General features: G+C 36.6%; 4 protein-coding genes across 6 annotated transcripts; 2 read left to right on the top strand and 2 right to left on the bottom strand.

The window, feature by feature from the left end:
* Window positions 1–8,748: 8,748 nt before the first annotated feature.
* Window positions 8,749–9,345, bottom strand: cdkn1ca (cyclin dependent kinase inhibitor 1Ca). The gene is made up of 2 exons (XM_032560832.1): window positions 8,928–9,345; window positions 8,749–8,834 (listed from the first exon to the last, which is right to left on the bottom strand). The coding sequence occupies exons 1-2, from the start codon at window positions 9,343–9,345 to the stop codon at window positions 8,749–8,751; spliced, it is 504 nt and encodes a 167-aa protein (XP_032416723.1).
* Window positions 9,346–12,071: 2,726 nt separating this feature from the next.
* On the top strand, window positions 12,072–34,879 carry trpm5 (transient receptor potential cation channel, subfamily M, member 5). The gene is made up of 26 exons (XM_032560100.1): window positions 12,072–12,198; window positions 15,255–15,322; window positions 17,644–17,797; window positions 17,889–18,069; window positions 19,432–19,598; window positions 19,705–19,882; window positions 21,847–21,911; window positions 22,262–22,447; window positions 22,730–22,829; window positions 22,954–23,072; window positions 24,343–24,684; window positions 25,320–25,463; window positions 28,046–28,169; window positions 28,392–28,537; window positions 29,229–29,341; window positions 29,432–29,533; window positions 29,720–29,975; window positions 30,629–30,747; window positions 30,902–31,034; window positions 31,132–31,306; window positions 31,496–31,664; window positions 32,579–32,757; window positions 32,974–33,106; window positions 33,303–33,375; window positions 33,492–33,582; window positions 33,684–34,879. The coding sequence occupies exons 1-26, from the start codon at window positions 12,172–12,174 to the stop codon at window positions 33,827–33,829; spliced, it is 3,690 nt and encodes a 1,229-aa protein (XP_032415991.1). The 5' UTR covers window positions 12,072–12,171; the 3' UTR covers window positions 33,830–34,879.
* On the bottom strand, window positions 34,565–43,427 carry traf6 (TNF receptor-associated factor 6). The gene is made up of 8 exons (XM_032560108.1): window positions 43,281–43,427; window positions 40,773–41,124; window positions 40,341–40,491; window positions 39,710–39,868; window positions 38,419–38,490; window positions 38,091–38,168; window positions 37,688–38,011; window positions 34,565–36,442 (listed from the first exon to the last, which is right to left on the bottom strand). Exons 2-8 carry the CDS (start codon window positions 41,093–41,095, stop codon window positions 35,837–35,839), a joined length of 1,713 nt encoding a protein of 570 aa, XP_032415999.1. The 5' UTR covers window positions 41,096–41,124; window positions 43,281–43,427; the 3' UTR covers window positions 34,565–35,836.
* Window positions 43,428–43,510: 83 nt separating this feature from the next.
* Window positions 43,511–59,227, top strand: ttc17 (tetratricopeptide repeat domain 17). 3 transcript variants are annotated; one of them, XM_032560102.1, is made up of 25 exons: window positions 43,511–43,714; window positions 44,873–44,962; window positions 45,089–45,258; window positions 45,362–45,473; window positions 45,832–45,963; window positions 46,326–46,435; window positions 46,529–46,676; window positions 47,114–47,253; window positions 47,642–47,802; window positions 48,309–48,421; window positions 49,161–49,313; window positions 50,082–50,197; window positions 51,098–51,254; window positions 51,375–51,446; window positions 51,728–51,952; window positions 52,542–52,761; window positions 54,856–54,975; window positions 55,431–55,726; window positions 55,839–55,992; window positions 56,077–56,197; window positions 56,369–56,528; window positions 56,813–56,896; window positions 57,833–57,952; window positions 58,052–58,195; window positions 58,295–59,227. In XM_032560102.1, the coding sequence occupies exons 1-25, from the start codon at window positions 43,544–43,546 to the stop codon at window positions 58,424–58,426; spliced, it is 3,621 nt and encodes a 1,206-aa protein (XP_032415993.1). In that variant the 5' UTR covers window positions 43,511–43,543; the 3' UTR covers window positions 58,427–59,227. The 3 variants fall into 3 exon arrangements, with proteins under 3 accessions (XP_032415993.1, XP_032415994.1, XP_032415992.1); XM_032560103.1 differs by having other exon boundaries at window positions 45,086–45,258; window positions 54,859–54,975; XM_032560101.1 differs by having other exon boundaries at window positions 45,086–45,258.
* Window positions 59,228–61,073: the final 1,846 nt, after the last annotated feature.

Raw genomic sequence — 61,073 nt, 5'->3', positions numbered from 1 at the left:
TCAGCTTTTTGAAGAACATTCATTCACTGGAGTTGCCAGTGTTTTGTTTTTTTTTTCTTATTTTTTCTCAAATGTCCTTATCTTAATAATTGAAAACATACTGAAGCAGAAGGGCCACATTAATTTTTTTAAACACTTTCTTTATAAAGATTTTTAAGTTCAATTATATCAAAGGACATTAAGACAATGTGTACCTGAACATTTGCAGAAAAAAATAACTAATAGCATAATATAAAATAATGAGTAAATGTAAAGCAGGAGTAAAGTTCTTTTCGGTGACACCTGCTCAATTGTACAGCTGATCATCTTATCTGTAAGACACTTAAGTAAGGTGGTTGAATAAAGGGAGCATCATTGGGCATTCATATGATCTAATACTGGATTTTGTATCCCAGAAAATTCCAGAACGGTGCAGGATAACTTGTATCTCAGTCTTTCCACATGTAGAATGCTTATGAGTTCAGTCAGCCAGGTCTTGGAGGCTAAATGGAACTTCCAGAGTTTTAGAATAAACCTCGTAACAATCCTCATGCATAGAGTTGGAGCTTTGCGTATGTTGCAAGCAGTGACGTGCGGTGAGGTTCATAGCTGGTGAGGCACTGACGTCATCAGAATCAGATTTGCAAATAGATGCATAGATTGACAGCAGTTTACAGGTTATGTTTCACTTCTGCATTCTTACACATACAAACTGTAGCTCACAAAACACACATTTCCTTAAAAAACAAAACAAAATAAATGTTATTACTGTCTTACCTGCTTCGATTGAAAGTCCACTTGAGAAAACTTTTTTAGTGTTGTAATGTAGTCATCCATGTCGAAAGTCGGGATAAGCGAGAGGAAAAAAATCACTATCTCTATTATATTCTATCGCTGCACTTGACTTGCTTCCCGAATCGTTTAGCCTAGCTCGCTGTCACTTACTCGGCAGTTGAGGAGTGAACAAGACGAACGTCTGGGATCTTGAGCGCCCCCTGCCATGAGGCAAGAGAACTGCCTGCCTCACCTCGAACCTGTTCTCTGCCGTTTATAATCGCTCATTACACGAAACACGTTACACAAACACAGTTGGTGACAAAAAGCACTGTACATTATATACATAAGCTAAATTATTGGAAATAAGTTCACATATTAAATTTGTTTAAACCATTTTATTGACGCCGTACAGCAACATGCTCTCTCCGCTTAGCAGCCAGCGCAGAGCCAGGGGTTGCGCAATCCAAGGTGAGGCAGAGCTCGCTGCTGCCTCACCGGCATCGCTTCCAAGCATTTGAATGGGAAAATGAGAAAATTCAGCGAGTTTGAACAAATAAAAATCGAAATTGGTGAAGCTACATGAAAAATAAATATTTTTTAGTACAAACCACCGGATGAATATAACAATTTAAATTACTTTATGATTATATATTTTCTTTCTTTCCATGATGGCTGGTGAGGCACTGCCTCACCTGCCTCCCCTGACCGCACGTCACTGGTTGCAAGTTTTTCAAAGTGCTAAGTAGCGACAGAGCAGAGAGATAAAGACATGAAAACCCCTGGAAGATGAACCAACAAAAGCTATGTAATTTTGGACAAAACCAAAAAAGATGCGCATGAGGACCTTCACCTGCCTTACATCTATAATGTAGTGAACAGGATTAGAACATTTCTTACTTAATCTAATTAGAATTTAATTAATGTACTGAGTCAACTGAAGACAGCATTAATTGAATAAGACTTGATGTTCATTAATATTTCATCCCATGTTTCATCCTTAATCTCAATATCAAGCTTACCTTCCCAGTTTTGTTTTATTTTTTCATCTTAAGTACTTAAGAAACGAACCAGCACTGAGATTAAATGTTTTGCTTCAGGGGGACCCAGGAGAGATTTAAACCATACATTATTCTCAGATGGTAATTCATGTGATTTTGTAGTCTGTTGGACATAAAGTCTCAGTTATAAATATCTAAAATAATTGAGATTTTGGTGAGAGAAGAACAGAAAGAGAAGTCTTGTGGGATAGGCTTTTTCTTAGTAGCGGGGATGAACCACTCTGCCTTCTTAAAGCTATATTGCTAGTACATCATATTTCTGACATTGGTGGCAGAAATAGTGGGATCAGTTTTTTAGATATTGATATTGGCTTCTGCCAGTTAGTGGTATAACCAGAGACCTTCCCAAAGGAATTAACAAGCAAATGTGGTTTTGACTGTTCAGGGTCTGATCCAAACAGGGCAATATTGTCTGCATATAAAGAAATGCTATGATCAGCTCAGTGTGAATAATGGATTCTATATACATATTTAGCTGTTTTGCTAGTATTTTAGTTATTATCTTAAAATCTATGTTGAACATGGAAGTTGGACGGTATGATGAAGGCTCTGTTTCATCCCTTTCTGGCTTCAGAATTAGTTATTTGATTTGCAAATTTGTATTAAAATTCAATGCCAATTCGTTCTTGTTCTGGGTTTTTCTACTTTGCATTGACCTGAAAGAGTTCAGTATTTCTGCCAGAGATATTTCCGCGTAAAGGGTTTCACGAGAAGCTTCATCCAGCCTCAGTATGTTTACATTTTTTAGCCAGTAATCCACATCACCTATGTCATTAGATCTGTAAAGCTCTTTTGTCCATAGCTCTGCTGGCTTGTTACCCCGTAAGCTGCCAAGCTAAAAGTTTATGAGGTTTGTTCGAAATTCTGCCTCCTAAAGTGTCAGACTTGGTCGCAAAGCTGTTGTGATAAAATCATGTTATAGTTATATTTAATTTTGAGAATATTTTTGCAATGTTTGAGAGTGACTTAAACTAATCCTATTGGATTTTTCCAAAGCTGACCCATATGCAATAATTTGGCCTCTTATAACAACCTTGAGCGTTTCCCACAAGTGCCACTAATTTCAAGATATGCTGTAATTTTTTTAGCAGACATGTTTAGAAAGGATTCGTTCTGCTAACAGGTGCGCAGAAATCCCATGAGGAGTACTGTCTGAGTGTCATGGAGATTGGGGCGTGATCTAAGATCAAAATGTCATGGTATTTGTTTTTTGGTAAGCTTGGCATCCAGTGAAAACAAATCAATGCAAGAAAATGATTTGTGCTTAAAAAGAGTATTTTCCGTATATTAGGCTCTGGAGTTGCCGAATGTCAACTAAATTAGTAAAGGTGATAAGATTATTTAGAACCATTAGAGTGGCTCCATATTTTGCTTGCTGAGCTGTCAGGATTGAGGCAAAGTACTTTATGGCCCCCAGCTACTATTAAATTTATGTTTGAAAGGTCAGATGACTTTCAAAGGTTTTTCTGAAAAATGCTGGATCATCAGTTTTGGGCCTGCAGATATTCAACTTTGTTGCATGAGTGAAATAAAGACAGCCCACAGATGCAAAGATGGATTGACCGTTTGGTTCACATATTGTTGAAATGAAATGTGTTTAAAAGGTATGCTTTTCCAAATAATTGCAACACAGTAAGTCTTGCTGGAAAATGTGGATTGATGTATTTTATCTGTTCTGTGAGACTTCTGTTCAGATGCTCTTATAGTATGAATCTCTTGAAGGAACAGTACATCATCAGCCAGAGATCTAAGGCGCGTGAAAACGTAATGTTATGCACATCATTTCCGTTTACTGTAGGAGAGGAACAAGGTACAACATGTGAGGATGGGATGTCATGCCCCTTCGTGTCATGACTGAAGCCCCCTCTAATCACACCTCCTTGGCAAATGGTGTGTTGACGACTAGTGACAGGCCCCACCTGCACTATATACCTGTCTGTCATCACCACCATTACTTGACTTGATAGCCACTCTTTACCAAATCACACTGAGGAGCAGGGCAGCCATGTGTTGTATCTTGTCCGTCTCCTTTATGGAACAGTAGTTGTGTGCATAGCATTACTTTCCGTTTTAGTTGAATCACTCAGTACAACTCAAGTATCGGACATTTATAAATGCCCTGCAGAGCAGCCATCAAACCTGGGCTGGGCATAGCAAGCTAGTGCAGCACTTCAGACACAGCAGAAAATACAGAGTGAGTTAACATTCAAACATTAAAACTGTACAAATGTGTACAGCGAAGACCAGCTTGCCACAGTGCAAATATCAAACATCAGCACCCCCCAAGTAAAGCCCAGGAAGTTGTTATGCCCCTAGTGAAGTGAGCCCTCAAACCCTGGGGCATCAGTAGATCCCTGTAAGCTAGAGAAATGGATACCACAATCCAATGGGAAAGTCTGGACAGAGTCTTCCCCATTGCTTGGTTAGCAACACAAACAGTTGATCACGCAATCTCACATTCTGTGTGTGGTCAATGTAAATGTGCAGTCCGCATACAGGGCACAGGAAGTGTGACCTTTATTGTTAGACATGGAGCTGTAGTCCAAAGGTTTTATTTTAGGCAGATGTGCTGTTTGCATTGGGTCACAAGGTGAGGCAATGTTAGCTGATGCATACCAAATGTACCGGTGCAAACAATCACCCCTCTTCGTTGGCGCGGTAGTTGGGCAGAAACTGATTATCTCCTGGGGTGTTGAACATCTTGTTAGTGTCAGTAGACTCACAGCATAAAGAAATTCAGTGCACATCCTGGGCTCCTAGAAGTTTTTCTTCACCTCCTCAAATGGTTGGTGCCGCTTCATCTCCACTGGAAATTTTAAGTAGGTTTACATGAAGGTCCTTCTCACGTTAAGTGTCAGAGAGGTGTTCTCTCATGCCTGCGCGATATTTGCTCTGTAATCCAAAAGCTATGAATCCTGGCATAGATTCATAGCTAACACGGGTGCATAGTCCGCCATAAGGTGGCTGTCCCAGTCTGTGTTCTCTATCAAACTCTGTGGGGAACAAAAATTGGAAAAAAATCTAGAGATTTCCTACGTTTTGCATTATATATATATACTGTATATGAATATATATATATATATTCATAATCCATTTTTTCTGATTCTATTTAAAACATTTATTTAGCCTTTGTACTAGAGAAGTGATTTATATGTCTAATGGTAATTAGACACTTGATATTGATTCAATATAATTTCCCTTATATTGTAACTGTCAGGAATACTCCACAACAATAAATGATTGAAGATTTTAAAAAGTGTATTATGGTGGATTGAAAATAATCACATAATGCTTTTTTGGCTTTTTATCTTTTTTGGTACTTTTCATTTTATCTTATTCAAAAGAAAGACAATTTGAAGAATAAATCAAGCTGCTATTCAGTAACCATTCAAGCTTGCATTTGAAGCAATATTTCTTTCGAAGCTACAACAAGGGGGTGGATTCTTATACAAACGGTTAATAGTCTGTTTTTTTACATAAGTAACCTTTAGGCAGCAGATGGTGACCTTTCTCCTGCTGGCCATCCATGGGGTGCCGAGGCATTCCTGCACACAGCTGACCATGTGGTGAAAGAGCCTAAGTGACCATCTGCCTCTGGTGACCACAGCAATAGGCAGCACCCTCCTGAAGTGTGCTATGGGATTTTGGCCTTTGTACTGACTATGCCAAGAAGAGAGGAGAATTTTATTACATTGATTCCAGTGTGGTTAAACGTTCTGTTTTACCCCTTTAATTGGTGCTGTTTAGGTAATAAATAGACAAACAAATGTGCAGGACCAATTTGGATGGAGATTACCAGACAAATACCATACTAAGAATATTTACGGTACACTAAAACCTACCTTGTTTTACAATGGACAGAAATTCTACTTTGTTTTCATCTACGACATAAAACAATTCAAAGTTAAAGTCAATGACAACGGCAGTTGCTTCCCTTTCGGCCCTGTTTATTTATTTATTTATTTTTAAATTGAGCTTATTTGACAGTGTCTAGTTGTTTTGTTTGTATTGAATTTAAATTCAGTCTAAGATGTAATATATCCAGCCATTTTTTTATTTGCCTGTATGTATTGTGGTGAGTCTGACATTAAACAGAACACCAAGACAAAATTTGGTTTATTTACATATCACCGATTCATAACAGATTTCTTCTCAAGACACTTTTAACAGGCAATATAGAAATATGTTCATTTCAGTCCAATCATAAGTTCAGGTTTAAGGAAAAACATCTGATTTAAATAAGTACTATTTTGTTCAATCATATTTTTAATATGGTGTATTGAAGTTGAATCTGACATGACAATTGGTAAAAGAAAATATTTTGTTTCAGGAAATACACTAAATTATGTCAAGTCATTGGCTTTGCAACAGTTCCTTTTCCTGAACAAGCATGTGGCAACAGTGACTGGTTGATTTCATCGGGTTGTTAACTTGGTCACAGTTCTTGATAGTAAGCATACATGTGATGATGATGTGAAAAAGGCTCCTTTTTAACAAGAACAAACCTCTACTGGAGCCTGACTCATTGTGAACAACTCATTTCTGCTGTGACTGAGGGTTTAATTAGATATGACAGGCATAGACAAACAAATGACCAAGACCAAATATTTACATGTTTCTAATGAATAAATAAATAAATAATAATATTTTATTAATAATATTAATATATCTGATAAGGTTACAAATTAGTTTGCCCCTTTGCCGGGTGCTCCCCCCATTTCATACCCATGTGTTAAAATTTTAATTTTAACTTACTCCCACTTTGTATACATAAACCTATTTTGTACCCCTGGGTACAGCTTTATTTTTCCTGAGAAATTTTAGGAAAACATAATAAAAAAATGGACACTTATGATTTAGTTGTAGGTCATTTTCTGAAGATTATATAGTTTCTCTTTTTCCACTGAATGTAGTTCTTACCCTCTCTTTGGTTCAGTTGACTCCTATGACATATAAGTGAATATGACACCAAAATAACTATGAGTGACCTCCTTCTGGTAGACAGTATTTACCTGAGCTGCACAACTATATGTCCTTGCAGCAGAGTATATGTACGTGATATGTACATGACATAGCATTTAACTGCTGGTTGTCAAAGGGGAAACATCAAGATAGGTGCCAATTGATGCATTACTTTTACAAAACTCTGTTTAAAGTATGCAAAGCCACTAAACCATAAAATGGTAATGGGGCAAAATGACCAGGTTTTCATGTTTAGGGATATATGAAGATGATGCATTTCATTTCTGTTAATTAAAACAATTGCCATTGTTCTTAAATCTAATTTCTTTCACTGATGATGCACGAGGCTTGTTGTATGCATCTTTAAGCAATTAATTATGATACTTTGTGGGGAATTGCATTACCCAAGGGAATTTTGACAGATTTTTGAAATGACAAAAAGAAAGTTTCTTCTGTCCTTAGTCATAAAAACACATTGGATCTTTCATTGTGTGGAATAAAATGTGATTCGTACTCTGAGCTTCTATGTTAATATGACCACCGTCATCTCACAAAAGTAGAGAACATCAGGCTGAGCTGGGTCTGCTTTGGGCACATGTCATTTCTTTGAGCTTGAAAAGAGACAAAAACTAAAAAGAAAAGAGAAAAAGAAGGTCCCGAGAGGGGTGGAAGGACGTGAGAACTAATTTGCAGGTGAATTAGATGGCACACTCTCCTTTGTGGCCATTGTGCTGCTCTCTGGCCAGATGGCCTCTTCAGACTTCTTTCACAACTAAAACCCAAACATAAAAGGAGCAAATACACAAATACACTTATGTGGGATTTAGCCTCTCTAATGGACTAATTTGGAACTCACAGTTAATGTTAATGGATATAATTTTAAGCCTGGCAGCACATTCCTTATAACTGTGATTATGAAATTTTGCATAAGACCCAGAAAATGCAATTACTGTATAGTAAATTTCTTCCTTTGGTTTCTAAACATTCAGCTTCCTTTCCATTTTCCATCACTTCAGAGAGACACTTATGAACCCATTCATCTGTGGCTAACACAGAAATACTGCCTTATAAGCCTGCAGACAGTCTGAAAAATTATTAGACTGAAAAACTGAACAAAGGGGAAAACTATGATGCTTGCATTTCAGCAAGCTAAACATTATCCTATAGATACAGGTTGCTGGACTATTAATTATCAAGTTAATATAAAAAAACAGATCACAAAGGTTTTATGGCTTTAAAGGGGAATTGAAAAAAATTCGACTGTTTATCATTTCAAGATGCAATACAAATCTTAGTTTAGTAATGCTTTAGTTTATTTTAATTGATTCATATTGATTGCTCTAAAGCAAGTTTAGCATTTATTAAATTCATTGTCACATATTGCACTTTGTAATCTAATTTTGTGTAAAAACTCAGTACTATTTGGATTTCAAAAATAGAAGTGAACAGCATAATCTTTGTGATTTATATTTTTTTGTAAAAATATTTGCACAAAAAGTCATGATTAAAACTTGTTAATTAGTAATACAACTTTTAAGATACACTCTGCATCGACTCATGTAGTTATTTATGAGTTGATGGAGAATTTATTTGCAAGTTAGTGAAGTAGAACATTGTTTTCTCTGAAGACTACAGGGAATGTTTCAGTAGGCCAAACTAGATGGAAATGCAATCACAAAATCCGAAGCATCTGCGCTTTCTTCAATTACACTGTTTATTAGATCTGCAATGACTGTACAAATTTACAAGCCTTTAATTTATCAATTTCACAATAGTAGCTGAGCTGATCCAAGAAATTCAGCAACAATACTGACAAAAACAAAACAAATGCAACTTTATTTAAATTAACATACTCATAAATAAAATAAATATAGATAAACACGACTAAAAAATAAAATAATGGTTTCCCTCTTAATTCTTAGTTCTGGCGATCAAAAATAGTCATGCAAACGTTTTCCAAAGCAAGTCCATCTTATTGTCCGGCACTGAGTTTCCTTGTTGAAATTGGTGTGACGATGCTCTTAGCTTCTACTGACCGTCTTCTCTTTGCAAAGTAATCTGCCAAACAGAAGAAAGAACAATTTATTGATTTTAGCTCCTATTATGAAGCTATAATAGGAAATATTCACCATTATGAATATTTCCTTGTACCTGTAATTCTTGCATCATTGGACTTTGCTACAGGTTTGGAGAGTGACCTCTTCCTTCTTGTAGGCATTCTTTCAGCAGGACGCTTCAGTGTGTTGGACACACTTAAATAATTTTCTTGGTTTGTGCCATGGAGTTCATCATTGTTGCTCTCACTACCATCGTCCTCAGTTCTTGGAGAATTAACTTCAGCCACTGGCTGTGGGGACTCCTGATAGAAAGAGGCAGCACGACCTGCAAGTATTTTCTCCCACTGAAATCTGCCAAGCTGCGGCATCTCAGATTGGAAGTTGAAGTTCCAACGCTGGCTGTCCTGCGACATCATCTCCTTCAGTTTCAGCTGGAAGTCCTGACGCAGCTGGTCGTGGTCCACTGGACCGAAGAGGTTCCTGCAAACAGACTCTCTGCATCCGATATTCATTGTGCAAGTAATTTTGAAGAAGTTTGGATGGAAAAACGTGTCTGCCAGGAGATGCTGCTGATGAGTCCCTCTGGTCTACACATGTCCATAGGGCCATGCAGGACAATTTAAAGGCTGCAGGGCTCACAATGTTTTGTTTGTACACAATGAATAGAGACTTCTGATTGGCTGCAGCTGTCTATACCAGGGAGAAGCAACTGAGGGGGTGAAATTGGATCATTGTCTGATGAAAACTATTGAGACCCCAAACTCCTCCAGTTCTATTAAAGTCTGCCTTGACAAGCAGAGGTCAATTTAGAATTATCATAACAATAGTGATGTTTTTCCTTCTGAATGCACTGCTGCATAGGCTGGGTACACTTTGAATCAGGTCATTGAGAGTCACTTCTGATACTATCTAGATCTTCCTTGTTACTAAATAAACAATGAAAAATGCTAATTAACAGATGTATTGTTAAAGACCCGTTTAAGATGCAAACTTTAAATGTTGTCAGACAGGTTCCTCAATAAAACTTCAATGTAAAAATGTTAGTATTGTAACTGTTGGATGGATAATTCGTTGATTTAACCTGGTATAAATCACCAGAAATAGTAGTTAAATAAAAAAAAAATGCTTAAGCTTCATCTATCTCATGTAGGGTTTGAAAGATTCTACTATTATAACAATACAAGGGTAAATACATGTTACCATAAAATAGGAGGTTGCGAATGAAGAAAGAGCAGAACACTGAGAGGGAATAGTGTTGCTGTTTAAATTTTTATTCATCTTCAATTAACAGAAGAGAACCCGTCTTCTAAAAAAAAACAACAAAGAAGGAAACAGATCCTCAAAAAGGCACAGCACAATTCCTTAGCTATAGATCAACTTTAGTAAATAACTGATCTTGATGTAACTGCATAAATTGAAAAGGGAAAAAAAATCATCTGACACTATTAAGATGTTTCTGAATCCAGAAAGGAGTAACAAGCAAAGTAAATCAAACCAGGAAAACCACCCTCTTCTCTGTTTGAGTGTCTCATTGCATATTACATGGAGCACACTTAAAACCCTCGGCACAACACAGTTTAAAGCAAAGCACGGCAGATATAAAGGGAAATATCTAGAACTATAGAAGAAAACAAAGGAGATGAATTTCAACAGAGGGCTGACAAGAAAATTCTAAAAGGTATAAATGATTATATACCACAACAAGCATCACTTACCATTCACAAAGAACCTTTCCATATTCACATCAGAGGGAACAAAAGGTTTAGTGGCAGGACACTGACATGAGGACTGAAGAACCCAGGATTTAACTACTGATCTCTTCACTGGCAGATGACAGCTCTAACCTCTGAATCACTCTAAGCTCTTACAAGAACACATTGTCTCCTAAAATGTCTGATGTTCTAAGGCGTGTAACTCCCTTATTTGCACTTCTTGGTGCATTTATTTCTTGCCCATTAATGTATTTACTATGTTTGATTCATCTGTTCAATGTTTTGTTTGAAAAAAATAGTCCTTTAGCCAATCACATGACAGCAGCTCGACCCGTTTAAGGATGGTGAGTACAACTTGAAGAAGTTCAAACTGGGCGTCAGAGCAGAGAAGAAAGTGAATTTAAGTGTCTTTTGGGATGGTGGAAGCCAGTCGGTTGCTCTGAGTATTTCAGAAACCGCTGATCTACATTTGGCAGCAGCTGTGTGGATGAAAATACATTGTTCACACCAGAGGTCAGAAGGGAATGGCCACAGGGGTTTGAGATGACAGAAAGGCAACAAGAGCTCAAATATCCACTCTTTCTAACCAAAGTAAAAAATAATATCATCTCTAAGTACACATCTTATGGAACATTCACCCAGATGAGTTACACCAACATCAGACAACATGGTATTTTATCCAAACAGGAAGAACAGGAATCTGAAGCTACAATGCCCACAGGCTCACCAAAATTTTATATAAGAGATCAGATTTGCCTGATCTGACTGATGTTTCTCAACATTCCCACTCCTTCATGACTATAATGTCCGTGTCTTGTGTTGTCTATTTAGAGCAGGATCATTCAGAACCTTTCACAAAGCTCAAATAACCTCAAACTAGTATCTTAAACATGTCAGTAAGTTAACTCCACTCTAATGACCATCCCTTTGGGATGTGGTGGATCAGAGGTTTCATATTGTGGATGTCAAGCTGACAAATCTGCAGCAACTGCATGATGGCATCAATATAGCCCTAAATCTCTGAGGAATGTGCCTGATTCTTAATTGAATCAATAACATGAAAACTTAGGGTTGTTCTGAAAGCAAAAGGCAAGTCCAGACAGGTACAAGCAAGGTGTATGTAAAAAAGTGGCCTGTTAGTGTAGTGTAGTGTTAGTGACTTAATATTTACATCAAGATATTTTTTTCAGATTTGCTAAATAAGTATTGAATAAATACCTATAGTCAAGTATTGCTGTTGCAATCAATAATGAATTTATTTGATGGTTTTTGGCTGATCTGTATCACACTTTACCAAATGTGGAGGGCTCTGTCCACATTTTTTGTCAATGCAGAAGTTGCTATGGCAAAAAATATAGAAAACTCTTAAAAAGAAAGTAAATGTGCCACAAATGTAAAGAAAGCAGCTGGCTTAAACAATAAAGGTGTGGTGGTGATGGGAGCAGATATGGCTAGCCAACATGCAAAGTAATGGTGCACAGGAGCTTCAGGCATTGGCTAAGGGAACAGCATTACCTTCATGCCACTTCCTGATGAGCCAAGTAGTTCACCTGAAGAGAAAACTCGCAGTCTCCCCTGCTTTCCTGCTGTGGTTCAGCTGAACAAGGAGAAAAGTTTGTGTTGGCCATGCCGGAGAAACAAGACACCCCTCTGGTGAGTGCCTACTGCAATGTTCTTTTTCCCTTTTCAACATCATCAAAATGTCTCATATTAGGCAATTGATAAAGTATTTTCTTTAAAAGCTGTGTGCCTCTTGCAGTATTTTAGTAAATCTGCTGTATATCAACAATCATAAAAGAAATATGGTAAAATCACTTTAGGATTTGAGTAAGTAAAATTTGGGGGCCTCATCTGGGGAGCATGTAGTTAAAATTCTATTTTATTTATGTATTGAGAAACTACATTATCTCAGGGGAATTTATATCATAGTGGTGTCCTTGCAGTCATAATAAAAAAATAAATACTACCAAAAGTCCCTCTGGAGTAGCACTTGTAAATTGAACAGAGAAATAGGAAAAAGCATAAAGGTTAAAGGCCTTCTCACAAAATGAAGCGCAGTGAGGATGGCCTGGTGCAATTTCTGGGTAACTTGAAATGTGCAATCAGGATTTGATTATATAAATATTTGCTGTGCTCTGATAAAGTTCTGTATTACTAATTTGCAAACAACATTTTGTCAAAAATCAACAAGAAATACAAAATTATAATCTTTAAAGCTCAGAATAAAACAACATGGACAATTTTTAACCTATATTTTGCTGTTATTTTATCAGCAAAGTATCACTTGTATAAGACAAGGAGCTACCAAAGCTCCCACTTCAAACTGCACTTCATTCAAACTGTAATCAAGCTCATAATGTCAACATTGAACAAAGTTTAAGGTGTGTGTCTGAATTATTATTTTTTTTCCCAAGACATATTCTCCTCCAAACCCATATTCAGAACACAGACCCACACGCACACAGCTCCACATCCTTTTCTCCTCCTTTGCATGCAAATTATCCTGTTTGCATACCCAGTAGTAGTTTTCCTCCTCCACCCATACCTGTAGTCAAATAAAGCATTCCGTAGCAAGCTGCCTTCATAATATGAAACAGATTGCAAAGCAGATATTAGCTTTTTTTCCCTCTGCATTATACACAATGTCTCTTTTCTGGATCCAAAATAAACAGAGACTTTTTCTCCTTTCTTTTGATTCGGACATGCTTGTCTCTTATTTTATTAATAACCTTTCATAAGAAGCTCAGATGGAAATGCAAATGGAAGTGACTGATAAAACTGTGTTTACTGAGGCACAGGGAAAATCTTATCATTAAAAAATGAGTTAGCATAATGATAGGATGCCATTTATTTCTAGGAACATCTTCATTCGCAGATATAATTCCTGGTGATGTCTTTAGTGTATCAAAAACCAGAATAATTACAAAGACATATTTTTAATTACATACTTTGTTACAAAATTCTCTATAAGTATGAAGATATTCTTCTGAAACAAACTATAGGACTAAATATAAATGAGCAGTTCCACACAATTCGCCATCACTGTAAGACAAGTATTTCCTGGGAATACTTTTCAGTTTTTACAGTCTTTAAAATACATTCTTTTTCAAACATGATGTAAAAAACGTGTCCACAATAAAGCCTTTTAAAACTGTTCTCAAATTAAATTAAACAAATTTTTAAAAAAAACAAAAAAAAAACCTAAACATATCTTTGAGGAAGAACATAATAAAATCTCATATAATATTATATAATACATAAAAGAGAAGCAATAGCTTGCTTGTATAAGTCTGCACACTCTTAAATATTTACTTCTATGCATACTATGGTGGAGTGAAAACAGTCACAACAGTTGGAGGAATACGGGACAACGGAGACATTAACAAACCTGGATGATTTTCCAAAACTGATGAAAAGAAGAAATAGAATCTGGTCTGGAATGCTGCCAAGAGCCTGACAGTAGCAATGAAAAAAGATGCCGCAATTTCTCGCAAGAACAGGTTATGTTCTACTAGTACGACAAGTTCATGCATTCCTTGTATGTCTGGACTGGTTCATGACAGAGGCCTTCTCTTCAAAGAAAGCATTTTGGTCTGGTTAGAATTTTCTAAAATCTAGTGGGAGAATGTGCTTTGGTCTAAAGAAATTTTACACACATTTTTGGGTCACAAAAAATGTGTGCTTTGTGCTGAAAACATAACTAATTCACAAGGAGAACATCACACCCTCAGCAAAACATGTACAGTAGACATAAACTTCATGATTTAAGATTGCTTTTCTTTAGTTATTTTTTTGGCCCTAGTGGCCTTCATTGAACAGTATATAGGTGGTAAACAGAGTGGAGAGAGAGGGGCAAGACAGGCAACAAATGGCTTGAGACCTGGAACTGAATCCATAATAACCGATAGCCTCGGTACATGGCACATGTGCTACATCAACTGAGTCATGCAACGCGCCATTCAGACAGTTTTCTATGAGTTAAAGTTGCAGTATCTAACTTTTATTTAAAAATAAGTTTCTTACATGTTTGTTAAAACTCTCAATATGTTGTCAATACATTGAGCAGTTACTGGAAAACAGCGTTATGCGACGTTATCTCTAGCCATGCTAATTAGCCCGAGCATTTGTGGCATGCTCTATCAGGAAGAATCTGCAGCATAGCAGAGAGCATGGGGAAGGATATGAACAGTACCTACATCAGGGTGATTGACAGACTGGGACTAGGACTGGATCAGACTAATATATTTGTTTACTAGCGTGCTCACTTATGCAAATAGATTGTTGCAGGATTTTTTTTCATATTTCTCTCATATAAGTGTGTTTCTTTGGGACATATATCATGTTAAAGAAGATTAAATATATTACCTCCTTTTATCAGAGGTTTGTAATATTTTTAGAATCCATGTAAATGTGAGACAAATGTGTTGACTTTCTTGTCAAATTGTTCTGAATCAAATCAGTCCTGCTTCATAGGATCGCCATATACATTCCAGTTTCATCTATTGAGGAAGTATGGTTGCTATGTTGTTAGTTCAAGCTACTGGACTGGATAAAGCACTTTGCATATGAAGCGTGAATGAAAATTGTTCCAGCTTTGCATTAGCCACAAATACCTATTACCCTCTTTCCAGTCATATAAGGCTGGTGAGTGAGTTTTAATGGATTTAGTGGAAACTGGGATTAATGTCTGTGTATTTATTTGTTTGCAGGGGCCACTGCAGCCACAAACACGATGCCTTCAGTGTGGACACATGCTGGAGTGGTCAGAGGAGCACAGGTGTGTCAAAGCATTGGTTTGCATGTGTGTAACACAACCGAAATATCTCTACATGAAACAGCACAAAAATCTGTTAAACTAACTTTATCATACTCTGAAACGAATAGTTTTATTCCAAAGAAACCATAATTGCATTCTTTCAGATCAGTGCACTAATTTGGAGGCTTTGTGACAGGAGGCAAACATTTGTGCATTACTAAAAAGTCTTAACTAGATCCAAGTAGATTTTTTATTTTAATTATTCATGAGAAAACATCATTTCTAAGCTGCAGAATAGAATGCTATGTATAACAATGTAGCTCTAAGCTACATTGTTAGGAAGGAGGATTATTGACGACACGGCTAAACCACAAAGCATTCAGAATTCCTTCAGTTACTTATTTTTATCAAAAATCTACAAACTTCAAAACATCAGGGTAAAAATATTTATACTTTGAAGGATGTTTTCATCTTGTGCAGGATTTTAAACATTAAAAAAAAAAATTAAACTCTTGATAAGCCTCTAATGTAAAACAAGTCATCACATTATTTTGGCATGTCCTATTATTCTCAATGCTAAGAAAAAATTACTTCGCTGGAACCAAAAGTGAGTCTCTAAACGAATGTATTGCTGCACCTTTCATAGTTGCTATGGCTATTTGCCTGTTGCTTGCATGACTACCTCATCTGCAGGTAGGGCAGTGTTAAAGTACAAGAAATTGAGAAGGGAGGGACCTAAAGGTATAATTTGTTTAAAAGTTCAATCTATGTCCCTCTTTTGTTTGATATTGATAAAGTTCTACTATTTAATGTGAAATTCTACAGTGCTATGAAAAGAAAGTATTCCCCCACTACTGTTAAATGTTTCAGATCTTCAACGAAAATTTTATATCAGACAAAGATAACATGAGAAAATACTAAATTCAATTCTCAGCTGTTTAATTTGTCAAGGTAAAAAAAGCAATCCAAACAAACCTTTTAGTTAGCTTTTATCTCCTCAGTTCACATCATGTTTTCAAATCTATGGTATCATCACAATGTTTTTATTGGCAAACTTGAGGCAAGTCTTGTTTATTTTTTGTTCAGCAATTATTGGGACAGGGAACTCTCCTAAGAATGCATTTTCTTATCCAATCTCTTTGTCACTCTCTTGGAGTTTTTTGTTTTGGGTTTAATTTGTCTTTGTATATTTGTTTGTGCTCCTTATTGTTGCTTAACAGATTTTGCATATTTAGTTTGACATTGCTGTATGTGTTTGTTGCTTTGCATGTAGTTTCTGAGTTTATTCTTGTGTTCTGTTTCTGGTGTTTTTGCATTTATGTCTCTTAGATTATTTGTCAAGGTTTTCCCTTTGGTTCTAGATCCTTTGAGTCCTTGTTCGGCTCTTTCTGTGTTCATTATTCATCTTCCCTCAGTATATGCATTTGCCTTCTATCCCAGCTGCAGTGTGACTGTAATTAACTACGTACATCTTATCATTCCTTGTTGGATCTTTTCTGTCTGCCTTCATGTTGCATTCCTTTACCTATTTTTCTCTGCATTTACTCCTATAGGTTTTCATTAAAATACTATCCGGGTTGCCTGAGTGCTCAGGTCTTTTCTACGGAAAGCATGACACTCTGCTGTTGTTGAATTATATAGATATTATTAACTTTGACATGTAAGGTGTGCAATGATTTAGATGTTGTGTGTTAGGTTCTGCTGTGACCTCCTGAATGAGTCACTAACTCGCTCTTGGAATAATTTTGGGAGACCAGTCACTCCCAGGAAGATTCACCATTGTTTCATAATTTATGTGTTTGTTGATAATGAATCTCCAAAAATCTTATAAATGACTTTGTGACTGACTTCCCATTTAATCTGTTCTGCAATTGATTGAATAATACAATTGATTCAATAATACATTCATATTTACTCAATGAGTCTTTGTCACATATTCACATTTGTTCAATGATATGATATATTTCAGTCTCTAAGAAACACAATTAGCAAGAGAGGAAATGTTTCCACCAAAATGCATACAACACAGTTTACAGGTTAATATTTTAATACATTTTGAAAATGTCTGTAAAGAAATGAATTTATGTGAACTTGTGGAGGTAGTGTGACTTTATTTACCTGGAAGTGCCAATGAAATATTATGAGCATCTTAGATAATCTTTTGCTCCAAAGAAAGCAACACAATAACATTGTTAGAAAATACTGTGCAACAGATTACAGGAGAGTTTATAACTTGGTATATTGTTTTCAAGAAGTGCATCAGGGTCACTCAAAATTAAATGTTTCCTGTTGTATGCTAAAGATGACTTTATGACACAGAACAATTATCTGTGTCTTTGCAGTGTCCTCCTTGGCTGCTCCTGTTGTTCTACAGTGGATGAGACTATTGAGAAAGTAGCCAAAGGCCTGGCTAACAAAATGAAGGAGAAAACCCACTGGGCAGCTGGGAGAGTGGGTGACATTGACTTTATTGGACCTACAAAGACTAAAGGAAAGGTGAGATTAAATTACAATAAAATAATAAAACGCTGCAGAAATTGATTTGAACATGTGATACTAACATCATATTTTTCTTCCTTTTATGCAGTTTGTGAGGGTGTGCAGCAACACAGACCCAGTTTTGATTTACAAGATGCTGACAGAGGACTGGGGCCTCTCTCCTCCACACTTGGTAGTGGCGTTGGTGGGAGGAGATGAGCTGGCTCAGATGAAGCCCTGGCTCAGGGACACTCTTAGAAAAGGACTTGTGAAAGCTGCACAGAGCACAGGTGATAATCAATGGGCCAAAGCTGGCCTTGACTTTTCACAGCAAGGGAATAACTTGTGTCTAGCCTTCTGCTGCAATGTGGCAGAATTGTTATCAGCAATACCATTGCAGTATATTTTTGTCTACGATGTTTCAATTCTTAATCGGTTTTCTTATTTGCATTTATTTATGTTTTTATGCACAATGTAAAATTGCATAATTCACTTTTAGCAGAACCAGCACATTATTCAAGACTAGATGGGCAGAAATCTAATATGCAGTGATTGCTCTCGTGCAATCTGAGAAAGAACCGTCTAGTCTAATGTCTTTTATAAATTTCCATAAAGTGTTTCTGTTTAACTCAGCATTGTCCAATTTACTAGAAGTCAGAAGTTTTCATGCACACATCATCAGCATGATGTTATATGAATTTTAGACTTTTATTCATGTACTTGAGTCCTTATTTATGTACGGTAATTTTTAAGACATCAAGAATTGGATTCAAACAATTTAATTAATCATGTGCATTTAATCAGTTTAATCATGTGCAATCCTTACATACACCATCACTAATAATTGATTAAATGTTCCTTGGCAACTTAAAGATAAACCAAACACTTTTTCAAATCATCAAAAGGGCTTTTTCAAAAAGATCCCATTTTATTTTGATGAAAATAATTAGATTTTGCTCAAAAACTTTGCTTTTTCCTGACACAAACTTGGCCTTCGACAATAGTCCCCTGATTTTTTAATAAGATGGAGACCATGGAGTTCCCAGACATTATTTAGCTACTTCATCAATTCCAAAACGATTCTGAAGGGATTTTGGAGAATTGCCAAGTTAGGACACCCAATTGTCTCCATGTTTTAAATTTCTAGCTGTTAACTGAGTGTGAAGTTGAAGACTCTGGATGTGATTCAGTCACACCAGTACCACTGGAAGTCCCACAGTATGATTTTGTCATCCCCATGTTGAAAAGTGTTTTCACATTTGAAAGCCTTGTCATGAACCCCCAAGTGGACTTCTTAACATAAAAAAAGAAAGCAGATGGAATGGTTCATGTCAAAAATATGGGGACTATGTGTAAAAGCTTGGTAGGTGTCAGAAAGACAGTTCAAAAAGCCATGTAGTTTATCTGCAGCCTGATAAACTACATCAGGTGTGGGTGTATGTACATTTTTGAGTGTCTATGTTTTAATTTGATCTTAAACACTATAAACACTATAAATTGCACATAAGTTCTTGTTCATCAGCTGCATCATCATCCCACTATAGAAAAATAATAGCGCATTATGAAAAGCTATACATGACATTCATGCCTTTGATTAGTAAATATGAACATCTGAGCAGTAGTAGTTGTGCAACTCCTTCTCTGTTCTTCAGGGGCATGGATTTTAACTAATGGCCTTCGCTTTGGCATCACTAAGCACTTGGGCCAGGCAGTAAGAGATCACTCCCTGGCCAGCACCTCCTCTAAAGTTCGTGTTGTGGCCATTGGCATCGCACCCTGGAACATGATCCACAACCGAGAGGCTCTCCTCACTGCCAAGGTTTCCACTCAGATACACACTAAAGGCCACACTGTCGTCTGTAAACAACCTCAATACATTTGTGCTCTCCTGAGTCTTTGTGCATTGCTATAATAATTTTCACAAGGTGGATGAGCCTGCAGCATACACACCACAGGACTTGCCCCATGGTGCAGTGTATTCCCTGGACAGCCACCATTCCCACTTTGTGTTGGTGGAAGAGGATCCCAACAGACCAGGAGCCACCAGTGAAATGAGAGTGAAGCTTCTCAAACACATCTCCCTTCAGCGCACTGGTTATGGAGGTAATACCTTTCATGCTCACATATGTTTTTGGTACAGACAATGGCTAAAATGATATATTCTATTGTTATTTGATTAATACGTTAAAATTTAGCATTGCAATATTTTTGCTTGTGTAAAATATTTGAAAGATCATAAAAATAAGTGAAAATTTGTTCATGTAACTGCAACCTTTACTGTTTTTTATTATACATGCATTCAGTTTTATTGCATTGTAATTCTGTACATAAAACATGTTGCTGTGTCATAGAGGAATATTTTAAAAGAAACCATGATTCATATTTTATGACTATTTGCTGTAGCATGCTTAACTCAAAGTGTCTCAGCATTGTAGAGAAGTGCAGCAGTCATGTTAAGTATTCTTTTTAAGTAGCTAAACTTTGTTATTCCTTATTCAAAGCCATCACTGTGCAAAGTTAAAGGAAAAACTACCACAACTACAAGCAGTGGAAGGACTGGGCCATTGGAGGACACTGCTTCTCTGCTTTCCATTATTCAGTGATCAGTCAGACTAAAAACTTTTTTACATCTATCTAATTATGTACTACTTAGGATTTAATGATGTCTACAGTATGTTTTTTTTTTTTACATTATTTAGGTTAAGGATGGAATCCAGTTGGCTTATAGGGACTATACATTTAACATTGTGTATTTACTTTTTTTAAATTAAAAATTAATAACTTTACTTTATATTTTATCATGTAGCAATATTGTTTAAGCCATTTTTCTACATCTTAATTCTCAGACATATAGGAAGATATAATGAAAAACATTTTAAAATGACATATTTTGATAATAGAACGTAATTCACTGTGACAAACATTTATAAATTAGATTTTTCCAACACTGCATGCATTATCACTGTTTTAAATTATACAGATATTACCGCTCAGCTTGTGTGGAAGACATTTTTGCAGCTGTCCTCAAACATTAGGCATGACAGCACATCATGTACTTACTTAACTCTTCAGGAACTATATGCACTGTATACACACTCTATCCATGCTGTTCAAGATCACCATTAAATCGGTTTTGATTATATCAATGTTTACGGGGATTACTTAAGTCCCCTTAAGTCAATATTTTGTCTTTTGTGGTGTCTATAAGGTTTTCATCCAAAGTGCTCTGATGGTAAAGAAAAAAAAGAACATACCACAACATGATGCTGCTACCACCTGGTGTAGACAGTTGTAGCAGGGTCTATTTTCTTCAAAGTTTGGAATATTATTTTATAAGCTACCCCTACTTTAAACATCTCCACAACTTTACCTTCTGTTCTGTCTGGAGTCTTCAATGGTGTTCATGATGTAGTATGCTCAATACGCCTTTCTGAGAAACCTTCAAGGCCTCCAAAGAGAGCTTGCATTTGTACTGTGATCAAACTACACATGTTGGTTTTGCTAAGAAAGATGTTAACTTTTTAAGGCAATTAGAGAAAGAATAGTTTATTTAGTGGTATCAGAGGAAATTGGACTAAATGCAAATGCACATCAAAATTGCAATTTGAAAATATAATAAAAAGCTTAAATATTTTTCCTTGCACTTTACAAAAAGTAATTGTTTTATTTTGCTCTAACATCCCAATTAAATACACTGAAGCTTGTCGTGGAAACATTGCAAAATGCTTTTAAAATCAAACAATATGTTAGTCTCAAGGTCTGAATACTGTTGCAAAGTGCTTTATGTTTTCCATTTGTGCAAATGTGGCAGCAAGCATTTCTGACCTCCCTAATTTATTTAATGCATTCATACATAGTGTGTTTAAACTTAAAAAGAAATTGTTCCACGATGATAAACAGACCTTGCCCTTAAAATAATGATAATCTTTAAGAATATTTTACACCACACAACAATTTTTGGAAATACTATATATTAATTCCTCTTTGGTTTAATTAATCAATGTATGTTTACCCGTTATGCAGTAAACTAACATCAGAGTTGTAAAAGACAAAAATGTTTATTGCAGGAACAGGAAGTTTTGAGATCCCTGTTCTGTGTCTCCTGGTCCATGGGGAGCCCAGAATTCTAAAGGTAAACTGTTTTATTTCCTTATGCTGTCTTAATTATTCCACAGTAAAACAGAAATAACCCCAAACGGTCTTTCAGAATGTCAGATTTTGCTGTTTTGATTTCCATTTTTTGATTCTTTAGGTAACTCTTAGCATATGTTAGTAGAACCAGGCTCTGATCAGCTAAAGTAGCAGTAGGTGGACAAATGACAAACACTTCATGTTACCTCACAACTAATCTCCTCATCTAAAAGAAAAAGCTTGTCCAACAATTATTTTTCATAAACAGGGCGATAACTGAGGAGATGGAAGACCACAGCACTATCTAAACAACATGGCTGTCTGCTGATAAAATTGTTTCTCTTCTTGCAGAGGATGTGTAAGGGCATTGGAAATTCCACACCGTGGCTGATTCTGGCAGGCTCTGGAGGCGTGGCTGACATCCTAGTCACGCTGATGAACAGAGGCTGCTGGGACGCAGACAGCGTTCATGAGCTGCTGTTGGACACCTTTCCCAATGCCCACCACAGCACAGACATCAGTAACTGGGTCAAGCTGGTGAGAGCCATGCACACAGCAGGGAGGCAGACACTTACAAAGATATGCACTTGTCAAGTATTGAACACTGGGATAAAAGTGGGGCACACTGGGAAACAGAGTGAGACAAGCTACTGTGTGAATTTCATATTTATCTTAAGAAATTTGTGTAAAATTACCTAAATGTAGCGTGACAGAGAAGCAAAATATTCAATATTTAATGAATTTAATGTTTCTTTTTCAAAGTTTATAGAGTTTTAAAATATGTTTACACTGTTAACTGGCTGTCAACTTGCCTGACAGATCCAAAAAGTACTTGATCACGGGCATCTTCTGACTGTCCACGACCCTGAACAGGAAAGCTCCGAGCTGGATACTGTCATTCTGAAAGCTCTTGTCAAGGGTAAAGTTCTTCTTATAGATGGAATCCTTTCGGTTGCACAATTTCTGCATTTCTGTCCGTGAAATGTTGAGCTCTTCATTGCCTGTGGACCTGTTGGCATTTTATGTGTCCGTGTGTTTATCAGCTTGTAAGAGTCAAAGTCAAGAAGCTCAAGACTTTCTGGATGAGCTAAAGCTGGCAGTGGCCTGGAACAGAGTGGACATTGCCAAGAGTGACATCTTTAATGGAGATGTGGAGTGGAAGGTGGGTAAATACTGAATGTCTCTGTCAATCTGTATTTCATCTTGCCATGTATGTTGGTGGATCAGATAACAACTTACACTGGTTTAAAGGTGATAGTACTAAGTTTAGGATCACTTTCTGTCATGTCTTGTAAATATGTGTGTCACTTTTTAACATTCCTACAGTGCAAGTGCATTGCAATGAAGGGAATACAGTTCACACAGTGTAAGGGGATGTTACTATTGCTGTGTTATGATCTTGTTCTGTTGTTGTTTTTGTAAATGTGGAAATCAATTTACCATTTAAGGAAAAAGGCTTAATGTTGAAATTGTTAAAATAATTATTAGCCAAAATATTCAGACAGTAGTCTGAGCTGCCGTCAGATGAAGCTGCTCAAACATTAATAATGTAAAGGTAAGAGAATGTTGATCAGTACAAGCAGAGCTTTTGCATAAAATTGTAATGTTATCTCTTGGTCACTGCTGCAACATTAAATGCCCATATTTTTACATGAGCAACATGGCTCACCTCCCAGGATAGCAGGGATGTGGGAGAAACACAAGAACTTGCAAAGAGAAGTTATCTGTTGCACCACAGCTGGTGCTTTCAGTTGATTATGTGTAGTCACTCCCCATATGTGTTGCTGTGTGGACTGTAAAAAATATTATACTATGCGTGGCTAACAACACAGATTGGTATCTGATTTGTACCTTCTGATTCACAATTAAATTGTTCTGTTTTTTAGTCCATTCTGTTTATTAGTCCATTGCAATTTTAATTTTTATGCAATGTTGTGCAAACATTAAGGCACAGTACAACTGATCACATCGCAAACTTTTACTTTCAACCAGACAAATGCTTGATTTACCCTGAGCTGACAACTGACTCCTGTGACTTTGCAAAAATGTCTGATATTTAATATTACACGTTATTTTGTTAGTTTGTCAAATTATACTTTTAACATTTGCTGAAATCATAATTGAATCACTTTGTCAATGATGAAGCTGTAGACTTATGATCATCCTTGCTCACACAGCACACATTTTATGATAATAAATAATTCCATCCATAGAGCTGTCCTGTTAGGATGGCTATAAATCTATCCAACATGCTAACATTTCTTTTTATTGACTTACTAACTAGCTGTTTCTCATGAGATTGCATTCAGCTAAGAACACCAATGTGTACTGTTGTAAAAAAAAGTCAATGAGCTAATCATTATAAAACATTTCATTAAATTGCTTTGTGACTGATTGCTACAAAACCATACAAAACCCTATAATTATTGCAGGCTTGTGACCTTGAGGAAGTGATGATGGATGCCCTCATCAACGACAAACCAGACTTTGTGCGCCTCTTTGTGGACAACGGGGTGAACTTGGGGGAGTTCCTCACCTACGGTCGCCTACAGGAGCTTTACTGGTCTGTGTCGGAGAAGAGCCTCCTTCACAATCTGCTTCTGAAAAAATATGAAGAGAAGCAGCTCTTGCTTGGAGCAGCAAGGACACCTGGTCCGCCAGGACACCATCCCTCTGAGCAAGGGAAACCCCGCTTCACCCTGTTTGAAGTCGCCAAAGTCCTAAAGGACTTTCTGCATGACTCCTGCAAAGGCTTTTATCAAAAGATGCCAGCAGTGAGTGACATACATAGACTGTGACTCATTTGTGAACTTGAGTAAATAATTACTGATTTCAGATGACAAATTTCTTACTTGGAAGTCAAGACAAATTCTAAACCTAAGTGGTTATTCTCAACCCATTTATTTGTCATTTAAATGGTCATTTTTGACACATTTCATAGTTTGCAACTGACTTGTGGCTAATTTTGTCTTCTGACTTTCTCAGATTGTATCATTTGAAACATCAGAATTTACAATGAATCAGATAAAATGCTAAATTTCTTGGTACACTGATTTCAGAGAGGATACTGAATCTTTAATTGACAACAGGAGCTGTTTTACCTTAACCACATGCTGTGGTTAAGGCAAAACAGCATTTTACCAATGTAAATCAAGTCATATTTGTTTGCTCAAATATGACTTGATTTTAGTACTTACTATTTTCCATGTTCTGTACTCTTCTTTGCACTCCAGTTGTTTTTTAGGTTTTCTTAGATTTTTATGAAACAGAAGAATGAATTGTTTTTTTCAGTAATGAACACCATCAGTTCTATAATTCATTTAGGCACTGAATGTTGTGCTGAGTGTCTGCAGCTGCCCCATTTACTAAACATGTTTAATACATGCAGTGTACTGTCTATGCACCCCAGGAGAAACCACCAAAGGGCCGACTGTTCCATAGCCAGAAGAACCTGCCTGAGCTGGAGGAGCACTGTGAACATCCTTGGCGAGATCTTTTTCTCTGGGCCGTTCTTCAGAACCGACAGCAGATGGCTAACTACTTTTGGGCCATGGTCAGTCTTATCAGCTTCTTTGTTTATTTCAGTTCCAGCTTGTCATATATCAATCAGCAGCACCCTAAATATGCCTGGCACTGGAAAAATCTACTCTATCAGAACTGCAGGCTTGTGTGAGTTATACACAGAGAGTGTAACTTCAAATGAAGGGTGACAAGAGGCATGATGCCAAACACAGAGCAGGTGTAGGTCAGTCCTGCCATATGCAAATGTCACTCTAGATAAAAGAGTGCTGTAACTAGGTGAGCTAAAAAGCAATCTTATCTTAAAGAACATTATTGAAATGAAGGTCATGCCGCTTGCTGAGGCAGTCGGCCCTTGGTGAGATAGGGAAAGCATATCTAGTCCTAACGAAAGTTAATGAGAAATATATCCAGACATGGGATTGATTCTCTTTGAACAGTTCAAATGACACAAATCAATGATGATCTCTTTTTGTTTTAAACAATTTTTCAAGGCTCCCGTTTTTAATTTCTTCTCCAGTCATCTCTGTAGCGAGGCAACCAATTATTGTAATCTCACAAGTGGTCACCTTAATGTGCTTCTTCCTGGCTTCTTATTTCAAATATTATCTGAAAGCCTGTTAATTGCATGCAGTGTGTGCACACCCCCAGTGCAAGACGTTTTCCCTCTCGTGCTGTCGCCTGGATAGCATCATTCATAACTTGATTGTTTGAAACGTCTCTCTCTCTCACTGAAAGCTTCATCTAAATGCAAGGCAGAATATATACTCATCTTATGGCTTATATGTATGTATGCATGCATGTCTGTATGTATGTATGTATAACAGAGGATGAGGGATAGAAATCATAATACATTGAAATGAAATAGGGATGGAGAGTCTATGCATACTCTTAATTTAACGACTGCACTGCCGCTCTTGTGCTGATGTACTTGTAAGTTATTAACTGGATGTTATCTTATGAAGAATGGACAGGCAGTGTTATAAAAAAAAGGTAAGAAAAGTAGATGTATTATGAGATTTTTGTTGTATATGAAGAGCGTCGTTTAACTGGTATATTCCCATGAGCCAGAGTCTTTCTGTTTAAGAAAAAGCTATCAAAGTGTAAATCCTTACTTACAAGAAAATAGCTTGGTATCTTGGGAAATATGCCTTGTTGTCATCTCCCTGAAAGATGGAGGTTAATACTGATAGTAATTAGTTTTACCACAATATTCTTCAGGTATGTAAAGGAAGTGAAATCACCCAAGCTTCTTGAAACACATTAGGCTTTATTGAGCAAAATGAATGCTGGTAGCTCTTTACATACAAGATGGCTATGTCTAATAATCTTTAGATGTTTCCCCTGAGGCCAGAACCCACATAAAGGGAGAAATGATCACCCTCTGCAGGTTAGGGACTCTTATGCACATCTCCTCCGGTCACCAAAAGAAAGAAATTGCACTACACGGGCCCTCGATTATTAAACAGTGTGACAAAGACAAGTCATTTGGTATTGGTGCTAGGTATGCAAACATTTTCAGCCATTTTTGTCATTATCTCAGTGTGCCTGGGGCCAATTTCCTCTCTCTCAGTATGGAAACACATGAACATAATACTAGAAAAGTATGGTTATAAAGGATTGTTTAACGTCTGTGTCTCTCTTTCACTGACATTTTACGATTCCGAATAAAACAACCAAACCTCTAACATATTCAAGTCCAGCAAGTCACCGGCTTCAATTTATTCCACTAAGTGATTAAAATCACCAGACAATGATAAAACACATCTGTATTTTCAATCAGAAAATGTAACCTGTGGTAAATTAAGTTCTCTGTAATAAATTACTTCTGGTTCTTTCAGTTCACTGAATGAAGTGAAAATGAATCCTGGGAGGAATGAAAGGAAAGCCGAATGAAATGCAGACTTAATAGTGAATAGACACACAGACTGTGTTAAAGCTCTTAGGCGAACAGAGGGGGTGATTTTCTCATCCCTTAGATAACAGGGCATAGGTAGAAAATAATGCCAAAAAATAAAGGAATATTACAGCATTTTTTGTGAAGTGAAATTCTGGTGATCCATTTCAGTAAAATAAGCTCTTAAAATGGAAGATGTGAAACATTTCTAATCTGCCTTACTTTTCAGCTAAATAGTTACTCTAACTGCAGATCCGTTATTTGTACTATTATCAGAACATGTTCTACACGGGAAGATCACAAGTGGTACACCACCTTCCAATGCAAACTTGATGACAGTTTAAAGGTTCATAGATAAGTATTTGCATAATTTTCTATGGCCTTAATAAGATTAGGGTTATTCTTTGAAACTCTACTGTGGCCTTGACCAATGGCTTTTGCTTTCAAGATAATCTAATCTGGATGTATACAAACTATGAGAGTTATCTACTGATGTTAGATTTCTCGGAATATTTTATCCGAAGCTCACTTTAAAAAATCCAGAACTATGCTTTTAAAACAGCAAATAAAGACTAAAGGGTCATTTCTACTATTTGCCTCTGAAACATAGCTGATGCAGCATGCACAGTGATTGAGATGCAAAAATAAATCACTCCCAAATTCACTAGATGTTTCTTCCAGCCCCATTTCTTGGATCCAGCTTTCTTTTAATCCTTCAGGGCCCCGAGGCAGTTGCAGCAGCCCTGGCAGGATGTAAGATTCTGAAAGAGATGGCACGCCTGGAATCTGAGGCTGAGTCTGCACGCAGTATGAAGGAGGCCAAATACGAGCAGTTTGCCCTTGGTGAGTTCTTAAACTGTCCGATGATAAGAGTTGACAGTGTGGTTATAGAACCCAAAGGTCAAGTAAGCATACCCCTACCTCAAACCAGCATTGTCTTGAGAGAAGCACAAACAAATGGCATTAGAAGAGAACAAAAATCTAAATCTGAAAGACAGAAATTGTCCAACATAAAGGATTTAATTGGTTGACACTTACTGACTGTTCTTGTCGGGGTTTTTTCAGATGTCTTTGGAGAGTGTTATTCCAACAGTGAAGACAGGGCCTATGCTTTGTTAGTGAGAAGAACACACTGCTGGAGTAAATCCACTGTTCTCAACTTGGCAACTGAGGCTGATGCCAAATCTTTCTTTGCCCACGATGGAGTTCAGGTAACAAGAAGATTACATTTGGCCTCCTGAGATTGGAGCCCAAGTTTTCTTACTCAGCTTGTCATTCTGCTGCAGAACAATGTTGTGAAACCTGACATACAGTATATATCTAGGTTACTTAGTGACATTCTCATTATGGTTATTAATCAGAGCAGTGTATTCCATTAAATACTTCATACAGTGCATTTTTTCTTCCCAAATTTCCCTCCAAGATATGTCCTTGTCATTAGAAAGTCATCAGTGAGAGTTAATTGGTATTCAGTATCAGCAGGGAAAGTTAGCGCACAGCGAATAACATCTTTTATTTAAAGGACGCAGTTGGAATATTGTAGTCTTTTTTTACTTGGAAGCAGTTAATTATGATTCAGTACATGTGTATTATTTTAAAAAATATGCAAGACAACACTATTTTGTTAGGGTGGACATAGTCATGGCTAACTAGCAGGTTCCTCGACACATAGGAGACTAAATTCAAACTGCAGCTGTGAATCCAAACGTAAATCATATATGGTGTGTTTTTGTTTGTTTTTTTGGTTATATAACCTTAATATGTGTTCTCTTAAGAATGTAGTCCCAGAGCAGTATGGTGTCTAAATAGAAAGACCTATAGTGCCCCCTTGTGGTAAACATTTTTTCATTCAAGTTAATCCTTCACTTCTAGAAATAATCCTAATGACAACTCTCACCACAGGCTCTCCTCACAAAGCTTTGGTGGGGGGCGATGACGACAGACACCGCCATCTCCAAACTTGTGGTCTCTTTCTTCTTTCCACCCCTTATTTGGACCAACCTCATTATGTTTAGGTGAACAAAAATTGTATTACACAACTTTAACCATGCAGTTGGCATGTATTTATTTGCTTATGTTCACTGACAGACCGGTTTGTGTTTCAGTGATGAAGAACTGGATAATCGTGATGGTAAAAAGGAATTTGTGGAGCTGGACAGCCTTGATACAGAAAAGGCTCTACTGCTAACAGATGACGATGATCCTTTGTGAGTTTGCCTTCAAAGTGTTTTCACTGTAAATCATTTAATTAACTGCCAGAAAATCTAACATAGTCAGACACTTAATTAAAATAAGCTTTAATATGTTGTTATCTGACCTTGAATAAATATCTTTGTGTTATACGCATGCAGTGTGTTTGTTTCAATGTATTTGTGGCATGGCTGTTTTTTCAGGAATGCTGCACCTGGAGGTCAGACATCTCAGAGCTGTGCCAGTGTTTGGTGGCGCTTCCTGCTCCGCCGCTGGCGTCGCTTCTGGAGCGCTCCTGTCACTGTGTTCCTTGGCAACGTCATCATGTACTTCGCCTTCCTCTGCCTCTTCACTTATGTTCTTCTTCTGGACTTCAAAGAACCGCCCAATGGTCCTAAAATTCCAGAGATAATGCTCTACTTCTGGGTGTTCACCTTGGTGCTGGAAGAAATTCGACAGGTGACAGATATACAGAATCACACATGATCCCAACGTATTCCGCTTAATATTTTCAAAGCCGTGTCAACCTAGCCCATCCTGTTTTTGGGACAATTTGTCAGGAATATTCAGCTATCTTATGCAAGAACATCACACCTTTAGTGAAGGAGCAGCACTTTTATGAGATGTGCTAAAGAATTCAGTCCCGACAAGTCAGACACATCTGAGTAGGCGATGATGTGATTTTGTTAGAGTGAGCTCATTCTCTGTAGGGAATTTGAGGACTCATGAGCCTCTCACCTCTCTGCATTACTCTCTCTCTCCCTGGGAGACAGGTCAGATAAGCATGATCGCTTCTTGCAGTGATCCCTTGGAGCATTGCTCCCCCGGGCGCAGTAGACCGACCTAAGACACGCTTTCACCACTGTTGCATTATCTAACTATGCCAAAATACATACACAAACATGCATACATACATCTAGAGATACTCTGATCAGACATTTTATAAATGAGTCTCTTAAGCAGTATCCCATATGCTAGAATTAGCAGATATAATGGACATATTTGTTGAATAACCAATGCATACATTTTTGTATGTCATGATACAATAAATTAAATTGATAAAAAATCCTCCAAAAACATGATGTTAAGGCAATAACTGTGTTCTATGACAGAGTTTCTTCACTGACGAAGAAATGAACATCCTAAAGAAGTTTAAGCTCTACGTAGAGGACAACTGGAACAAATGTGACATGGTGGCCATCTCACTCTTTGTTGTTGGGGTTTCCTGCAGGTACAACAATAATGGAAATGAAAAGAGCAAATGAAAGAATGTATGGATGTTCTGTTATAATAGTTATAAAAATGGGAGGGTCATCATCAAATTAAATGAGTTGATTAGGGAGTGAAATACTGTATTGAACCAATGTTTGTCTTTGATTCTGCAGGATGTCGAAAGATACCTTTGAAGCGGGACGGACAGTCCTGGCCATAGATTTTATGGTTTTTACTCTACGTCTCATCCACATCTTTGCCATACATAAGCAACTCGGCCCCAAGATCATCATTGTGGAAAGAATGGTGATCAAGTCAAATGGTTCTACTAGGAAATAAAATTATTAATTTAGACATTCTCCCACTAAAATAGCCATTAACGTAAAATATTCATGTCTTACAGATGAAGGATGTTTTCTTCTTCCTCTTTTTTCTGAGTGTGTGGTTAATTGCTTATGGCGTAGCTACGCAGGCTCTTCTCCACCCTAATGACCCAAGGATTGACTGGGTGTTTCGTAGAGCCTTATACCGCCCTTATCTGCACATATTTGGCCAAATTCCACTGGATGACATAGATGGTAAAGAACAAATACACCATGTTGGAAGATGCCATTTATTGAGTTTGAACATATAAACATATATTTTTCTAATACAAAAAATATTACAACTTAAATCATAACTGTAATATTGCAAACAAGGACGACATTTTGACCATTCCTGAAGATTTTCTAATGTATTTCTTTCTTTTCTCCTGAAATGTGACCCAGCTGCCCGAATGCCAGATATTAACTGCACCGTTGACTCAGATGAGATTCTCAAGGGTCTGCTACCGCCGTGCCCCAATAAGTACGCCAACTGGCTGGTCATTCTGCTGCTAGTTATCTTCCTTCTTGTCACCAATGTGCTTCTGCTCAACCTCCTTATTGCAATGTTCAGGTCAGTCAAGTGCATAAAATACATGCAGAACGCTGCTGATGTCAACAACTCACATTTAATTAATCCAATTTTTATTTTTCATTGTGAATTAGAGAGCCATGCAAAAATATTCGCACCTCTGGAACATTTTGACCTTCTGAAATATAAGAATTACAAACTTCCCTGTTTTTTTATTTGTGTTTCATGTGACAAATCTATGCAAGTAGTTCATAGCTGGGAAGTGAAAAGAGCTTTAAACATACAAACTAAAACAAATTTATGGGTTAGACCCAGTCAAATTTCTAAATTTCTAAAAATGTCTAAATGCAACTGAGAATTGAAGAAAGAATTAAAAATTGTGCTTACAGTTGCCCTCTGTCCAATCTGACTCAGTCTGAGATATCTGGCTAAAAAATACAAAAATAAAATCAGCAAATGTGTCAGTTTCTACAAATACAGCTCCAAAAATTTGTATATTGTGGGAAAAAAAACGTGTTTATTGTCATTCATTTCAGAAAGCATAGAACATGTTATATGCAGTTATTACACATAAAGTGAAATATTCCTAAGTTCAATGTTATTAAAAAAAGTTCTAGAATATCCATTGAAAGAGGAGTGAAAGGAAGAGGCAAAGTTTGTAAAGATAAGATTTGCAGCTGTAATTAAGTGAAATGGTGTTTCTATTTTATCATTAAGACTGAAATACAATTGCATGTCACACTTTTCTGAAACATGTATGTTTTTATTTCCACTTAATCAGTTTCTACTTTATGTTAGTATGCCCCATTACAATACCAGAAAACTACATTGACTTTTTTGGTTGTAAATTGACAAAATGTGAAAATTTTCAAAGCATATGAATACTTCTGCAAGGCACTGTATCTAAAAAAAACTCCCAAGATAATACTTTTGACTATTTGTACCACAATTTGCAGTTACACCTTCCAAGTGGTGCAGGGTAATACAGACATCTTCTGGAAGTTCCAGAGATATAACCTGATCGTGGAATACCACAGCCGGCCTGCGCTGGCCCCACCCTTCATCATCATCAGCCACATCTCTCAGCTCATCCTCTGCATGGTTAAACGGCCCGAGTCCAAGCAAGAACATCTTGGTATGTAGGTTCTACAATCCATTTTCCATTTGGGACTTTTAAACCATTCCCAACTGCTTGTTTTTTTTGGGAGCTAATTTATAAAAAAAATAAAATACTTCAAAGCACACAGTGTTGTTTTCTTTGCATCTTACCTTTTACCTTCAAGGGAATTCTGTTTGTTTCATTCCCTTTGCCTGCATGTGTCTGTGTGCTTGTTTCCCTGTGTGTTGGCAGAGAGGGAGCTGCCAGCAGGACTAGACCAGAGGCTCATAACATGGGAGACGGTGCAGAAAGAGAATTACCTGGCAAAAGTGGAGCGCCAGCACTGGGAGAGCAGTGAGGAGAAACTCAAGACTACATCCTCGAAGTAATTATTTTGCAGTTTTAAGGAGCATAAATCCATGAACTCCCAATCTGTTAGATCATTAAAAGATAGCCTGTTTTTTCTTTTTTCATTTTCAAGCTCCATGTACACTATGTCCAAAGCCAAATTATTTTAAGCTTTAAATTAATTCACTAAGTAATATTATTACAACTAATTTAAGCTTTATGTTTTTATTCAGGGTTCAGAGTTTGCTAAAGATTGTTGGTGGTTTTAAGGACCAAGAGAGGCGACTGGTATCAGTGGAAGCTCAGGTAGATCGGCAGCATCACCTTGATGCATTGCATGGCTGCTTCTGCTGTAACTGTATTTTAACTTATGGAAGTGCAGAGACTGGTTAATCCCCAGTTATTTCTCCATCTTTGTGTAGGTTCGATATTGTGGAGAAGTGCTGTCCTGGATGGCGGAGTGCTTTGCGCAGAGCACACTCAAATGTGACAAAGATGCTCCAAAAGCTCCAAGTGAGTCAAAAATCAGAGAACTGTGACGGCTAACAAAAACGACGCAGGACAATGGTAAGCGTTTATGTCCAGTTTTGTACTAATACTACATGTCATGTCAGCATCTCTAACAGGCAGCAAGACAGACCGCACTGCGGACACACCTCAAAGTCACTCTGAGCAAGAAGCCAGACAAGAAGAGGAAGAACCCAAACCTGGTCACCCGGGATATGGAGCCAACAAGAAATTTCCATACATTGATGAATAATAGTCACAGCACTAACTTGTAACAAATGCCCAGTCCAATCCTTCTTCTTATCTTCCTTGCACTTCTGGTTTTTTTGTGGATTATCCTTAGTTTTGGAGCTGCATGACTAATGAAAGGAATGAGTACATTACAAAGTTCAAATTAACAAAATGGAATATCAGTTTTATTTCAGCAGGTTGCTAAAACGCAGGAAATGGCATTTTCAAAGGTGCTATTTGTGGATCCTAAAATGTGGGTTCCTAATGATTATAGAAAGCAACATTTTAACAAGCAACAAATAACAATTTTAAGAAGCCATCCCATAATATTCTAAAACTTTAAGACAGTAGCATTGTTTACATAGTCAAATCAAATGACATCGTTTGCAAAGAAGAAAACAAAAAGTAAAATAAGCATTTTGCTTCTCAACAAGCAGCAAACTGTTTTGCAGTAAAAACTTATGTTAAATTTATATTTACTAATCACATTACCCAGGAATAGGTATAAACTATCAAACATTATTTCAAAATTAAATTTCTGCAGCTAAAACAGCAGAAAAAAAATAATGGAAGCCATGGAATATCTTCTATGATGTTCAATGATTGTAAATTTTTTTTTTTCTCATTTCTGATTATGATTGGAAATTTTAAAGAGTACACCAGGTTTAAATACTTTTGGCAGTGATTTAAAGAAAATGTATGATGTGAAGTTTTTATTAAAGCACAGCTTAGAGTTATAATCACTTTGTTCTTCTCAGAAATGCTGAAACATCATCCCACATGCACTGATTTAAAAAACTTTCCACTAAACATCCAGTGAACTGTAAACCAGGGGATGTCGGTCTCTCCATTCGGCTTAATAAAATTTTTTTGTGGTAGAATCTTTTATGCGTTATACAGGAGCACCTTATTTGCTTCACTTCCTTCTATCTCTTCATGCCTTTTTATTTGCTAAGTGGCAATTTAGACTATACAACTGTTTTTCCTGATTTTTTGCAGCATTTATTGTCGATAATTTCATATCAAATGTCGGAATACAAAATGTGGACTCAATAAAATCATTTCCACATTTCTACAAGCTCACTGTTTTGTTTTTCTTTGAATTCTTTTGCAATCTTTCATTTTTCCTGCATTCTGCACTTGATATATCTGCATTCAATATGGACCAATGGATGACTTCATAAGAAAATATGAAGAGACTTGTATTTTGAGACCTTCCACACTTACTTAGATAACAATTAATTATTGATCCAACTAATTTCTTTAATTCAGTTCTTTACCTAAGAAAGAAAAACATGTACACTTTGAAATTACGGACTAAGATGAACTTTACACAGGCACATAATATTAAGATTTATCAAGTTCACATCATAAATATAAATGCGTTGAATTTAGAAGGCAGACTCCTCATTTTGAGTAAAAGTCAACTATGCTCAGATTTAGAGCTGAACGCATTTTTTATGCTTTTACTTGTAACTTGGGGGAAAAAAAGCTCAGTTCCAACATGCCTTCTCACTTCTAAAGAAATCTGTTAGAGATAACCGGGGAAATAACAATAGGTTTTGTAAAGTATTGATTAGAATCAAAGGTTAATACATACTAAGAGTAATAGTAGTTGAAATGTAAATTAAATATTAAAGCTGTGATAAAAGATAACTAGAATTATCTTCCACAAAGTTCAAATCTGCATCAAAGTGGTAATCCACTAATTTTATGCTGTTACTTAGAAGCACATTGCTTCAAATCGTACCAAACCCACTCCCATGCATCTAACAAACTGCAAGATTAAATCAGATCAGGTTTTCAGAGGAAGACATAGATTCCCTTAAAAGACATTCATGAAAACAACAAAGATTCAGACATTGGAGAACAAATAAATACCAGAAAACTCACTTTGATGAATGAAAGCGTGGTTTGATTTTCTCTTTTCTGCTGTGTATGTTTTATGATAAACAGGCAATACTGAAACACTGGTACTTGTGCTCTATACAGTCGAAATGACACCAATCCCAAATAAAGAAGCTTGACCTTATTCTTTTGAAATCGATGCTTCAGGTCCTCTTGGCTGCACGGCTGCGCCCTCCCGATGAAACGTGCTATCAAAGCGTGGCGTCACCTCGCAGCGGATCAGCAGAGTGTCATCTTTCAAAAAAGCTTTCTGACTCAGCTGTTGCAGATGCAAAAAAGTGACGTAGCCAAATCCTTTAGGATTGCGTGCAATCACAGGTTTCTGGAAGGCTTGCAGGTCTGGCTTTGTCTCCATGACCTCCATGTGATGCTGACACTCGGGTCCCTGGTCTAAGATGGCAAGCCGGATCGTTCCTTGAAGAGGCCAAGTCAGCTGCCCGTCAAAAGCTCCTTGCATAGTGTGGACAAAAAGGGAGATGAAGTTGGAGCAGCGTGGGGCGTTGGGCGTCTGCAGGTGTAAGCGCAGACATAACTTGTAGCCTGGACGGCCTGTGTAGAAGCCAGGGCTGTGCTCGACCACTGTCATGCCTGCTTCTTGGTTGCGCAGGAGGGTAGAGAAACCTCTGAGGCGCCAGATGAAGATGCCGTGGCACTGCTGGGCCTCCAGCTCCTTCACGGTTTCCTCCAGCATTGAGACCCTACGACGCAGCTCCGCAAGCTGCCCTGCCTGCCAATGACATGGAGCATAAGGTTAGTAATAACATAATAAGTAAATTAAGTAGCGTATCATAATCCATCAGTCTTAACTTGAAGTTATAAAGTAATCTCTTCTTTTTAAAAAAGTGAAAACTTGGCTAAAATGAGAAGAAAGTCTTTCTTTGAATGGAGATAGCAACAGGTGACAACTCCGTCTTGAGCATTTATTTACAAAAATGTTGCCTTTCATTTAAATCACTGACCAATCCTCATCCAAATCCTAATTTTTCATACATGAAATCTAAGGCCCCGCCCAAACAGAGAGGTGCACTTGCAAAAAGTTTTTGACTTTTAGGCTGAGTCCACACAGATTCGGACTCTTGGGAGACCAGAAACGATCATTTTTGAAACCAGTTCCGAGAGTGGATACATTTCAAAACCTCACTTTTATGTTGTAAGTTTTTATATAACTGAACATTGAAAATTCTTCACATTTATGGAATACATACATAATATACCTAGAATTGGGAAAGCAAAATAACAATCACAACAAAAAAAAAAAAATGATAATGTTGTAGCTCCATCTCTCTCTCTATCCTGAATGCACCTCACTCTCATAAATAAATGTGGTGACAGTCTATGTTTTTGTTCTCTGTCACTATTCCAGCCCCGCCTATTGTCCCAGCACACCCACTACATCATTTTTTGTGGCGCTGCAATATGTTGCGTGTGCATTCAGAGCCTAAGATTTGGCACCAATATTTTTTTTATTACAAAAATATAACTCAAAAATGAGTGAGAGGTGAAATAAAATGAATATGTTGCGAGTGAGATCATGCAAAGCAGTTTCTTTCTGAAAGAAACATACTTATTAGCAGAGATCTAATATGATACCTGTTAAAGTGATATAATTAACATATTTTTGGCTCCCAAAAGGAAAAAACAATGTTCTGCTGACCTACATGCAAAGTTTACGAAGTAAAGTCAAACGTAAGCCTACATAACACGCAGGCAGAAGTAATGCAACGGCTAGACAGAGAGAAATATACCAGCATTTCTACAATAAGGGACTGAAATTACCATGCCATTAATTGTAGCTAATCTGACTGAAAAGACACACTCACGTTTATTCAGAATTATTGATATAAAGTTCATCTAACTCATAAAAAAAACATTTCAGTGGTTTGCTGATTGGACTGAAACTGTGATTTTAATCAGTGGAGATATTTTACAGAAATCCTAATGAGATCACTAAGAGCAGTTGGTAAGCTCTTACTTGTGTCTCTTTCAGTATGATGAGCTCACGCAGCTGGTGATCCTGCTTCACCAATCGCCCATCCATCTCTCTGATCCTCTGCATCTCATCGGTGGGCTGGGGTGCGGCGGAGCTGATGCTGCAGCTCACAGCTCCTCTGAGCCCGCCGCAGGCTGCCGCTGGTGCTGCAGCGCCAATATCCTCGGCCAAAATGGACGGCCCTAGAGTTCTGAGAGGTTTGGGCGACGTGCCATTGAGACTGAGGCCACGCAAGGACTCCGCCATGTAACGCATGTGCATCTGTGTGAACTCTTGCATGTGCTGAGCCAGGTCATGTCGCTGCATCTGTAAAGTAAAAACAGTTTGTGGTCAGACACTCTTAGAAATATATTCATTTAATTGTGTAACAAAACAAATCACATACCCTCTCCTTACAGCCAAACATGCTAAAGTTACAGGCAATGGGGGCTTTTGGGCAATCTATATCACAATGGGATTCCATCTGAAAAACATAACATGAATCATGTTTATTTAACAAAAACAGCATTAAATGTGTAAATAAAAAGTATAACAAAGCACCATAAACTTCGGATTTTACAACGGAGCCAACATATTGTAATTCAATTGCATGTGTGTATTGACTACATGAGGAACAGTTCCCTAAAGTTTGAGCAAAGGGGAAGCTGTTAGTTGTAAGTAAGCCTTACAGCTTACAGCTCATTTCCTGCACCAGACACAACTGTGACTCTCACCTGGTCTCTGATCAGATCCATCTCACAGTATTGGCACCTCACGCTGGCAAATGGGCACTGCTGCTCATGTAGCTAAGCGACAAACCAGAATGAGATTAAAAGACCAACCCTTGTCATCATCAGTACTGTTAAACAGTAATAAATAGGTATGAGGCAGTTACTGATATACTAAAGTGACAAATGTTAAAAATTAATTTTACAGAAATCATAATGAGCTCACTAAGAGCACTTGGTAAGCACGGAACATTTTTTTAGCTTTTTTTATGTTCTAAGCAATTTTTTATGTTCTGAGCAATTTAAAGCATAATCATAATACATTTTCAAATGAACAATTAAGTTTTTAGAACAGCATCTCTCTCAGCACTTAGTGAAATACCAAATTATGAACAAACTGCATTAATAAAAATAAATAAATAAATACACAACTGCCTTAGCCATTGTGAACCTTTATGGAGTATAGATTTAGATTTTTTAAAATTATATATTAATGTACAAAACTTGTTTGCACTAGTGAAAATCTGCTTACACAAGCACAAAATAATGCAAACTAAGTTTACACCACTGGTTGCAATCTCATCATCTTGTAAAAATACCTAAACAATGGTGGTACCAAGTACCTCCTGTTAGGCCAGATGCATTAAATGTAGTACTGATTTTATTGGTAGGTACTTTTAAAGTCCTTCATGCCAGAGCTATATGGAACATAGAATAGCACAGTGATACCCAGGTCCCACATATTACTTCACAATGCAGTGCAGCAGGCTTAGAGAAGTTCCCTACACATTTCCTTTGCATTAAAAAAGGGCAAATTTCACTGTCCACAACAGACTGACTTGTTGTGGAAACCTACCTATTACTCCAGACATTTTCAAACTACTCAACAACTCTCCAAGAAATAAGCAGATATAGGAAAAAATTATTGGACTGATTTTTATTTTTAATCACCAGTTGACAAAATAAGGGCAAAATGACTGCAGAGCAGCTGAGCTGGGTAGCTACAGTGGCTACCCAGAAAGTTAGCCTAGCTAACTTGATTTACTTCTATAAAGGGAAGAATTGCAAAAGCTATAATGATGTGTACAACATGCAATTGAAAATTGCTACTAGATTGAAGTGGTGTTTATCCTATGTCTTTGCGTAGATTCATAAATAATTTTTTTTTTAAATGTCATCGAGGACAAGGTTTGCTTATAAAACCTTTTATGATTTGCCTTTTTTAAATATATTTTTTTCTTTTTAACTTATAGCTATATTTCACACAATCTCATGCCTGGTAGTGAGACAGCAGTACCTCTTTATCCTCAAAAACAAAGGATGCCACACAGTCTGGGCAAGACATGGGCCTTCTTTGGCACTCAACAGTTTTGTGCTCCTCTAGGTAGCCCTTTCTTATAGGCTGCTGGCACTGCGGACAAGGCACAGTGGCAAACTGACACACAGCCAAATGATTCTGGAAGGAAAGAACAAAGTAAATGAGTTAACTTAATTACATGACTGGCTTTACTCAATTCAATTTACTCCAAGTCACTTAAGGTAAAAAGAAGATGGGACAGAAATAAATTTGTTACTTAAAGTAGACAGGATATAAAATTCAATGTAGCACATGGATCAGAAATATTTTAATGTAATTTAAGCAGAGGGAATACTAGCAAAAAATAATGACTGCAGAATGCAAAAAGACTGAATACTGTTAGCGGAAACAGAACAATCACAGAGAGTATGTGGTTGCTGTAATGATTAGTAAAATAAGGTCTTTGCAACCTAAAAATTGTTTTTCATCTTGGAACTGAATGCAAGCATCCAAATCTCTTTAAACTTGCAAATCAATGTCCTTTCACAAAAAAAGCTCGATGGAATTGTCATATTTATTCTGTTGGATGAACTGCATCAGAAATGTGTTTTTCTTCCATTAAACTTCTAACCTCTAAATGTCGGAGCTCCATTTTGTCAGTGCAGCCAGAGTTTGGACAACGAACAGTTAGCGATAGAATCTCTCTTTTGGCAAAATTATCAGGAAACAGTTGGTCTTCTGACAGCATTTCATTGTCCACAGGGCACCGCTGTCCTGCATCACTGTTTTGCAAGAGGAAAAGTAGCAATTAATTAGGCAGGGCATTAACATAATCTGCATCCAAATGGGGCTTTATATTTGGGCAGAAAAACAATTGAAATGTTTCATTATATTCACAAAAGTGAAGCATATTATTAGGACTAGGGAATTTACAGACGACTGTGCTGCTAATAAAAAATAAACAAAAATCCTTCAAGAATAAACCTTTTGTTTTGCATTAACAATTTGGTTAAATCCTATTTCAGTTATTTGATGTAGTCTAAAATACAAGACAATAACTTACCGAATAGACTTCTCAATGCAGCTCTTGCAGAATCGGTGACCACACCGTGTTTGAATGGCATTTCTTAAGGCCATCAGGCAGATTGGGCACTCATACTTACTCTCAAGGGGTGGGTCAAATTCCACATCATAACCCTGAAGTGGGGCAGTGTTCTGAAGACTACTAGATGAGCTGTTCATTAAAGTGCCAGGACTCTCCGATGGGCTTAAAAGGGATTCCCTTTCTTTTTCCTGCATTAACAAGGCACATTCGGATAGAGGTCCAACTGGTCCGTCATAGCTGTCCTCCTCCAAACTCCCCTTATTGCTTTCACAGCAAGCCATCTGTACAGTGTTTGAGTGCCAAATCGAAGCTAGAAGACAAAAATCAATACCTTTTTTTATTAAATTGAACTAATAATTGCTCTTTACACTGACAGAAAAATGTTTCAAAAGTTTTTTATTTTATGACAGTTGAAATGATTTTCAGTTCAACAGTTAAGTTATATGGTGCCAGCTCACAACAAATACAACACAAAAGCCAATTCAACCCAATTATACAAAGATGTTGATAATTTGATTCAATGATACAGCTTCTGAAAGAATTATTAGTTTCTGTAAAATGGATGGCACACTATTATTCAAACTCAGATGACAAGACAAAGAAAAAAATAATTAATACAGTATATCAATCTATATATTAACAGGTTAAAAACATCTATTTACCTCATTTCCTTTTTAAACACCCATTTTAACTTCCTCATATCAACATAGCAACACTTTAATTTCCTCCATTAATTCACTAAGCCAAATTAACAAAAGCCAACATTTATATATCCCTACTTTTGATTTAAGTGATCTTTCTTAACAAGCAGTTTGCCTGTTTTCTACACAGCTGTGTTATTATTATGTGCAAAGGCATATGACTTCATATTAAACACTGTGGTGATTTTAGAAAAAAATAAAAACATATTTCATCCCTTTTTGCCAATGAAAATCTCTCCAAAAGGTTCAACAAGGCAGAATATTAAAAAAAAATTTATACAAAAATGTGTGGTTCTGTGCTTGGTGACCTAAAACTTTAAATACTTTAATTAGTTTACTTTTAACTGATGTGAAAACAAATCTTTGTTTATTTTATTGTACTTATGAATTTATATTATACAGAACTAGCTTCCAATTAAACTGCTTATTTCATTCTTGCTCAGAATGAAGGATTGCTGCAAAGTTAATAGATGATTTATGTTAACAATCGTCCGATGTCAGCACATGCTTCCCAAGAAGGAGATATTGCTACAAAGTCAATGACTTATAGCAATTGTCCAAGGTTATTTTGATAACCTCTTACCAATTGCCATGATAAGTAGAATTTTAATGCAAATTACTCTAGGAAGGATTGTTTATGAATGGGATGCATTTGTCCAGTGGAGTCTTGAGAATACACTTGTTGTGAAATCACAAATCACTCCAAACACTGTCCTCAGATCTGGAGTGTTGAGTAGATGTCACTCACTCGCCATAAAACAGCACTTAAACCGTTAACTATAAAACTGCAAAAAAATTACAAAAAAGAGCAGTGAGCATGGTTAACAATGTTGGCGTTTGTGAAAAATATACAATTTTAAAAATCAAATGTGCAAAGATTTGTTGATCTGCTCAAATACAAAACTACACAAATAATGTACAAAGTAAGACACAACACTGAAAATGTTTTCAGTGGCAGCTATGACCAGAGATGAAAATATAATCTTGAAATTTTTAGCGATATAACAACAATGAAAATATTTTGATTCTATAAGTATGTAGAGTGAAAGGTGGATTAGTCTCAGTGGAGAAATGCAGGGATGTCCAAAAATGTACTAACTTAAAAGATTCGAAGCTATTTAACTGAAACAGTGTTTAAACAAGGAGGGTTTTACATTTTTATAGTTCTTGGGTATTTGTATTTGATGCACAACATGCATATTAGACATACTCTTCGTTAGGCTTTAAGATAATGGAGGCTCGAATACATCACTATATCAGAGTTGTATTCGTGTTCTTTTAACTCTATTATTTTCCAGTCATGTTCGAAATAAATCAAGCTAAAACAAATAGAGCGTTATAAACAAGTGTAAATAAACTGTATTTTACAACTATGTTATTGTCACTATAGTTGACCAATCAATGTACATTTATTTGCTGTCAATCGGTTACCACTAATATACACAGGAATCGTGCCTTAATCTACTCACCTATGAATTCTAATTGATTTTTTTTAATAAGGAGGCTTTAGAAACTACTTCGTATGGCTAAAGTTATAATTTGCATCTAACTTACAACTAAGTTCGAAATGTTTATTAGCTGTTGTGACTTAGCCTGCTAGCAAAGTTATTCAACGTCAAACCCATTTCTCAAGCCATAACCTTATGCTCAGAAAAGTTAGCAATTGTTTCACCTGACAGTCATGCCTCTAGATGCGGAACTGCAACCTCGAACCTAGCGGCACTAAGAAGAGACTAAAAGAACGAGAAATTACACGTATACTGACCTAAACTGTTGCGAGCACACAGCCACGCGCCTCCTGGTGCAGTAGAAATAACTTTGAATTGGTGGAAGCCCGGGTTTTATCTCCGAAATTTAGCCACCTTTGCCTTGAAAAGCCCCGAACATTTAGTTTCGGATTTCCTGTTTTTCTTTTCCTACGTCATCGAAGATGACTCCGGCTGCTGGATTTTTTTCGCTTGCTGGGCACGCGAGCACCATCACGCGGTAGGAGACTGACGTTGCCGCAGAGCAGCAGGAGACAGAAAAATGGCGGACCTCAGGAAAATCTGTCCTGAGTCTTTGCCCTGCCGTGTCAACCACACACAGAAAACGTCCTTCCAGGGGAAGCTTTTCGTCTTTCTTTGTGTACTTATAGTGGATTCCGGAGGAGCCACGACACATTGGGTCGTCACAGAGGATGGGAAAATTCAACAACAAGTATGCCAGTTAGCTTACTACCTGCTAACGCTTACGTTATGTGGTTAGCCTAAACAGCTAAGTATTTTCCCCCCCTATAAATTAGTAATAACGACTTTCTGCATTGCTCTGTAATTGTATTTATTGGAACCTACTAAGACTTACAAGCCCTGGTCTTGTTTTATAGAAAGGGTGCAAGTGTTGGTCTAAAAACAAAATGTTTAAGTATCGTAGCTTGACGTGTTTAAGTAAGATAACGTCACTCTGTCAATCGGTTGTGAAAGTCCAGTTCAAGATGATGACCACATCATCGCAAAGCAACATACGTTCATCTGATAGAAACGTCTAAGAAGCAATTAATCTACGCGAGACACATAGTTCCTGTTTTAAGTGACACGCTAATTAATGGGTCTGACAGGATAAGTTAGCAATACTGGAGTGAGTTCAAGATGTGTACAAGTACAATAATTGTGCTGTTAACATCATCGAGTAGGTTTGCAGATTTTCTAAATGCTTGTGGATGATACCAAGATCACTCATTCGGACTGAAAAAAGGGCATCTACAAGGTTTAAATTTTAAATTCTAGGATCATTTATCCTCTCATTTAACATTTTAAACTTGTTGGAAATGTGGGTTCTTATAATAGAAAATATCTAAATCATTTTTGTAGACATTACCAATTGGTCTTTAACAATTTTTCTTAACTCTGCGTGTAAGAGGTTATAATACATGTCAGGTAACTGACTTGTAAAAATCCGTTTATTCTGACTATTATTATAAATAGTCAGTGGCATTTCGTTTTCACTATTAGTATTAGGCACTCAATATTCTGCCTTAGACAAAAAAAAAGTAATTTTGCCCCTTATATATTATGTCAATTGTGAAATTAGCATATACATTTTTTATGGCTCTTTAGCTTCAAATTAAATTCCAGTTATCTTTAGATGAATAAAAACAGTTTTGGTGGATGAGAAGTTTAGCAATAAACACCACCTATGTTGTTTCAAAGTATGAACTCATAGACAGTAAATTATATTCTGGATATGTTTATGAAATTTTCAAAACTGCAAACCACAATGGCAAATCACACAGTTTTTGTGAACATGGAAGCGGCAGATGAATGTTTAATTTACATTACCTACATCCAGAGATTAATCCACTGCCTCATTCCAATTCAGGTGGACTCTCCTTTGAATCTAAAACATCCTCATGATGTGGTAATCTTCATGAGACAAGAAACTCGTGTAAACTACCTCAAGACTTTGGAGGTGTGTGGGTTTCTCTTTTGATTTTACTGTAGTCAAAGAGTTGACAGTTGGATATTTTCATTCCTTTGCATTTCATTTTGGCTTTACTAATTTTAAGACTAGTTTTTGTTTACGTTATGTGAGCAGAAGCAGTTAGTAGCACAAAAGATTCACATTGAGGAGAATGAAGACCGAGATACAGGTTTGGAGCAGCGGCACTACAAAGAGGATTCAGATTGCATAATGGCAAAGGTGCCACTGGGAGACCTGGATCTGTATGATGGTACTTATATCTCCTTGGAGAGTAAAGACATGAGGTAAGCTTTAGTAAAATGTCAAAACAAGTAGTTGTGATTTGACAAGAAATATGACAGTGGAATTTGATTAAGACATAATCAAATTCTTCTCCTCTCATTGCAGCCCTGAAGATTATGTCGATTCACAATCTGCTCTGCCCCCCGATCTAGAAAAGCCAGACTGTGCTAAGGTTTTTGAACTACCTTATAGTATCCATGCTTTCCAGCATCTCAGGGTGAGTAGTTGTTTAATTTTTTGATTGCACTCAGTAATTTGTAGCATGCATTTATAATCTGAGCAAAAGTATTTGAGAGATATGCTATGCTCTGCAGGCAGACATTGCCCTCATTATTTTCTTTTAAAACAGAAGCGAGAGGTTATATTAGAGATACCTGCAGAGAATCATAAATTAAAGTTAATATTTTAAATTTCAGTTTAGTTCCAACAACAGATTATGAACAAGGACCCTAGGGTAATTATTTGTTGTATAATAACTTGAAATAAAGTTTCTTTTTTCTTTTTTTTTTTAAAGTGCTGACTGTACAACATGGGACAATTCTGTATAATCTGTATTTTCATTTGCTTTGTCATAGGGTGTACAGGAGAGAGCAAACTTGACCTCCCCACTTCTTTCTAAGGATGATCCCATTTTTAGTTCTTTAACTAAAAAGTTTGGCCGCACTATTGATGAAGTGGGCCACCGCATTCATCAGAGCTTGCTGAGGGTAAACTTTTCCTGAACAACTTTGGTCCTTAAAGTGTATTAAAAAAAAATAAAATAACAACAATAATTTGCTGCTTTTATAGAATTGGGTCTGTTTTGAAAAACCTTATCTGAGATGGTTTTGAGATTTTTATTTGACTTTATTTTGTGTTCAACTGAAGTCTGCATGTGACAATGTCTGTACCTTTGAAAGAAATATAAACGCAGTACATACTCTATTTGCATTCTGCATCTTCATCTGCATGTGAGCCTTAATGGGCATCTGAGATTCATTGTTCAGTGCAGCTTAATGTGCATCATTGCTGTGAGGTAGCTTTTTATAGAGCTTTAAAATGTTTTTACTTTACGCTTTTTGTTTTTCAGAATTCCTCTTCCTGGGTGTTGTATAACATGGCATCCTTTTACTGGCGTATGAAAAATGAACCTCAGAGGGCAGTGGACTGTGTAGTACGTGCTTTGCATTTTTCTCCAAGGTAATAACTAGTGGGCCAAAAGGCCTTTGCACTACTATATTGTGTACTGTGAGTATACTCACAGGTGTGTCAATGTGTGTTTTGTTCTTACAGACAGCACAAGGATATAGCGCTGATAAACATGGCCAACATCCTGCACCGGGCCCATTTCTCAGCTGATGCTGCTATTCTTGCCCATGCTGCCCTAGACCTTACCTCAGATCTCTTTACAAGTCATTACACATTGGGCAACATTTACGCTGTAAGTAAAAGTGAAACCTGTCAGCTTCACTGAAAGCTCTTATGTCTACTTCAAAGAGTGGTCATATGCAAAGGATCTTAAGTGTATACACTTTCTAGCTCTGCTTTTTTGCCTCTGTCTGTTGGAGATACTTTAAAAAAGACAACGTATTCCTAAACTAAGTGTATGTAATGTTTCTGTTGCCTATAAACATAGTTGGAATTGAGGACATTTATTTTTCAGGAATTACTGTTTATAGAAAACAGATTTGTACATTAAATTAAAAACTGCTTCACCACAACGTGAACTATATTCCCAATGCTTTGATATTTATACTCTGCTGTTTGTATATATATATATATATATACCGTATATATATATATACATATTTATATATATGTTCGACCTGCGCTGCATTCATTGTCTTGATTTATACTCTTCTGTTGCTGTTTCACCAGATGCTTGGGGAATACAACCACTCAGTGTTGTGCTATGAGCAGGCACTGCAGGCCCAGCCAGGCTTTGAGCAGGCCTTGAGGAGGAAACACGCTGTGCTCTGTCAGCAAAAGCTGGAGCAGCGCCTAGAAGCTCAACACAGGTAGGCCAATGCTTGTGCGGAGGCTCTTGCAGGTTTTTTGTTCCTTTTTTTCATGCAACCTACACTCCCTACAGAAAATGAGAGTTCAAACTGGGTACATTGCAAGATTAAGCCATAAGCTTCTGTACCATTAGATTGTTTGGTATGTCTGCAAAGCATTTTTGTAATTTGTTATTCCTTTCCAGACGAATATCCGTAAGAAAAATTGCTGTCAAAAGTGACAGTGTGCTGAATGTATATTTACTTTCATTGCAAAATAAGTTTCATGTTGATAACAAGTAGAAATACTTGGAGTTGAGAAATGCCTAGATTTGGCAAACTGTCAATTGTTTGTTCATATTTTCTGATAACTATTCTGTATTTTTCATCTTTGCTTGTCTGGTTGCAGATCCCTGCAGAGGACTCTGAATGAACTGAAGGAGTACCAGAAGCAACATGACCACTACCTCCGCCAACAGGAGGCACTAGAAAAACACAAGCTGCTGCAAGAGGAGCAGATTCTGCGCAATATTATCCATGAAACCCAAATGGCCAAGGAAGCTCAGCTTGGTGAGATACAATTTCTCTTAGCTAAACTAGGCCATGAAAGAGTTGAGAAAAATAATATTTAACAAAAACTAAAATTTGTGCTTTCACTTTTTAAAGTTCCACATAGTTCCAACACAGTTCTACTATATTGGAAATTAATATACAACTTCCAATACTGTCGGACATTGTATATTAGGACAGCAGAGATAAACTGCGACTGCATAAATCTAAAGAAACGTTTGATGTGAAATGTGTGTAACGATGTCACTCTTGTGAAAAATTTGAATTGCAGCTTTTTTTTACAGCACTTGTCAGCAATTCCAGCAAGGCATTTTATTGTCAGTCACACCTTAGTAGTTTAACTATGAACCACACCCTCCCTCCAACAACAATACACATTTTTTGTTTTGAAACAGAACTATTTATATAATCATAACGTCATTATTTACTTGCCTAATAAGCTGTAAGACACAAATAATGCCAAAGTGTTGAGCACCATAGGTTTTTTTGTTTGTTTTTATTTTCAGGAAATCATCAGATGTGCCCACTAGGTCAGCAGCAACGCCGTTTGTACTGCCCCTTCGATCTCCCTGTGCGTTATCACCGGGGTGATCTTTTTGAACATGTCCACCATGTCCAAGTGAGTTTTGGGATAGAAAAAAAGTAGAACATGAAGTGTAAGTCAAAAGTGTACACACAAGCAGGTATTCTTATTCTTTATTGTTATAAGTGTATATTTGTTTTATTTATGGCACTTGTGAATATCATGTAAGCAAATTATTGTACCCAGTAGTAGAGTTTTCATTATGGCAATAACCATAAAAGTGATTGAAGTGGAAAAGCACTCCCTCCCCATCTCGGTAAAGACAAGCCAAAAAGCCAAGAATATTTCAGGAACTTTGAACATGATTTGGGTGTGGAGGTGAGAAAGTTTCCGCCCCTAATTCTCTCTACTGCAAAGATATGTTATTACCATTCTTATAAAACCTCCCAGTTTCCCAAATATGAAGCTACATTCACCTTGCTTTTTAGGGAAAATACAGACCTTGAAGGAATGTTTAAAATCAAAGATTAAATTGTCAAAAGCTATTCAGTCTGATTATTTAAACTACAGCAGTGTTTAATATATTTGATCAAAAACTACATTAATCCAAGATACCTTTTTTGGATAATGGATGTATCTAGAAAATATTGATTTCTGTTTTGACACATTTAACCTATTATTACTTATTATATTTAACTGAAATCAGAGTAATGTAGTACTTCACTATGAGACCCTAAAGAGATATTTGAGGACAAATTATTATTAACACAGTTAATAAGAAAACTGACGCATCAGCTAGCTGAATCTAAAGTTCTTTTTCTGTGTTGGTTTACAGTTTGGAGAGGCGTTGTCTGTAGCATCCAGTGTGGCGCTTGTATCAGAACGCAGCTCCAACCAGACAGCTTCCAGCCCCCAGCTCCGTCCCACTGTGTCTGGTGATCAGGATCCTGCTGCAGCCCTCTGGGGTGGCCATCAGGAGTATACACAGGCAAGAGGAACACTGACACTTTACTTGTACTTGTTCTACAGAGACTATTAAATTAAGCAGACCTGATAAACATAAAATTATGCACTTTTTTGTGATTTTCTGTTGACAGAAATATCTTCCTTATAGTATTGGTTTGAAAACAAGGACTAATTTTGTAACAGACTGTATTATGTGGTTGTTAAAATGTAGTTTTGGGTCTGTGACGATGCCTAAGTTTTTTGCATGTGTGTGGTCTTTAAACTAAGTACTAAGCTAAAAACTAAACTGGGTACTTGTAGGTACCTACACTCTCAGTGTCTCAGAAATTAAAATTTATATTCTAGTACCACAGAAGTTGAGTTAAGAATAGTATAAAAATATTGAATAAAAGTGGCATGAGAATGGAGCCTTGAGGATCCCATAAGCAGGATGAAAGAAACATCTGCACTGTTGTTCCAATATTATATTATATCCAATATTATATGCAATCTTGCAATAATTTTATGTTTTAAAGATGTGGATACAAATAAACTAGAAAGGTCACAGATTTAAACTGCTCGTGTTATTGAATAAATTTTCCATTCAATTTTTTGTGAACCAGCTAAATATAATACATTGTTTGATTCATCATTCTAATATTTGACAGATTATGGTTTGCTGATCTAAACTGTAGATTTGTTTAATTTTGTAGCCAGAACAGTAAATCACGTTAGAAGTTTTTTCTGGTCTTATTTTTACTAAAGCCTTTGCTTCTGATGAGGAATGATTGAAAATGTGGTTTTGTTTTAGGACACACAGAGGACATTGTGGCCTCAGAGGTCAGACTGTGCCCATCAGTACCCAAGTATACCACCTGCCCATCTGCTACCAACCTACTTCCTCTTGCCTGAAGCACAGGGCCTGGGGTTAGTTCACATTATTTGATTGACTTTTGATAAATATTCTTTAACCAAGAACTTAAATTGACAGTTAGAAAGTTAATCACCTAAAGATATTTGTGTCTCTTTCAAATGACTCTAAATGTAATTATGTTTAGGTGAATTTTAATACTTTTTATGGCTTTCTTTCATAATTTGGATCCAATAAAACCTTATTTGGTGACTTATATGTATATACATCACCGAGTAAGCCTTTTTACTAAGACCGAAGTAATTACAGCATGCTGAGTTTTCTTCATGCATTGTGTGTGGATGCTTTTGCTACTTTGTTTTTGTTTGTTTTCTGTAGAACTTTAATGTGACCTATTATCTTAGCCAGATTTGGTTAGTTTCACAATCTCATCAGCTGTTTTGTTTGATTGATGCTTCTGCAAATTAGACCGTGATTCTGGAAAATATCTTTGCTGTGATTGTTTAAAAATTAAGACCTTGCTAGACCAGTCAGAATTAATTAAGTTGTCACTATGCAAAACTGCCTCCGGGAACTTCTGTTATCAGCTGTTCTTGTTTGAGATACACCAAAGATACTTCACTAAGGCAGAGAAATATAACTGACAACAAGCCCTATTTGTGTATAAATAGGGATGCACAATATTACTAAATATTTTTAGTAAATATAATTTGCAATATATTCTCATTTTCATTTTTTGTGTGGTTACATTGCTCTGTGATCTAAAGCATGTTGGGCAATGCCATTTAGGTCCGTTAACATTTCCTAATTGCTCATAGATTGATCTCACATTGGCATGTTCTCTGGTTTATTGAGAAACTACAGACCAAACGACAACAAAAAATAATAATTTTAGTGCTACATTGGCTGCACATTGAAAACATTTCATAACACACAATTGAATTATTTCTTTTCAGCCCAGTGGCAACTCTCCTGTATAGCAGCGCTGGCCCCATTTCAGTAGACAGTCCACCAGACTGTAGTCCTGTCCCTCAACCATATCCAGCTTTCCTCCCTGCCTCATTAGACTGGCCCCTGGAAGAAAAGAAGCTGCCAGATTCCTTTGCATCTGAGGTATCAGTTTGTTCATTGATTAAATAATATACGACTGTGTTGGTTTAAATGTTGTGTTGTTTTGTTTCTTTTCTCTTTTCAAATTAAAGTTAAATGATATATACACATCTTTGTTTACAGATGCTACATTTACGCAGTGGAGGATTTACACTGGAGCAAGTTGGCGACAGAATAGCACAAGCTATACAAGAAGTAAACTCTCATTTTTATTTTTTCACAGCAGCATATTGTATTCAGTAATATAGACAGTCTCAGCACAATATACGTAAAAAATTAACAATATAAAACACTTTATTCATCTTTAACATCAAAAATTTAATTTACACAATGTTCAGCCATTGTTCAGACACTTAAGTTTTTGTTTGGTTGATAAAAGGCATCTGTCACCTCTCAAAATGCGCTTACATACTCCTATTTAAATTTATTATGCACTTTACTAAGTCTTCCTATTAAGAGCTAACTTGTTTGTTTAGGCCACTATACCCCACTGGCTGGTCAACAATGAGGCAGCTCTATTTTGGCAGGCCAAAGGCAACGGCAGTCGTGCCTTGCAGTGCCTGCGTCAGGTGTTGAACTCTGCTCCGCCTTCGCACCATCACATGGCCTTCACCAATGCTGCTAACCTGCTGCTGCACTACGGTTTGACCCCCCATGCACAAATGCTGCTGGACCATGTGTTGACATTCAATACATCTGAGGTAAATGAAAGTTGGTTTATAAAGTAATATGCATTTTAAAACTGCATATTCAAGAAATTTCTTTAAAAGAAAAATTGGTTTTAGATTGGTTTGTATCTTCAGAAATTGTGATTGTGAATATGAATAAAAAATGGTTAGACATCCAGGGTGTGAGTGAGACATGACAAATTTTAGCAATAGTTTAAGCAATAGTTTTTGCTTTTTTATTTGTTTTTGTAGGTCTCAAACAATCTAGAATAAGTGTTTAATAATTACATCTTGTTCTAACTCGCATATTGCAGATTTTATACTTGTTTAATGTAAGTTAGTTCAAATGTCAAAAATTACAATTTTGTGTGGGGTTGTTTTTCCATCAGCTGCATATGCTGCATTCAGGTAAACTTGGTGCACTCAAAGAGCAGTGCACCTTGAAAGTTAATAGAGATGTCACTTTAAACACTGCAATTTGTGAACAAGGATGTTTAGACTGTATACCTTGTTTTATCTATCAGTGTCAGATACAAAGATGCCTGTTAAATCTCAGTGTCAAGATTCGCATGTTACACCTGAGGTAACTTCCTCTCTGTCTCGTTTTGTTTTCCTCGCTCAGCCTCACGCCCTGCTCAGCTTGGTGAATGTGCATTTAGCCCAGAGCAATGTGACAGGTGCTCTGGCCTTGTTTCGCCACATTCTGGAGACAACCCTGTCCTCGTCGTCTTCCTTCTCATCCATTGCTGCCTGCGAGCAATGTCGCACCAACCTGCCTTTACTACGCTGTCTTCAGTTCTACCCTTCGCTTTACAATCTTTCCCACCGACAACCTTGTTCACGTAAGTAACCTAAACAGAGTAAGGAAATTTTTTCCTCAAAATATCTAAAAAAAAACAAACAAAAAAACCTTTCACTGGTGGGGTGCAATAAAATAATGAATCATATTTTAATAAAACAAAGTATTTGAGTCCGTACGCAAAGGTTTACATTTAAATAGATATTGGTTGATGACTAGGAGAAGTACATGATTCATATGATGATGTACTCTAATTTCTTTCATACTGTAGTTTATCCAACTTAACCAATCTAGATGCAGTTATATTCAAAATGTCTCGCCTCAAACAAACAAGCAGCTTTACATTTTTCTCTTTTAAATCACACAACTGTGAGAATAAAATGTATTTTGTTAAATACAGGGCTTTCAGTCAAAGTATTTAATTTTACACTTACAGCCGCTGCATTTTATTTGAAATGCAACTTAAAAAATCTGAATCCTTTTCTTAACATGCCTCTCTACCCAGTCTGAATACAGCATAATTACCCAAACTGCATAAATAAATGTGTTGCGATGTCTCTGTAATAATATTTATCTATGAAGTTTGTTCTCAAAAATGCTGTTCAACTAACATTTGTGTTACCTATTGCTGTTTTATCATGCAAAACCGCCATCAAATGGTGCTTCTCCATGCCATCAGTCAAACACACCAGAGTGGAGGTCCTCTATTCTCATAGGTCACAGATCACTTTATGCTGCATTCATTTGCACTTGGACATATATTCTCATTTAAACACATTTTCAGATGTTATTTGTTTTGACAATCCACACTGCAATGAAAGGAGTTAAATTTTTTTCTCTAATTAAATAATCAAAATCAAAGAATTAAGCCCAGTCCTATTTTTTTCCACATATTTTTTCAGTTTGAATTGAAATCTATTAGCCTTAGGGATGAGCTCTTAAATTTCAAACCATTACTAAGAGTTACCAATCAGAACAGAATAAGTTGCTCTTATTTTTGATAAACACTAACTTTTTACTTGTACCACAAGGTGGCATCCTTAGCCACCAAGTGGACTGCTAACTGCCACTGTTTCTTTTCATTGCATCTCCAACTGGTACTACACTGTATATATATATATAAACTGTATATATATGTATTAAATAATACATTTGCATTGCAGAATACGTTGGTGACAATAAACTTTTGAACCCAGAGAAAAAAGATTAATTGGGAAATTTCCCAGATTTAAAAAAATCTAAATCAGCTTTCTGATTGGACAGAGGAAGTAAAAGGAGTCTGTGTGATATGTGCTTTCATGTTGTCCCCTCTGAGGACCTTTAGAGTTGCTGTAAAAAATGCTGTGATGTATGATGTGTTCTTTATTTGAACAGAAACCACGCGTTTTCTTTTTTCGGTGCAGCTGAGGAGAAAAGTGCTTTGAAGTGGAGAAATTCTGCTTCTCAATAATTTAAGCAGCTGAAAATAGCTAATGGTAGCTTTAGATAAGACTATATTTTGCTCTCTAAAGCTAAATATTGTTGCGGTAAAACATTCTTGAGTACTTGAGTTCAAACAAGCTCTAACACAACACTCCTGTTTTATTAGTAAAGATTACAGAGGTAGCTCCTTGGTGCTTGAATGGAAATGTGTCTGTTTATGTTTGCTCAAACTCTTTAAAATTGAGGAATCTCTTATTCAACAGCTCAACTTCTAAAATGTATATAAATGGAGTTTGTTTTCAAATGCAATATGGAGCCATGAAGGAAGTGGAATAAAAGTCTCAATTTCTGTGCTGTAAAAAAAGAACTGTAGCTCAAATAAAAACTGAAAGTCAACAGAGTACAGAAGATAAAAAACTACAAAAGGAACCATAGTTTGTGTTTCTTAAAATACAAAATATATTCTGGTGTGAAATTTGCAGGTTTCTTTGCATATGTAAAATCTGTATTTTCCTGAGCTTTTGTGCAAATGACTTTGTCTTACACAGTTGCTGAAGCAAAATGATGATTCTGCAGTTTATCATATAATCAGAACTTTATATGTAAATTACAATAAGATGTTGGTTTCTATTGATATGTTTTAAAAACCACCAATGTGATTATAATAAAAGTAGTAATGCTTTGAATACTAATTGAAGTTTTTTCGCTGATCCAGAAGATGGAACCTGCATGACTGAGGAAGACTTTGGCATACAGCTGGAGGAATGGGAGGACAGTGACGAGAAGCAGGACGCAACTGCCAGTTCTGCCATTGAAGACATGTTGCTCTTTGAGAGTAAGATCAGAACTTTATTTGATCTGTTATGAAAACTAATTAACAGTTAGGAAAACTGGTTAGCCCACAATTAAAATTAAAGTTATTTTTAACATTCAGTGCTTTGCAAGAGTATTTAAACCTTTTTCCTCCACATTGATACATTACAACCGTTAGTATAATCCCATTCCTCTCAATTCAATTCAGCTTGATATTACAGTACAACCCAATTTTATTTCAGTCTAGAAAAGTATTTAAGAAGAAGAAACAAACATACGACATTATGTTATACACAATAAATAAATAGGTTATGCTTTCCTAATTCCCAGAACTGAAACTGTTTTGTTTAGTTTAGCTCATAATGATGCTTTTGGAGTTTGCTTCATGAACAAAAAAACTGCAGATGACGATTTAATCCTGATTAGTTTTCTTTTTGTTTGTTTTCAATGCTTTTCTTCTTTTTTCCAATCATTCAGATGTAATCCTAGACAGTAATGGCTCAGGTGAGGCGACAACACAGCAACAGGCTTCTCCCTCCTCCACAGGAACTGCCAAAATGTCGTCATCTTTTGGAGACGGAGGAGTGGAAAAAGAGGAGGAATGGCAGCTGAAGGAGGACATAATGGGAGCATTTGAGGGAGCGCTGGATGTGGGAGGAAAACGCGGAGACCTGCAAGGCATCAGAGTGCTGAAGAATGACCGCGTCATGGGGGCCCGAGCAGGAAGTGGACCGTGTTTTGGAAACTGTGAGGATGATGATGGAGCAGAGTGGGTAAGAGTGAAAACTGAGCTTTTGTTCTGAATTAATAAAAATAATTTGGAGAATGTGACTGAAGTTATTAAGTAGGTTAGCTTGAATGTGTGTTTTTGTTGCGTGTTTTTAGATCACCTTCCAGGTAAAACGGGTCCGTAAATCAAAGGCAGATGGGTCAGAAAGTGTCTCCATGACTGATGACAGTCAAAACGAGGAGTCTATACCTGGAGGGAGCTCTGTACTGGAAATCAGTGGTCCAACTATTCCATCTCCCGGTCCTTCAGGTAGCAAAAACACCTGCTTTTTATAAGGCAGAAACATGGGGAAAAATGGTACTTGATAAGGATCTTTTTATGCTTTTTGATCAGGTCGCTGGAGAGACTATACAAGTCTTGGCTGGCCTGGACCAGAGGAGTGCCAGCGCACACGGAGGGTTGACCTCACTACTGTAGCTAGTACTTGGTTGGCTGTTTCTGCCAAGAATATTGAGTAAGTCTGTCAACATAATAAATTCAGTCAAAATCACAGTAGTTGGAATATATTTTCCTATTTTGGCATAAGCAGCAAAATAGCATGATGTCTGTTTATCGTGTTAAATTAAAAGCATGTAAAACAGGTGTTTAATCTCTCATTTTGTGTCTCATCACCACTTTAATGTAGCATCACAGAGCACATAGACTTTGCCACCCCACTCCAAGAGCCTGCAGCTGAACCTTTATGCAATGCCAACCTACCTGCCAGTATGAACACCCTTGACCACCTGGCAGGTGTAGCCAACCGCGCCTCCATCCACTACACAGGGGAAGCCCAGCTGCGAGAGGTACAGAGGCTGAGGCCAATGATTACACAAACTAATGACCAAAACAATTCAAGCTGTATGTGTGAGATTGAAATGAAGGCAGTGTTTCAGTTAATATTAAAGCAAAACCAAATAAATCGAATCACTCTGACTAAAGTGGTTAAAAATGTTACTATTCTTATTTAAAAGCCTTTTGTTTCACACATCCAGTTTGATAAATTACAGATTATGTAATTAATCAAATATCTAAGTATCAGATTATATTTTGAGTCTCACTGGGATCATTTTTTTTGTCACTTCTGAAGGTTCTGCAGAACCTTGGGAAAGATAAGTTTCCTCCCCAATCATTTGAGCAGGTGGGAACTCGCATTGCTAAAGTCTTGGAGAAGGTAAGTCCACTGAGGTGATCCAGGAGAATTTAGGAGTAATATTTACTTATGACCGGTAATTTTTTTTTTTCTACACCGTTTGGATGCAATTTTAAATACAGAATATCTTAAACGCCATGCAGTACAGACAAAATTAAATATATATACAGTACAGACCAAAAGTTTGGACACACCTTTTAATTCAATGAGTTTCCTTTATTTTCATGACTATTGACATTGTAGATTCACACTGAAGGCATCAAAACTATGAATAACACATGTGGAAATATGCACTAAACAAAAAAGTGTAAAACAACTGAAAATACCCCTTATATTCTAGTTTCTTCAAAGTAGCAACCTTTTGCTGTGATTACTGCTTTGCACACACTCTGCATTTTCTTGATGAGCTTCAAGAGGTAGTCACCTGAAATGGTTTTCACTTCATAGGTGTGTCCTGTCAGGTTAATAAGTGGGATTTCTTGCCTCATTAATAGTCATGAAAATAAAGAAAACCCATTGAATTAGAAGGTGTGTCCAAACTTTTGGTCTGTACTGTATATATACATATAAGTGGGAATTGAGTTTTAAATTGAACATTGCTAATTGGCAACCACTTGAGAGCTATATTTATATTTACTGATTGTTATTTTTGTTTTATGGATGGAGTAAAACTGTCTTCAGATATTTTAACGTCAAAGCCAAGTTTTCTCTATTGACTAAAGGAAGAACCTTGAGAGATTGAAGACTTGGTGGTTTTATGTCTTGCAGTCAGTTCTGCTAAATGTCTTTGTTTTGTTTTACAATTTCAAACATAAAACATGCAAGTTTTCTTTTCTGATTGAGTTGTGTTGGGAAGGAAAAACATGAACAGGTCTGCAACAAGTGAACAGGTAACTAAAATGGTATTAACTTTTCAAACTCAATTAATTTAGTTTTTTTTTTTTTTTCTCCAATCAGAATCAGACATCTTGGGTGTTATCCAGCATGGCTGCACTGTACTGGAGAGTGAAAGGTCAAGGCAAGAGAGCCATCGACTGCCTGCGACAAGCCCTTAACAATGCCCCTCATCACATGAAGGCAAGACAGACACAATTATTTAGTCTACTTATAGCCAGTAATAAATCCATAAATAAAATATATGTATTGTGTTTTTTCTGCTCTTGAATTATGGAACAGGATGTACCACTTATCAGCTTGGCCAACATCTTTCAAAACGCTAGGTTATGGGAGGATGCCCTCACAGTCGCTCGCATGGCTGTCGAGATTGCACCGCACTTTGTCGTGAACCACTTTACCCTTGCCAATGTCTATATTGCAATGGTAACAACACTAAATCAAATAATTGTTGGTTCTGATGTATTTTTTCTGGTCTTGTATTGTAACAGTATCTTAAATCTTTTTGTTTCTTCTCTGCAACAGGAGGAGTTTGAGAAAGCAATGCACTGGTATGAATCCACTTTGAAGCTGCAGCCAGAATTCGCCCCTGCCAAAGATCGACTGAGAACCATTCAGTGTTATCTGCTCACCAAGAGGGAGCGTCGCCAGCCCTAAACCACTCAATCTGACTTACCCAGTGACCATAAACACATCAGACACATGCACACATTCAGACATTCTCTACCACAGGAAGTTGAAAGTCAACAGTTCTAATTTTGTGTATTCCAGGCCCCTTTTCTTCATTGGTGGTCGAACAAGGTTCTGTTAATTAGGTTGAACTGTAGATAATTTAGCCCCATAACTGCAAGACTTTTGCTATTTAACAATCAAAACCTTGTGATGCTCATATCATGTTTTTTTCTGTTTGCTTAACTTTAAAAATATGTGGGGTTCAAAGTAAGTTATACATTTAAAGTCTGACTACTTCTGATGTAACTTTTAATTCAGCCTGGGCCAACCAGAACACTTTATTATTATTCTTCTTGAAGACATTTTAAAAATAAAAATAACGTTTTGCTCCTCTGTTTTCAAGAATAATGACATATTGTTGGTGCCAGTTTTAAATTCTAAATGAAAAGGCTGTATTACAGTATTTTTGCAAGAAATCTTTTGCTGAGGTGATAGGGGAATGTGCTTCTCAACTCAGAAGTTAAACGAGTTTTAATTGAGCGATAATGCCCTCTCTGTGCTTTTTTCAATGAATGGGAATTCTCGGTTTATGCACTTTTTCTTTTTGTCATTCCTATTTATATGGGACCTCCAAACTGATTTTGCTACAAGCTAATTTAAATATAAGAGTGAAAATGACATGCCATTTCATTTGCTTCTCAACGTGGAAATTACATGGCAAAAAAGAATTTATCATTGACAGTCTATTAAAAAGAAATCTGTATTAAATGTACAGTTTTAAAGGCAGCTTGTGGATTTTCTTTTATTTCTTGGTGTGATGTATGCATGCCCCTAGGAAGTGAAAACCTTGGTTGTATTCTTCCTAGTTTAGCATAAGCTATAAACATTTGTGCTGCTCCTATGTAAAAATTCCTGGTTTAAACTGTCATACAAAACAAGTCACCGGCCTAATGGTGGCACTGCTGGACTTTTTCTAGCCAGATATCATTTGTCAGCTCCTACATTATCTCCCTCTCAGTATGACGACACCACTTTCATTTTAACTCTTAATCTTTTAGAAACTGTTAAAATATGTCTTCAAAGGACAAGGACAAAATTACTGTGCATTATATAATATATGTTATATAAACACACTTGAGTGAAGCAGTTTTTTAGAGCATGCAGATTTAGATTTTTATTCTTGCAATAAATATATAAATTCAGAAAGTGAGACCATTAAAACTTTATCAACCAGGAAATTCATCATATCCTGGTTGAATAAAACCTTCTGGTAAGAAATATTTTCTAAGATTATTAGTAATTTTTTGACAGATTTCCTTTCCTGAAGCATATAGATTTTTTTATTATTTGATGAGGTAAGTGATTTTATATGCCTTTAATTTCCTTAAGTTGTAGAAGTATTTTAAAATAGTCGGTTATGAGTCCAGATTTTACTGGATGGAATAAATAATTTATTTCAGGTTCTGAACTATTTGTTATGAAGTTCTATTGTTGGAAAACGTGGAACGTAGCTCTGAAGCTATACAGTCTAAATTAATTTTGTAGATAGAATGTGTTACTCTAAAGAAATTGGACCTTTGTCTAAAACATGTCTACAAAACATTGAAGTCTGCAGTTGCTAATGAGAAAATATGTCCAAAGTACATGGTTGTTGATTCAAGGAAAAGAGATAAATGATTTTCAATTTGAAAAGAAATTGAACCCCCTTTTTATTCTGATGCTCCTAAATGAATTCAGTACAACTTCTTGTCCTGTTACCAAAGTAAATACTGTCCCCCAACATGTAACTTAGTCATATAATTTTATACCATAAATACAAGTTTTTAAGATCTCAGAGGTTCTCAGAGTAAGATTTGCAGAGATCTACTGCCCAGTTGTAGTTTGTGCCATAAATGAGATGTCATTAAAAAAATTGTGTATGTAAAGATAAGTGACCAATGCTTTTGGCAATTTACATTCCAAAAAATGCACCAAATGTTAACATACTGTAGATGCTGACTGGCAAACTCCATCTTTAGAGTGATGTTCACTGGCTACCTTTTTCCCCATCTTCTTTTGTGTTGTTGTTTATTAGTTGCCATAAGACTGCGGAACATGCATTTTTATTTATTTTTCTTTTGTTATTTAAATCTTACATGGCTGCAGTGATGATCTATCTTGCAAAAAATTGTTTCCAGAATGAGTTCTTTGCATATTTAAACAAGCTTTTCTGTTCTATTGTCACTCAACTTGTCCTTGTTTGCTGCTAACCAGACTCACATTTTAGAGCTGGTGTTACTTCCAACATAAACTATTTAAATTTCTGTACTGCATTTCCAGCATTATTTAAATATGCTAAGGATCTTTTTTTTTATCAGTTTACATATATAATATTATTATAGTGAAGTACGTATGAAAAAGGTTATCTTGTAATAAGACAATATTTCACTTGTATATATTTTAAAACAATACAAAGCTGAGATATTAATTACCCCCTGGCTGTTTAGAGCTATGCCTTGGAATGTGCTGCTGCCTCTGCAGCATGGAGCGTCATGAACTAAGGATGGAACACTGTGTTCATTCACATAAGAAGGAACAGCCACGTAGTATTCATGTGAAAAGGCACTTTTTTTTCCTGCTGGCTTTTTTTCCC

The sequence above is a fragment of the Xiphophorus hellerii genome, chromosome 4, assembly GCF_003331165.1.
Source record: "Xiphophorus hellerii strain 12219 chromosome 4, Xiphophorus_hellerii-4.1, whole genome shotgun sequence".
Lineage (NCBI taxonomy): Eukaryota > Metazoa > Chordata > Actinopteri > Cyprinodontiformes > Poeciliidae > Xiphophorus > Xiphophorus hellerii.
The sequence above is the reverse complement of the archived record's forward strand: the minus strand, read 5'-3'. Positions and strand labels throughout refer to the sequence as shown.

Bases quoted from the DNA above. Each gene is read 5' to 3' on its own strand.
- cdkn1ca (XM_032560832.1), bottom strand. From the start codon at position 9,345: ATGAATATCGGATGCAGAGAGTCTGTTTGCAGGAACCTCTTCGGTCCA. The intron at 8,835-8,927 runs GTACAAGGAAAT...TCTGTTTGGCAG, and splicing joins CAATGATGCAAGAATTACAG to ATTACTTTGCAAAGAGAAGA.
- trpm5 (XM_032560100.1), top strand. From the start codon at position 12,172: ATGCCGGAGAAACAAGACACCCCTCTG. The intron at 12,199-15,254 runs GTGAGTGCCTAC...ATTTGTTTGCAG, and splicing joins AGAAACAAGACACCCCTCTG to GGGCCACTGCAGCCACAAAC. The intron at 25,464-28,045 runs GTCAGTCTTATC...TTAATCCTTCAG, and splicing joins CTAACTACTTTTGGGCCATG to GGCCCCGAGGCAGTTGCAGC.
- traf6 (XM_032560108.1), bottom strand. From the start codon at position 41,095: ATGGCTTGCTGTGAAAGCAATAAGGGGAGTTTGGAGGAGGACAGCTAT. The intron at 40,492-40,772 runs GTAAGTTATTGT...CTTGCAAAACAG, and splicing joins TGCATTGAGAAGTCTATTCG to TGATGCAGGACAGCGGTGCC. The intron at 38,012-38,090 runs GTATGTGATTTG...TTTACTTTACAG, and splicing joins TGTTTGGCTGTAAGGAGAGG to ATGCAGCGACATGACCTGGC.
- ttc17 (XM_032560101.1), top strand. From the start codon at position 43,544: ATGGCGGACCTCAGGAAAATCTGTCCTGAGTCTTTGCCCTGCCGTGTC. The intron at 46,677-47,113 runs GTAAGTAAAAGT...CTGTTTCACCAG, and splicing joins CATTGGGCAACATTTACGCT to ATGCTTGGGGAATACAACCA. The intron at 51,255-51,374 runs GTATCAGTTTGT...CTTTGTTTACAG, and splicing joins CAGATTCCTTTGCATCTGAG to ATGCTACATTTACGCAGTGG.